The 60948-nt window shown below is 50.5% G+C and overlaps 6 long non-coding RNA genes across 7 annotated transcripts; 3 read left to right on the top strand and 3 right to left on the bottom strand.

Moving 5' to 3' along the window:
* Positions 1–567: 567 nt before the first annotated feature.
* Positions 568–5725, bottom strand: LOC128137700 (uncharacterized). The gene is made up of 2 exons (XR_008233800.1): positions 5569–5725; positions 568–1947 (listed from the first exon to the last, which is right to left on the bottom strand). It is a non-coding gene; the product is annotated as an uncharacterized LOC128137700 (long non-coding RNA).
* Positions 5726–7777: 2052 nt separating this feature from the next.
* LOC128137558 (uncharacterized) lies at positions 7778–14739 on the top strand. Of its 2 annotated transcripts, XR_008233730.1 has the most exons (3): positions 7778–7946; positions 13528–13626; positions 14006–14739. It is a non-coding gene; the product is annotated as an uncharacterized LOC128137558 (long non-coding RNA). The 2 variants fall into 2 exon arrangements; XR_008233729.1 differs by having other exon boundaries at positions 13528–14739.
* Positions 14740–20395: 5656 nt separating this feature from the next.
* On the bottom strand, positions 20396–25553 carry LOC128137709 (uncharacterized). The gene is made up of 2 exons (XR_008233805.1): positions 25397–25553; positions 20396–21775 (listed from the first exon to the last, which is right to left on the bottom strand). It is a non-coding gene; the product is annotated as an uncharacterized LOC128137709 (long non-coding RNA).
* Positions 25554–33345: 7792 nt separating this feature from the next.
* On the top strand, positions 33346–34586 carry LOC128137774 (uncharacterized). Its single transcript, XR_008233835.1, has 2 exons — positions 33346–34027; positions 34164–34586. It is a non-coding gene; the product is annotated as an uncharacterized LOC128137774 (long non-coding RNA).
* Positions 34587–40088: 5502 nt separating this feature from the next.
* On the bottom strand, positions 40089–45247 carry LOC128137448 (uncharacterized). The gene is made up of 2 exons (XR_008233696.1): positions 45091–45247; positions 40089–41468 (listed from the first exon to the last, which is right to left on the bottom strand). It is a non-coding gene; the product is annotated as an uncharacterized LOC128137448 (long non-coding RNA).
* Positions 45248–47454: 2207 nt separating this feature from the next.
* Positions 47455–49238, top strand: LOC128137447 (uncharacterized). Its single transcript, XR_008233695.1, has 3 exons — positions 47455–47475; positions 47653–47758; positions 48872–49238. It is a non-coding gene; the product is annotated as an uncharacterized LOC128137447 (long non-coding RNA).
* Positions 49239–60948: the final 11710 nt, after the last annotated feature.

Here is a 60948-nt window from a genome sequence, read left to right as displayed (position 1 = left end):
AGGGGGAGCGTCGGGGGGGGCCCCGAGCCCCGGAGCGGACTCGCTGGCAGGACTCGTTAGGCGCGCGACTGACCGAACGGACGCCGGCCGGCCGGCCCCGTTGCCCTCCGGGCTGCGTTTGCGCTCCCTTTGCACGGGGCGAGGGGCCGTGAGGGAGCCCAGGGGAGGAGGAGGTGAGGCGCTGGGGGGGGTCGGGCCATGCCCCCCCCGTTCCTGCTGGGCTCCAGCTGTTGCAAATATTCTGGTAAAGAAATCAAAATTTAATCACGTAGAAGAGTTAGGTTTGATTAAGAAGTAAAATTGTGAAGCGTAACGTATAGGATTGTTACGTTTGAAACGTAGCCATAGAAACTTTAGGAACTGCATTACGTGTGACTATCGGAACCTTAATATTGTTAAGGTTGGAAATAGCTAACCCTAGAAACCTCACCAGGAAGTTACAGGTTTTTCTATGTTCCGTTTCAAGAAACGAAGGAAACCGTCGTGGACGCCAGTTTGCTGCTTGGAAACCCCCTTACCCTTCCCATCTTGATTTGAGTATCGAAGATTCCAGTCAGTAGAGCTAAGTGTAACTGACCAATGATTGTTTTTAAATAAGAATATTGATAAGGTTATATAATCAAAGGACCAATCCTTAGAAAGGTTAAATTTAAGAACGAGCATAGTATGCCTTTTTATGGAAAGAGCTTATGTAACAATGACCTGACAGAAAAAGTCTGTAAAAACTGACGGATTTTGATACTAAGTGGGACACGCCTTTGGAGGAGCGATCCCCCGTGTCCCCAGCGCTGCGATAAACTAAGTGCCCGCTTCTTAACTTCACGTTGGTGTTAAGGAGTTCTATTCCGGATTTCGGTAACGGTTTTGGCGACCCAGACGGGACCTTGCGAGTGAGACTGGACGAGATCGAGTGTCGATCGAACTCCGGCCGGCGCCGAGGTATTCTCGGGGAGAACCATCGCCCTCGACTCACAAAGCTCCTCGCGGCGTTCCCTGGAAAAAAGGTAAGGCGCTGCTGCTTTGGAATTTGTTTGGAAAGCCTGCCCGTGAGGCGCGGCGAAAGCTTCGCAGGGTTGGGGCTTGGAGGGTACCCGTTTGCAGTGGAAGCCTAGGCGTCTGCCCCTAAGTCGTAAGCGAAAGCTATTGCTGGGTTGGACTTTGTGTATTATTTGGGACAACTGTCATTTGCGTTTGTTTGGTATTTGGGATTTGAATGTATATAAGTATAATGGCATTAGCAAAATTGTTTAAGAATAAGAGTGCAGGAAATAGAACTGCTGATGAAAAGATACCAAAACCATCACCGTTGGGATGTTTGTTGGCACACTGGGGTGAATTGCAGGAAAAATGGGAAACAAACAGAACTTTGAGTTATAATACTATATTGCAATTACTGTTGTTTTGTAGGAGAGAGAGTAAATGGAATGAAGTGCCATATGTCGATTTGTTCTTTTTAAGTGAACGCAGCTGACGGGGACCGGAGGGGAGTCTCCCAGCAGAAGCTCTGGTTACAGCTAAACTGGGAGAACAGAAAATTGAATGTGAATTGATGCTAGAGTCACCTTTTCAGTTTTAAATACCTTAGAGGGAGAGTTAAGTTTTGAAGAAATTGGTGGTGTTGGTGCAACAAGTGAACGAGAAACTAGACCCTTCTTTAAATCTTTAACAATGAAATTAGGAAAGCAATGGGTCACTCAGCAGTTTTTGTATGTGCCAAATTCTCCTAAACTCCTGTTAAGGGGAGATCTACTGGAGAACTTAGAGGCAGAAATTAAATTAAAAAATGGAGAGATTAAAATTTTAATTCCAGAAACTAAACGTATCGAAGCAGTGGCTTTGTTGTTACAGGATGGTTACCGAAAGCAGAAGATCATACCAGTCAAAGTATAATGCTGTAATTCCAATCGTCTGGACTGGGAAGTTCCCGGTAAATCCAAAAAGCAGAACCTGTGAGACTGGATTTAAAGCCAGGATCGAATCCGCTACGAATTAAGCCATACCCCCTAAAACTGGAAAGCCGGAAAGGGTTACTATTGATAATACAAAAATTTTTAAGATATAAATTGTTAACAGAATGTGAATCCAAATATAACACCCCGACCTTGCCTGTTAAAAGGCTAATGAAAAAGATTATAGATTAGTTCAACACCTCAGAGCAATAAATCAAATAGTACAAGATATTCATCCGGTAGTAGCAAATCCTTATACTTTGTTAACAACCCTAACAGAGAAACGAGAACGGTTCACAGTGTTAGACTGAAAAGATGCCTTTTTCTGTATTCCCTTGGATCCCAACAGTCAAGAGCTTTTTGCTTTTGAATGGGAAAATCCTGAGACAGGGAGAAAAAGACAATATACAGGGACAGTCTTGCCTCAAGGCTTTAAGAATAGTCTTACCATTTTTGGAAATCCATTGGCACGAGAATTAGAGCTTTGGAAGAAAGAAAATAATCAAGAAATCTTGTTGAAATGTATGGATGATCTGTTAATTGTAGCTGAGATGGAAGAACAACGCACAAAGTTAACTATTAACTTTTTGAACTCTTTGGGAATCAGTGGATAGCGAGTGTCAAAAGAAAAAACCCAAATAACCCAGAAAGAAGAAACTTATTTGAGTTTTAAAATCCTAAAAGGACAGAGACAATTAGGAACTGAGAGCAAAGAGGCAATTTGTCGTCTCCCCGAACCTAAGACTAACAAATTAATGACGAGCATTTCCGGGAACGGTTGCGTGGTGTCACCTGTCGATTACCAGTTGCGGCTTGCGGGTCCGACCTTTGTAGGAGCAGCTCAAAACCTCAAACAATGGATTGGACTGATGCCGAGAAAGCTACTTTCAAAGAATTGAAACAGGCTGTAATAGGGGTGCCAGCCCTAGGCCTGCCGGATCTCACAAAGACATTTGAACTTTTCACTCGCGAAAGAAGAGGTATAGCTCTGGGCATGCCGGCCCAATATTTAGGGCCAAGTGGGCGAGCTGTGGCCTGCTTCTCGAAGCGATTAGATCACGTGAGTCTGGGATGCTCTGGTCGTCTGAGAGCCGTCGCTGCAACTGTGCTACTGATCCAGGAAGCTCGTAAGTTCACCTGAGGACAAAGGATTACTGTACGTTTCCCATACGATAACTGTTGCGCTAAAACAGAAAGGGGGGCATTGGTTATCCCCTAGCAGAATGCTGAAATACCGAGTGGTGTTGCTGGAACAAGATGATGTTTACTTAAAAACTACTACCACCGTTAACCCTGTTGCGTTTTCAACAACTGATCAAGTTAAAGGAGAACTGGAACGTGACTGCTTGCAGACAACTGAAGGAGTTTACCCCAGCTGACTGGATCTCTGAGATGTGCCGCTAGAAGAAGCAGACTGGGAACTGTATACCGACGGAAGCGGTTTCATCTGTGAAGGAAAACGTTTATCCAGATAGACAATAACAACCGAGGAGGTAATTGCGTTGCGAACTTTGCCTTCGATGACATCTGCCCAAAAGGCTGAATTGATAGCTCTTATTCGAGCTCTGGAACTAAGTCAAGGAAAGCGAGTCAACATTTGGACAGACTCAAAGTACGCTTTTGGAGTAGTACGTGCACATGGAGCGATATGGAGAGAAAGAGGACTGTTATCTGCACAAGGAACCACCATTCAGCATGCAGAACAAATACCGAAATTGTTAGAAACCGTTCAAAAACCAACAGCAGTCACGATAACGCGCTGTAAAGCGCATCAGTTAGGTAAGACTGTTCCTAACGCAGGTAACCGACTGGCTGATAAAGCTGCTAAAGAGGCTGCAGAAAAAGGCATCCTAGCGCTAGTTCCAGAGAAAAGTATAAAATGGCCTAAAGAAACTCCAAATTATAATGAAAAAGATGGAAGAATTAATTGTTAGATTGCAGGCTAACAAAATGAAACAGGACAGGCTGTAACACCGACAGGTCAAATAATAGTCCCGCCCACGATAACAAGAGAAATTGCCCGAGCTGAACATAACAAAGTATATCGGGGAACAGAAAGTAAAATATGACAAAGATTGTTTAAACAATTATAAGCGGATGTGAAATTTATATATAAAATGATCCCCAAATCAGTAATAAGATTATCTTTGGAATTATTAAATAAGGAAATTTTTTAGGGGAATACTAGCAAATTGATTTTATAGAATTGCCTTGAAAAGAAGGATCTACCCTAGTTTTAGTTGATATCTTTACTGGGTGGCCCGAGGCTTTCCCTTGTCACACCGACAAAGCAAGAGAAGTAGTTAAAGTCTTGCTCAAAGAGATAATACCAAAATATGGGGTGCCTGTAAGAATGTCATCTGACAATGGCCCTCATTTCATAGCAAAGATGATGAGACAAGTCGAGCAAAGTATTAGCTATAGATTGAGACTATCACACCCCATATAGACCACAAGCAAGGGGGCGGGGGGGGGGGGGGGGCGGAGAAAGAATGAACTATACCCTCAAGCAACGGTTGAGTAAAATTTGTCAGGAAACCTCACTCACATGGGTTAAAGCCTTACCCATGGCTCTATTAAGAATCAGAGTATAGCCAGAAGAGAAAGAAAATTTAAGTCATTATGCAATGTTATATGAAAGACCGTATCAAGAGTCCTATGTTCTGAGTATCTGGAGTGGCTTTGGAGATATGTTTTTAAAAGGTGTTATGATTTCTTTGAGAAATTCTTTTCAAGAACTTCGTCAGTATGTCTCCGCAGCTGGACCCTTAGAATTGGACGTAGCAGCGCATCCCTTCCGACCAGGAGATTGAATATATATAAAATCACTGAGAAGTGGAAAGGACCGTATCGAGTCATTTTAACAACACTTAGAGCAGTAAAGGTCTGGGCGAAGAACCTTGGCTTCATTATTCAAGACTAAAGAAAGCACCAACAGGAAATTGGAAGTCTAAAGAAACTGGCCCTTTGAAACTGAAAACCTATAAGTAAGTTTCACATTATCTATTTGGGAAAACAATTGTGTAAAATTTATAATATTGGGGTTGCTATTAGGAATGTTGTCAAGGGCAGTAATCTTTTTGTGTGTTATAGGGTTTAAGTATTTTTTTTGAGGGGTTCTAAACATAAACAAAATGAAACAATTATTGTTTGAGCTATTAATCTTGATATTAACCGTTTCTGTAATTTTGATTAAAAAAAAAAAAATTCTAGTTTTGGAATTGATTCGAAGTTTTGTAAAGACACAAAATTTAACCTCGATAACAGCCTGCCTTCCGATTCCAAAGTCAGATGAAAATCTAGTTCCGTGGAGAATACTGACACTGAATTTAACCAAAACTTGAGAAAAGACGTAGAACAATGAGAATCATTTTAGCAAATTAAATTGGATGGATTTAAAAGGCAATTGTTTTTTTAAATTTGAAAGAAGGAATTATAGCATTTTGAATTATAACATTACCAAACCATCCACCTCACGGACAAAAGAATAAATTTATCGCCCTTCGGGAGAAACTTGTACAAAGACCCCTTGGGGCTGTCAGTTGCCAAAACCGTAGAGACAAGTGCAGAAAGGAACTTGGGACCATATTTAAAATATAAAACGATGTTTGGAATTTACTGGAGTTCCAGGATCCTTGTTAGATCCACCCAGAGTCAGGACCATCTAGGGAAATTTAGACTGGTTTAGACATACAGAGAAAAATCACACATCCTAAAGAGAAGGGTATGAAAGTTTAGACTTGCAACTCCTCTGACCCCCAAATCCAAAGACTTTCTCTAGTAGCTAAAGCTCTAAGATGGGGCATGTATTTGTGGAAAGTAGAATAATATTTTAAATGATCCTGGGTCCCCTCTTAATAATGGAAAAAAATTAGCTTGGAATTGACTGTAGTAAAGGACAGGTGAAAAGTTTAGGGTTAACTGTTTGGGTGAATAGTGATGATATACGATCCACTCACCTTCTCCTGAAGGACAAAAGCAAATAATGGACTTTAGACTTAATAACTCTATCCTCTCTCTGGAAGAAATCTCCCTTGCGGCCTCGGCGGTGGACCTGGGTAAATCGAAAAGATGATACCTGGCAATTGCCAAGTCTTAGAACTAAAATAAGACGGGTATTAAAATCTGTATTTTTACCCCAGCGAGCAGCTCGTCAAGAGTCATCTTACTTTGACATCTTTCATTCCATAAACGAAGCGCCTGCTTCTGAACTTCCCATGGGTGTTGTGGAGTTTTATTCGGGATTTCGGTACCACAGCTGCGGGCCGGGGCTGGAGGAGCCCCAGGTGCGGGCAGTGAGGCTGATGGCGACGGCCCCTCCCTGGGAAGGGGGGGCTGCCGGGGGAGGGGCCGCGGCGGGGCCGGTGGGAGCCCAGGCAGGAGCGGAGCGGAGCAGAGCAGAGCGGTGGCCGGGCTGCGGCTGCCCCTCGGGAGAAGGTGAGCGGGGCCGGGCGCCCCTCGGACCGCGACCGTCCCCGGCGGGGGTGGCCCGGGGGAGGTGGGGGCCGCCTGTGCCGAGGCCGGGGGGGGGGGCCGGGGCCCTGGGGGCTCGCGGGGGGCCGGGAGCACGTGGGCCGGGGGGGGCCCGGGCCCCGTGGCGGGGCTTGCGCAATCGCCCGGCGGGTCCCGGGGAAAGCCCCGAGGAGGACGGCGGGGTCCGTGCCAGACGCGCGGAGCGGCAGCGGGGCGGGGGGTGCCGCGCCGTGCCGGAGCGGCGGCGGCGGGCGCTGCCCGGAGCCGGGCGGGGGGTGCCGCGCCGTGCACGGAGCGGCGGCGACGGGGACTGTCCGGCGGCGGGCGGCGGGAGCGCGCCGGAGCTGCCCGGAGCGGCGCTGGGGGCTCGGCGGGGACTGCGGCTGCGCCGGCGTGGGGGTGGGCGGAAACGGAAGCGGCGTCCCCTCGGGGCATGCCGGGAGCTGTAGTTTCCGCGGACTCGGCGGCCGGGCAGCCGCGTGGCTCTCGGGCGCGGCGTAGTCCTCGCTGCTGCCGCCGCCGCGGCCCCCGGAGTGCGACCAGGTCAGACTCAGGAGCGTTGCCGGTTTCGCGTGGTTTTCCGCGGGCTTCCCGCTGCGCCCGCTCCCCGACCAGCCCTCCCGGGCGCATGCGCCGTCCTGCGCGTGGGGCAGCCCGGCGCTCGCGCGCCGGCTCCGGCCCCTCCGGCGCATGCGCGGTCCCCGGGAGCAGCGTGGCGGCGCGCGGGTCTCGGCGGCAGCGGGCGAGCGCCGGGACCGCGGGTGAGGCGAGCGATCCCCTCCGGCGGGGGCGGGGGCGAGGGCGAGGGGTGCCTCCTGCCCGCTGGCCGCCCGGGGCTGGCGGGACGGGAAGCTGCGAAGCGGCCGCCGCGGCAGGCTGCCGGTCCGCCGGAGGCGAGCCGGGCCAGGGCAGCGCCGGGGAGTTCCCGAGAGAGAGCCGGTAGAAGGGAAGAGGGGACGGAGGCGGGCACCCCCCAGGCGCGGCCAGCGGGCGCCCGCCCGAGTCGCCAGAGCTCCCCCGGCCCCGCTCGGCCCGCGCGGCTGCCCCCAGCTCCAGCCCCTCCCCTGAAGCCTGCGCTGTAGCCGCAGGCAGCCCCCGAGCCCTGTCGCGAGGGCAGCAAGCTGGCCCTGCGGTGGTCTGGAGTCTCCCTTAACGGGGGTGCCGTTAGCAGCGGCGCGGGGAACGAGCGGCGTCTGCGGAAGCCCCTGCGGAAGGAGGGGCTCCGGCCAGGGTCGAGCTGCGGTAATAACGATCACTGCTGCCTCTTTCCCTCTCCCAGAGGCCACGCTGTGGGTGCGGTTGTCCGTTCGTCCCCTGGGGATGCCGTTGACTGCAGCAGCCTCAGGCTTGCGAGGCTACGTGTCTAGGAGGCCTCATCTCGTAAGAGCTGTGAGACGCTCGCGTGTTCCGTTACGCGGAGGACAGCCAAGCGACGGGAGTTCCAGAAGAGGAAGGGAGGAGAGAAGGAGAAAGAAGCGTCTGAGCTGGCAAGGTCTCCTGGCAGCTCCAAGAGCGAGAGCTGCGGTGAGTCCTGGGCCCTCGAGGCCCTGTCGCTCCTCTTGTGTGTCCCGGTCCCTCCCTCCCCCTCTCCTGGCCCCCTCGCTTTCCCATGCTGCTGTGACGTTTGGGGTTTTTTGGGTGGTGTTTGTGTTTTTTGGTTTTTTTTTTTCTTCCCTGTACCTCTCCTCTTCTGTCTATTCTCTTGTCCTGCTCCCTCTTCCTCTCCCCCTTTCTCTCTCTTGTTCGACTGCCCCCCTTCCTTTTTCTCTCTGCGTTCTTGTCCTGCTCCCTCTCCCTCTTCCCCGCCCCGCCGCCCCCCGTCTTTCTCCTGCAGCCAGTCGCTGTTTTTTCCTTTTCCATCTCCTTGTCCTGATCTGCATCCACCTCTTTCCCCGCCTCCCAATTTCTCTGGCCTGTTCCCTGGCGTTCTTTTCCTCTCTGCGCCTGTACGTGCCGCTCTGTGTCCCTGCCTTCCTATCTCTCTTCTTTCTACTTTCTCTTTCTCTCTCTATCCCTTTGTCTTGCTCGCTGTTGCTGTTTATTTTTGTCATTCTGGATCTCACTGTCCCCGTCCTCCTTCCTGTTCATCTCTTACTCTCTCTGACCCTTTGTGCTGCTTCCTGCCCCTTTTTTATTCACCCTCCCTCTCTCTGCAGGGCTCCTGATACTTCTCTTTCTAAATTCCCCAACCCCCTGTGCTTCTCACGGTCTCTCTCTTTCTCTCTCTCTCGTTGCCATTGTTCTTGTCTGTCGCTCTGTCTTGCTTCCTGTCCCGTCGTTTCTCGCTGTATCCCTTTGTCCGGCTCCCTGCTCGTATTTGTATTCCTCTCTGTCCTGAGGACCGTCCCAGTTTTTTATCTCCGTCCTGCCGCTGTCCTGATTTGTCCTTCTCTGCCATGTTCCCTGTCCCTCTTTCTGTCTCTTTTCCTCTGTCCCTGCTGCTTATTTCTCCATCTGTCCAGACCCCCGTCCCTTCCCCCCCGCCCCGCCTTGCTGTCCCTCTGCCTTGCTTTCTTTCGCTACCTTTTCTGTCTGTCTCTCTCTGCCCCGTTCCCTCTCCCGTCCTTTCTAACTGTGTCCCCCTGTCCAGCTAGCTGTCTCTTCTTTCTTTGTTCTGTTCCTCAGTATTTTTTTCTTTTTCCGTATCTCTCTCCCACTGCCCATCGCAGTTGGTTTTCTCCCCTCCGCTGCTGGCCTGCTCTTTGTCCCTTTTGTCTCTCCCTGTCCTTCTGTCGTGCTCCCTGTGTCTATTTAATCCCTTCATCTCTGTCCTGCAGCCCGTCGCTGTTTTTTTTTTCCTCTTCCGTCCCTTTGTCCTGCTCCCCGTCCTTGTGTCTCTTTCCCTTGGTTCTGCCTCCCGTCCCTTTTTCCTTTCTTGCTCCATCTCTCTGTCCTGCTCCCTATCCCTCTCGCGCTCTCTCTGTTTCTGTGTCCGTCTCCTTGCCTTTCCCCACGTTCTCTGTCTTGTTCCCTCTTTGGTTTTCTTGTTTTCCGGGTGGCTGGGCCCGGCTACCCGCGGGGGTGCTTCGGCTCGGGGGTTTGGGGTGGGGGCCTGGCCGTGCCGGCCATGGCGGGGAAATAAAGCCTGAAACGGCGATCGTGAAGCGACGCCCTGCCTGTGCTGGGGCTGCCCCGCAGAGGCGTGGGGCCGGGCCCTCCGCCGGTCCCGAGCACTCCCCAAAACTGCGCGTGGGGCCCCGGGGGTGCAGGGCTGTGGGGTGGCTACGCTCGGCGTCGCCCGCGGGCGCTGCAGGGTCAGAAATGGAGAACAAGTTTTCTGTTCCTGGGGCTTGACAACAGGCTCGCCTGGCTGATTTTGGGGCTCGGAAACAGACCGAGCTGCTGCGCGGCTTTGGGCCCAGAAACAGAGGTCCGGCCCTGCGTTTTTGGGCCTTGAGAACAGGCTCGGCAGCCGGGTTTTTTGGCTCCCAAATGGGCCCCGAGTCAGCCGGCGTGGGGGCCAAAAGCGGGAGCCGGCTTGGCTGGTTTGGCAGGCGGGTGGGAGGGTGTGGGGAGCTGCGGGGGGAAGCAGGGGGTGGGCAGGGCGCGTGGACCCTCCCCGGAGATGGGGGTCTGGTTGTGTCGGACGCCGAAGTTCGGGAGGCCGGCACGTAGCCGGCCGAACTCAACATCTGCGATGGTCTGGGGGGGGGAAAGGCGCTTTTCAGACCCCACGTGCCCTCTTTGAGTGCAGCTCTTCTTTCTGCGCTGCTCAGAATAGTTGTTCGGTAATTAATCGCCCAAACTAACGCATATTTATACGGCGCGTAACTCTGATGTTTAATCCTAATGCTCCGGTTTTGACAGCAGTTGATATACAACCTTATGGAAAGCCCAGGCCGTTGCACATAGCTGGAACTTGTAAGGAGAAGCAGCTGAAATCAGCCGGAGCTTCAGTGCGGAGCTGGGGCTTCAGTGAGCCAGAACTGTAGCAAGCGGGAGCTGGAACGAGGCGGGGTGTCCGCTGTCTGGAGCGTGCGTTAGCCAGAGGCAAAAGTACCTGCGGCTGTAACGAGCAGGAGGCGCGATGAGCTGGAGCGTCTTTTTGCTGGAGCATCCGTCGGCCGGACCGCGCTCCCAGCACGGCCGAAGAGCGGCCGGGCGCAGGCAGGGCTGTCCGCAGCGAGCGGCTCCGAGCAGCAGGGAGGTGAGTTGTCCTTCTGCCAGCGGGGAGCCCGGCCTCTTCCCTCGGGGATGCGATCCACGCCACGCTCCTCTCTCTGCGTGGAGGGTCTCGCCCGGTCCGTTCCCGCGGGCGGAAGCGAGGTGGGGGTCCCCCGGCTCTCCTGGGGCAGCCCCCCCCCGCGAGGGGGCGCGGGCGAGGTGTCGTCGTCCCCTCGGTACCGGGCAAAGGGGAGAGAAACCGGCCGGTGGGAGCTCCTGGGGTGCAGAGCCCTTCCGGCAGAATCCTCCCCTGTCTTTTCACCGTTGGCTGGGTGTGACAAGCAGGTTCATTCCTTTGTCTCCTCTTTTCCCAGCGTCACCTTCCGCGTCACACGAAGAAAATCCTGCGTGGTTAATTCCGCTTGCCGCTCAGGTAATCGCACGTATCGGGCTGGGGGAGCGGAGAGAAACACTTGCGAGTTCGAGGGCACTACAGATGCTCCACGTTAAACCCACAGAAAAGGCAAATTTGCTGCTAGTGCAGAAGAGCTGATGGAAAAATTGCTGTAACAGATCGTGCCCTGTTCCTGAACTGGTCCCTTGATATGTTTGCGTTTCAGGTGAAAGAACGAAAATTCATGTCTGGTAAATTCAGAGCTGCCTGTTAGCTTCTTTAGGGTCGAGTGTTTCTCTTCTCTCTGTTCATACTGATTTTATGGGCAAGTTGGAGATAGCCTTTTATTTTTTTTAGGTATAACTGAATTTTTAGGAATATGTGGTGTCCCTGTAGTTCACTTTTGAGCACCTAGATGCCAGTAGAGATGTAATGGGTGAAACATGATGGAAACTGGTACTTAAACTTGATTTTTATTTGTATTTTATTTTTTTTTTTTCTTCCCCATTAAGAGTGGTGATGGCGTGTCGTCCCGTGGCACAATCCCCATTCCGTTCAGCGGAGTCTTCAGTCTAGGCCTTTTAAGTAAAAAAGTTTGTCCTTCCAAAAAAGGACTAGTCGTTCATCGGACCGAGGCGTAGACTTGGAGAGTCGCTTAAGTACGTGATCGGAATTAAAGCCAACTTTCAGTTAATGTTGCTGCTGTTGGTCTTTGCTTTCATTGCTTTCTCCACCACTCTGTCATGGTTGGGAGCTCTGAATCGTAATTTTTTTCAGTCTCTAGCACATTCCACACCCCCCCCCCCCCCCCCCCCCAAAAAAAAGGAGAGGCAGTGTCTAAAAGTGAATTAGTTTCCTCACAAATGCGTGAGTAAATAAAATCTGAGTTATGATGATTAAAACCATAAAAATGACACCAGTCCTGCAGATCTGGACTATTTCTGAACAGGCATTCATCACACGCAAAAGTCGTCAGGGTACGGGTCACCTGTGCTTCATGCTCTGATGAGACAAAATGCTGAGGCAGGGATGAGCTCTGAAAGAAAAAAAAAAAAAAAAAAAAAAGGATACAGGGTCACGGTTTTGTTTTGTTGTTGTTTGTTTTTAAAGAGTGCATTATTGACTGGTGCCAGCCTGCAGAGCTCTTCTGCTGCCTGACCTCTCCTTCTCTTTCATGGCTGTAATTGTCATTTGGATAATCGTAGAAGAGCAATTAAGTTACTTGCCTCTGTGAATGTGCTGGTAATACCAGGAAGGCAAATGCTTGAACCAGTAGTGAATAACTTGGCTACAAGTAGAATTTCTGAAGGAAGAACAGCAGCAGCAACAGGAAGCAAATAGCAAGTGACCAAAAATTTGCGTGTGTCAAACGCATCGAAGCTTTATTGCCAAATGTTGTTTGGCAATATGTTCCAAATGGCTTTTTTTTGGTAAACGTAAACTTTCAGGAAGTTCAGGGTTGTGCGTGGCAAAACGCGTCCCTCTGCGTACGCATCCTGCTAGGTAAATAGCATGGGTCAATGGCAAGTCCAGCGGCAGGGCTGTTGTTCCCTACTCTCGACGTTGCCGTAGTAGCGTTGCGGTATTGAGACCTTAACGGACGGGCTGAGGAATGGAAGGAGAATGCCCGTTTTCTGTAAGGGCTCAGAATGCCGACCCTTTTCTCTGCCTGCCGCTCCCCTGCGCGTGAGATGAAGCTGTTTTATTTTTCTCCCTTGTTCCTGGTCTAAATATTTCTGGAGCTGTTGCTGCTGTGGGTTTGCAACTTGTGTTACTGCGTTTTTGTAGCATTCTAGCGATGGGTCGTTTCTACTGTGGCGAAGCATCGAGATACGGTTTTCGGTTTAAAGCGTCAGAAACTACATTCACCGAAACCGGTAACTGGCGGCGTAGGTGAAACCGATCTGGCGCGTGCAGCTGTGCTCGCAGGGATGCTCGGTGGCTCCTCATCAAAACGGCGAGGGGTGTGTGTGTGGACATCCGTAGGGTCGCGCTCTGGGTCCGAGAGCGTTAACGTATTTTTGCTGTTGGAAGATGGAATGGAGCGTGTGCCTGTTAAATCTCAGGGCAGTCAAAAGCTAGGAGGGACCCTGAGCGGGTTTGGTGGCACAACTGCGGTTTTAAAAGATCTTGACCGTTTGGAGCAACGGCCTGGAAAAAATCATTCCGTTTTTGCAACGAGGCAGTTCACAAGGACAGATGTGTTGCTGTGCTCTTTAGCAAAAATACTCGGCTTGGGACATATAGGGTGATGAAGTCTTGGCTATACTAAGGCTTGAGAAAATGTATGTAGGTCTCTATGTCTGTCACCTGCGTGTATCTAGGAAAGGGAGTTCTAGTGAAACTAAAGTTACCAATGAGTCAAAAAAAAAAAAAAAAAAAAAAAAAAAAAGGCACAGTTGTCTGAAAAATGCAAAAGCTTTAGTGGCCTGTGTCAACAGCTGTACCGAAGATGATGCAAAAATACTTTTTGCTCTGCTCAGTCGTACTGTCTTCACAAACCTTCACAAAAAAAGGCAGCTTTGGATTCCTACCCAGTTTTATGCTAAAGTTTTGTTTTGTTTTGTTTTTTTGTTTGTTGGGTTTTTTTTTTCCCCCCTCTCTCAGGTGGATGTCAGCTGCCACCATTTCACCGTGGTTGCCCTTTCTTCTGCCGTGAAAGTACAAGACAGATGGAAAGATTCCGCAGTGGTCTGCAAGTACAAGGTACGCCTACGATGTGTGTCTGCATTTTTCCAAAGGTACTTGTAGTATGGACTTTAAAGTTAACATTAAGAATGTGCCAACTCTCCTTCCACATTTTTTCTGTGAAATATTTTAATACGAATACTAAAACTAAGGTCTGTTCTGGAGCACGTTACGCCTACGCCAGGTTGACTTCCCTCTGTCTATTTCCTCTTCCTGAAAGCACGTAATCTTCTGTTTCCGTGCGCTTACTAGTAAATGATACCGTGAAAATAATTTTGTACTAAAAGAGGGGAGAAACTGTTCGTAAGAGTTCAGCTGTTCAGAAGAAACGGGCTTTGTTTTCACGATAAAAGCTTTATGCTTCTGCAGTCAATGAGTTTTTTTAAATATCTTACAGGAGTACTCGACAACCTTACTGAGATAACTAGCACCTGTACTAAAAGCAATCAAGGTCAAAGAAGAGACGCGGACAAAACAGGACAAACTGGCGTCGCTTCCGTGTGTTTTCCAGGTTTTCCCAGGAAGCATCAGCAGCCTTGTAACTAGTGACAGTGAGTCCTGAGGTGGTTTTGGTGAGTTACTGCTTCAATAATGTATTTTTATTGGATGTATATAAACATGGGCACACCCTTTTAGTGTAAAGTGAATTGTTGAGATTTATTCTTTATTTTTCATTTTGCTTTTTGAAGTTTTCCACTTCACTTTCAGCTTTATTCACCAAACGAGCAAGATGCAAAGCAGCAGCAGCAGCGCAAGGGCTGTAGCTGTTGCGGTGGATCCGTAAGCGTAGATTCTGATTGCGTACGACCTCGTCCCGCAGCCTCCCAGGGTTATCTCCCTGCAGCAGTGCTGTAAGGAAGGGAGGAGACGTTTTCCAACACCGGCAAGAGTGTTTACTTGTATGCTAAGAAGGTGTTCAAAATGGTATCGATTAGCCTAAATGCTGATTTTAAGCGTTCAAATCGCTCTTAACTTTTAAAGGAGGTGGTGTATTTCGAGCTGACCTGTTTACCTGGAATCCTCCTTTAGCTCAGCGACTCTTCTTGTGCACCCCCAGCCTCCGCTGGCAGGGCGGTATGAGAAGCTGGAAGGTCCTTGACTTAGTATAAACACTGCTTAGCAACAACTAAAGCGTCGGTGTGTTGTCAACATTGTTCTCATCCTAAATCCAAAATGGCCCTGTACCAGCTACTCAGAAGAAAATTAACTTTATTCCAGCCGAAACCAGGACAACCCCAACCCCCCTGATTCTGGGTCTGCAACGGGAAAAAACCGAACGGATTTGGGACTCCTGGGAAAGCCAAATCCGCCTGGATTTGTGCAGCTGGAAAGCAAAAAAACCCACCCCGTTTTCATGCACAAAACCACAACCAAAAGATCTCCCCTTTTTATGTTGTGGAAAAGCACTGAAACACACCCCAAACTGAGTATTTTGAAAAAGCAGAAAACTCCCCAGTTTGGGGAAGATTGGGGGTGAAGCACAGGCAGTTTGAGGGGCATTGCTGGGGGTCCTCCCGGTGTGGATTCTCTGTTGCGGGTTATCCCAGGTGAGTTACCTGCTGTGGATTATCCCGGGTGGACTCCCTGGGGTAGGTCATCCCCACCCGTGTCCCCCCGTGCACCTTTGTGCCCTCCCCTACCCTCCCGCCGTGTGTGTTTCTCCCCCATATGCCCCCCTGTTGCTCCGGCCCGCCCCCTTCACCCACGCGAGTTTTTAACCCACGCGAGTTGTTTCCCCCCGCATCCCCTGCTCTCCTATCTCCTGCCCCCCCCCCCCTTCCCCTCCTCCGTATTCCACACACCCACCCCCCCCCATCATCCGTCAGGCTTCAGACCCCTGGCATGCTGCGTGCACCCCATTCTCTGTCATTTTTTTTCTTCTTTTCCTTACAAGTTGTTGTTGTTGTTTCTTTTTAATGGTTCAACTGTTTTTGTTTCAAGCCACGAGTTTTTCCACTTCCGCCCTTCCGATTGTCTCCCCGTCCCACTGGGGGCGGGGGAGCGAGCGAGCGGTCGCGTGGGGCTTCGTTGCCGGCTGGCGTTAAATCACGACACGAGGTGAGTTGGAAGCCCTGCCTGGCTCATGCTGGAGGCTCTCTGTGTTCCTCCTGCCGTCTTGACGGGCCGTCCTTGTTCTTCATTGCCGCTTTATAGCGAGCGCCTCTTGCTCCGTAAGCAGCAGTGCTCGGGCCGTGCAGGTACTGCGCGTTGCAGGCAGCAAAGGGCAATTGTGACGCTTGCTGGCGGGAGCGGCAAGGAGTGCGGAGCCATGCTCCTGTAGGGAGCAAAGGTGGAACCTCGAGGGCTCTACGGTCATCTGCTGAGGACATCTAATATCCCGACGCGCCTCTTTTGCTTTCCCTGCTTCCCGTCTAATTACTTTGCACGCCGGAGGGCAGGGCGGTAAGTAACACCGTGCAGCGTCTCTTCGATAAGAGACAAGCCCCGCCCAAGAAGCCTTGCGTGCGTGCAGGATTAGGAGAGCAGAGTTGTGATAGCACAGAGGTGAGGAAAGGTGCGCCCACCCCAAGAGAGCCCCAGGATCGCCAGGGTATCGCTCACTTGCAGGTCGGCCGCTCGCATCTGGTCCGCTGGGACGCGCCGTTTCCTGCTGAACAGAGCTGCCCCTCTGGCACGAAGCAGCTTTGGGTCTCTCGTGGCCTGCCTTCAGGCTGTCACCTGAACCAGGCGTTATTATTTTTTTTTTTTAAATCTCTCGCCAGCATCTGTTGACTGGCTGCTGTCCCTCCCACAACCCTGATGCCACGTGCAGACGGATACAGCAGTCCCTGGGGCTTGGTCCAGGGCAACCCCCCCTGCCGTTTGCAGGTTCCCTGTGCTGCTTCTCCTCTCTAGAGAATGGGGTGGGGGGGCAGGGACAGAAGCGACCGCCCGCATTGTCTGTTGTTTGCGCTTGACTGCTGTAAAGGCTCCAGCCACTCGGGTGCTTTTTGGAACAGAGGCAATGAAGAGGACTGCCCGGGCTGCGAGTGGGGAAAGGGCAGGGAAACGTAAGCCCTGTGCCCCCAGTAAGTAGCTGCCGCCTGTGGCTGGTCTCTACTGGGCTGAGCTGTCAGTGGTGTCTCATCCAGCTGATGCTCAGAAGAGGATCGTTGCGGGGGAGCTGCTGCCCGGCGAGCGAAGGTGGGAACTGGCGTGTGGGAGGCGCGCATGCGCGGTGGTGCGTGTGGCTGGGCCCCCGCTGTTGCCTGGTAAGGGAGAGGCTGTACGGCAGCTGGGGAGGCGCGCATGCGCGCTGCTCCTTTTACGGCGCTCGCCGCTGTTACCTAGCAACCGTAGCGCGACACGACGCCTCGGCAACCGCGCACGCGCGCTGGCGCGGTTTACGGAGCTCGTGCTGTTGCCTAGCAACCGAGGCGCTGTACGGCAGCTCGGAGGCGCGCACGCGCGGTGCGCCTTTTACGGCGCTCGCCGCTGTTGCCTAGCAACCGTAGCGCGACGCGACGCCTCGGCATGCGCGGTGGCGCGGTTTACGGCGCTCGTGCTGTTGCCTAGCAACCGAGGTGCTGTAAGGCAGCTCGGAGGCGCGCATGCGCGGTGCGCCTTTTACGGCGCTCGCCGCTGTTGCCTAGCAACCGTAGCGCGACACGACGCCTCGGCAACCGCGCATGCGCGATGGCGGGGTTTACGGCGCTCGTGCTGTTGCCTAGCAACGAGGATGCTGTACGGCAGCTCGGAAACCGCGCACGCGCGGTGCGCCTTTTACGGCGCTCGCCGCTGTTGCCTAGCACCCGTAGCGCGACACGACGCCTCGGCAACCGCGCACGCGCGCTGGCGCGGTTTACGGAGCTCGTGCTGTTGCCTAGCAACGAGGATGCTGTACGGCAGCTCGGAAACCGCGCACGCGCGGTGCGCCTTTTACGGCGCTCGCCGCTGTTGCCTAGCAACCGTAGCGAGACAGGACGCCTCGGCATGCGCGGTGGCGCGGTTTACGGCGCTCGTGCTGTTGCCTAGCAACCGAGGTGCTGTACGGCAGCTCGGAGGCGCGCATGCGCGGTGCGCCTTTTACGGCGCTCGCCGCTGTTGCCTAGCAACCGTAGCGCGACACGACGCCTCGGCAACCGCGCACGCGCGGTGGCGCGGTTTACGGCACTCGTGCTGTTGCCTAGCAACCGAGGTGCTGTACGGCAGCTCGGAAACCGCGCATGCGCGGTGCGCCTTTTACGGCGCTCGCCGCTGTTGCCTAGCAACCGTAGCGCGACACGACGCCTCTGCAACTGCGCATGCGCGATGGCGCGATCTACGGCGCTCGTGCTGTTGCCTAGCAACCGAGGCGCTGTACGGCAGCGCGGAGGCGCGCATGCGCGGTGCGCCTTTTACGGCGCTCGCCGCTGTTGCCTAGCAACCGTAGCGCGACACGACGCCTCGGCAACCGCGCATGCGCGGTGGCGCGGTTTACGGCACTGCTGCTGTTGCCTAGCAACCGAGGCGCTGTACGGCAGCTCGGAGGCGCGCATGCGCGGTGCGCCTTTTACGGCGCTCGCCGCTGTTGCCTAGCAACCGTAGCGCGACATGACGCCTCTGCAACTGCGCATGCGCGGTGGCGCGGTTTACGGCACCCCTGCTGTTGCCTAGCAACCAGTGGGCGGTCCTGGCGTTCGGGAGCCGCGCATGCGCGGTGGCGCGTTTTGCAGCCCTCCTGCTGTTGCGTGGCAACCAGAACGCGGCACAGGAGCTCGGGATCCGCGCATGCGCGCTGGCGGCGCCTTTCGCCGCCGCTCTCTTCCGCCACCTCGTGACCAATGTTCGGTACTGCAGCTCGGAGGCTGCTAGTGCGCGGGGCTGCCCCCGTCCCGCACGTGCCGTCCGACGGTAACGGCAATGCGGCGCCGGCGGGAGGTGCCGCCGCACTCGTTGCTTCCTCCCGGTAAGGAAACGCCGCCGGAAAGGAAAGCTTGCATGGGCTGTCTCTGCCTGGCCTCCCTCTCCGCGCGGCGTGGCGCGGCGCGGCATGGCGTGGGAGCACAAAGGGACAGGCAGGGCACTTACTGGCTGTGGGCAGGAGCTGCTGCGGCTGAAGCTGGAGAGGCCAGAGAAAGGTAGAGAAGAAGAAACGGAAGGCCGGCCGGCCGCCCGGCCGGCAGCTGCCTCCCGCTGCAGGCAAGAGAGAGCCTGCCTCTCCGCGTGTGGAAGGATCCCTCTTCGTAGTCCACAGCAGGTCAGACCGCCAGGGTGCACCGCAGGGTCCGTACGCAGCACCGACGGTGCGGTACGGCCGCGTGGCGTGCGGGCGAGCGAGGCTCCGTGCCCAGGAAGCCTCGTCTTGCAAGACCTGTGAGACGCGTGTTCTCCTAGGGGGAGGACGGCCGTGCAGCCGGAGTTACGGAAGAGGAGGGGAGCGGGAGAGGAGCCGAAAGAAGCGTCTGAACTGGCAAAGTCTGCTGGCAGCGCCAAGAAAGAGAGCTGTGGTGAGCCCCGGGCCCTCGGGGCCCTGTCTCTCTCTCCCCTCTTCTGCGTTCTGGTCCCTCCCTGCCCCTCCCCTGGCCCCCTCTCTCTCCCACGCCGCTTTTTTTTTTTTTCCTTTCCTCCCTTGTACCTCTGATACTGAAAAGCCGGTCCAAGAAACTCTCGAAGGCTCGTTTTGGCGTTTTAGAAAGCAGGCATTCTTCATTGCAGCGCTGGATGCACGGGGGATAGTTCCACCTAGCGTGCATGCCACACCTTTAGCACAAACAGGTCATATAGACTAACTAATTGCATATGAATCAGATTAGTATACGTATACATAAAAATGATGGCAACTGATTATCATAGCACTGCCTACATCCGATCACGCGCAATGAAGGATCCATTTGAGACGAAGGGCTGCTTTTGCGACCACCGACCCATTTGAAGTTCTTGCCGGCTGTCCTTGAAGTCTTTATTCTTGTCCTTGGTTCTTTGATCTTGAAGCTTAACGCAGTTTCAATCGCATGCGGTCAGTTTCAGCATTGTTCTCATCTAGTCATAAGAGCAAAGAACTGCAAAACTTAGGAGTACCTACCTCTGCTAGTTAATTGCTTGGCTATACTTTTGTCTATTGTTTCAATCATCGCGTTAGTGTAAGATTTCTAATAATTATTTACTAAATCTCACTTTTACAGTCACCTAGCAGCAAACCAGTTTCCACGGCTGGTACAAAATATTAAAACCATCCAAAACTATTTAGACGTGCCATACAGAATGTACGGAAATATGCTATCAGAGGTGTCCCAGGGGCAGGGGGAGCGTCGGGGGGGGCCCCGAGCCCCGGAGCGGACTCGCTGGCAGGACTCGTTAGGCGCGCGACTGACCGAACGGACGCCGGCCGGCCGGCCCCGTTGCCCTCCGGGCTGCGTTTGCGCTCCCTTTGCACGGGGCGAGGGGCCGTGAGGGAGCCCAGGGGAGGAGGAGGTGAGGCGCTGGGGGGGGTCGGGCCATGCCCCCCCCGTTCCTGCTGGGCTCCAGCTGTTGCAAATATTCTGGTAAAGAAATCAAAATTTAATCACGTAGAAGAGTTAGGTTTGATTAAGAAGTAAAATTGTGAAGCGTAACGTATAGGATTGTTACGTTTGAAACGTAGCCATAGAAACTTTAGGAACTGCGTTACGTGTGACTATCGGAACCTTAATATTGTTAAGGTTGGAAATAGCTAACCCTAGAAACCTCACCAGGAAGTTACAGGTTTTTCTATGTTCCGTTTCAAGAAACGAAGGAAACCGTCGTGGACGCCAGTTTGCTGCTTGGAAACCCCCTTACCCTTCCCATCTTGATTTGAGTATCGAAGATTCCAGTCAGTAGAGCTAAGTGTAACTGACCAATGATTGTTTTTAAATAAGAATATTGATAAGGTTATATAATCAAAGGACCAATCCTTAGAAAGGTTAAATTTAAGAACGAGCATAGTATGCCTTTTTATGGAAAGAGCTTATGTAACAATGACCTGACAGAAAAAGTCTGTAAAAACTGACGGATTTTGATACTAAGTGGGACACGCCTTTGGAGGAGCGATCCCCCGTGTCCCCAGCGCTGCGATAAACTAAGTGCCCGCTTCTTAACTTCACGTTGGTGTTAAGGAGTTCTATTCCGGATTTCGGTAACGGTTTTGGCGACCCAGACGGGACCTTGCGAGTGAGACTGGACGAGATCGAGTGTCGATCGAACTCCGGCCGGCGCCGAGGTATTCTCGGGGAGAACCATCGCCCTCGACTCACAAAGCTCCTCGCGGCGTTCCCTGGAAAAAAGGTAAGGCGCTGCTGCTTTGGAATTTGTTTGGAAAGCCTGCCCGTGAGGCGCGGCGAAAGCTTCGCAGGGTTGGGGCTTGGAGGGTACCCGTTTGCAGTGGAAGCCTAGGCGTCTGCCCCTAAGTCGTAAGCGAAAGCTATTGCTGGGTTGGACTTTGTGTATTATTTGGGACAACTGTCATTTGCGTTTGTTTGGTATTTGGGATTTGAATGTATATAAGTATAATGGCATTAGCAAAATTGTTTAAGAATAAGAGTGCAGGAAATAGAACTGCTGATGAAAAGATACCAAAACCATCACCGTTGGGATGTTTGTTGGCACACTGGGGTGAATTGCAGGAAAAATGGGAAACAAACAGAACTTTGAGTTATAATACTATATTGCAATTACTGTTGTTTTGTAGGAGAGAGAGTAAATGGAATGAAGTGCCATATGTCGATTTGTTCTTTTTAAGTGAACGCAGCTGACGGGGACCGGAGGGGAGTCTCCCAGCAGAAGCTCTGGTTACAGCTAAACTGGGAGAACAGAAAATTGAATGTGAATTGATGCTAGAGTCACCTTTTCAGTTTTAAATACCTTAGAGGGAGAGTTAAGTTTTGAAGAAATTGGTGGTGTTGGTGCAACAAGTGAACGAGAAACTAGACCCTTCTTTAAATCTTTAACAATGAAATTAGGAAAGCAATGGGTCACTCAGCAGTTTTTGTATGTGCCAAATTCTCCTAAACTCCTGTTAAGGGGAGATCTACTGGAGAACTTAGAGGCAGAAATTAAATTAAAAAATGGAGAGATTAAAATTTTAATTCCAGAAACTAAACGTATCGAAGCAGTGGCTTTGTTGTTACAGGATGGTTACCGAAAGCAGAAGATCATACCAGTCAAAGTATAATGCTGTAATTCCAATCGTCTGGACTGGGAAGTTCCCGGTAAATCCAAAAAGCAGAACCTGTGAGACTGGATTTAAAGCCAGGATCGAATCCGCTACGAATTAAGCCATACCCCCTAAAACTGGAAAGCCGGAAAGGGTTACTATTGATAATACAAAAATTTTTAAGATATAAATTGTTAACAGAATGTGAATCCAAATATAACACCCCGACCTTGCCTGTTAAAAGGCTAATGAAAAAGATTATAGATTAGTTCAACACCTCAGAGCAATAAATCAAATAGTACAAGATATTCATCCGGTAGTAGCAAATCCTTATACTTTGTTAACAACCCTAACAGAGAAACGAGAACGGTTCACAGTGTTAGACTGAAAAGATGCCTTTTTCTGTATTCCCTTGGATCCCAACAGTCAAGAGCTTTTTGCTTTTGAATGGGAAAATCCTGAGACAGGGAGAAAAAGACAATATACAGGGACAGTCTTGCCTCAAGGCTTTAAGAATAGTCTTACCATTTTTGGAAATCCATTGGCACGAGAATTAGAGCTTTGGAAGAAAGAAAATAATCAAGAAATCTTGTTGAAATGTATGGATGATCTGTTAATTGTAGCTGAGATGGAAGAACAACGCACAAAGTTAACTATTAACTTTTTGAACTCTTTGGGAATCAGTGGATAGCGAGTGTCAAAAGAAAAAACCCAAATAACCCAGAAAGAAGAAACTTATTTGAGTTTTAAAATCCTAAAAGGACAGAGACAATTAGGAACTGAGAGCAAAGAGGCAATTTGTCGTCTCCCCGAACCTAAGACTAACAAATTAATGACGAGCATTTCCGGGAACGGTTGCGTGGTGTCACCTGTCGATTACCAGTTGCGGCTTGCGGGTCCGACCTTTGTAGGAGCAGCTCAAAACCTCAAACAATGGATTGGACTGATGCCGAGAAAGCTACTTTCAAAGAATTGAAACAGGCTGTAATAGGGGTGCCAGCCCTAGGCCTGCCGGATCTCACAAAGACATTTGAACTTTTCACTCGCGAAAGAAGAGGTATAGCTCTGGGCATGCCGGCCCAATATTTAGGGCCAAGTGGGCGAGCTGTGGCCTGCTTCTCGAAGCGATTAGATCACGTGAGTCTGGGATGCTCTGGTCGTCTGAGAGCCGTCGCTGCAACTGTGCTACTGATCCAGGAATCTCGTAAGTTCACCTGAGGACAAAGGATTACTGTACGTTTCCCATACGATAACTGTTGCGCTAAAACAGAAAGGGGGGCATTGGTTATCCCCTAGCAGAATGCTGAAATACCGAGTGGTGTTGCTGGAACAAGATGATGTTTACTTAAAAACTACTACCACCGTTAACCCTGTTGCGTTTTCAACAACTGATCAAGTTAAAGGAGAACTGGAACGTGACTGCTTGCAGACAACTGAAGGAGTTTACCCCAGCTGACTGGATCTCTGAGATGTGCCGCTAGAAGAAGCAGACTGGGAACTGTATACCGACGGAAGCGGTTTCATCTGTGAAGGAAAACGTTTATCCAGATAGACAATAACAACCGAGGAGGTAATTGCGTTGCGAACTTTGCCTTCGATGACATCTGCCCAAAAGGCTGAATTGATAGCTCTTATTCGAGCTCTGGAACTAAGTCAAGGAAAGCGAGTCAACATTTGGACAGACTCAAAGTACGCTTTTGGAGTAGTACGTGCACATGGAGCGATATGGAGAGAAAGAGGACTGTTATCTGCACAAGGAACCACCATTCAGCATGCAGAACAAATACCGAAATTGTTAGAAACCGTTCAAAAACCAACAGCAGTCACGATAACGCGCTGTAAAGCGCATCAGTTAGGTAAGACTGTTCCTAACGCAGGTAACCGACTGGCTGATAAAGCTGCTAAAGAGGCTGCAGAAAAAGGCATCCTAGCGCTAGTTCCAGAGAAAAGTATAAAATGGCCTAAAGAAACTCCAAATTATAATGAAAAAGATGGAAGAATTAATTGTTAGATTGCAGGCTAACAAAATGAAACAGGACAGGCTGTAACACCGACAGGTCAAATAATAGTCCCGCCCACGATAACAAGAGAAATTGCCCGAGCTGAACATAACAAAGTATATCGGGGAACAGAAAGTAAAATATGACAAAGATTGTTTAAACAATTATAAGCGGATGTGAAATTTATATATAAAATGATCCCCAAATCAGTAATAAGATTATCTTTGGAATTATTAAATAAGGAAATTTTTTAGGGGAATACTAGCAAATTGATTTTATAGAATTGCCTTGAAAAGAAGGATCTACCCTAGTTTTAGTTGATATCTTTACTGGGTGGCCCGAGGCTTTCCCTTGTCACACCGACAAAGCAAGAGAAGTAGTTAAAGTCTTGCTCAAAGAGATAATACCAAAATATGGGGTGCCTGTAAGAATGTCATCTGACAATGGCCCTCATTTCATAGCAAAGATGATGAGACAAGTCGAGCAAAGTATTGGCTATAGATTGAGACTATCACACCCCATATAGACCACAAGCAAGGGGGCGGGGGGGGGGGGGGGGCGGAGAAAGAATGAACTATACCCTCAAGCAACGGTTGAGTAAAATTTGTCAGGAAACCTCACTCACATGGGTTAAAGCCTTACCCATGGCTCTATTAAGAATCAGAGTATAGCCAGAAGAGAAAGAAAATTTAAGTCATTATGCAATGTTATATGAAAGACCGTATCAAGAGTCCTATGTTCTGAGTATCTGGAGTGGCTTTGGAGATATGTTTTTAAAAGGTGTTATGATTTCTTTGAGAAATTCTTTTCAAGAACTTCGTCAGTATGTCTCCGCAGCTGGACCCTTAGAATTGGACGTAGCAGCGCATCCCTTCCGACCAGGAGATTGAATATATATAAAATCACTGAGAAGTGGAAAGGACCGCATCGAGTCATTTTAACAACACTTAGAGCAGTAAAGGTCTGGGCGAAGAACCTTGGCTTCATTATTCAAGACTAAAGAAAGCACCAACAGGAAATTGGAAGTCTAAAGAAACTGGCCCTTTGAAACTGAAAACCTATAAGTAAGTTTCACATTATCTATTTGGGAAAACAATTGTGTAAAATTTATAATATTGGGGTTGCTATTAGGAATGTTGTCAAGGGCAGTAATCTTTTTGTGTGTTATAGGGTTTAAGTATTTTTTTTGAGGGGTTCTAAACATAAACAAAATGAAACAATTATTGTTTGAGCTATTAATCTTGATATTAACCGTTTCTGTAATTTTGATTAAAAAAAAAAAAATTCTAGTTTTGGAATTGATTCGAAGTTTTGTAAAGACACAAAATTTAACCTCGATAACAGCCTGCCTTCCGATTCCAAAGTCAGATGAAAATCTAGTTCCGTGGAGAATACTGACACTGAATTTAACCAAAACTTGAGAAAAGACGTAGAACAATGAGAATCATTTTAGCAAATTAAATTGGATGGATTTAAAAGGCAATTGTTTTTTTAAATTTGAAAGAAGGAATTATAGCATTTTGAATTATAACATTACCAAACCATCCACCTCACGGACAAAAGAATTAATTTATCGCCCTTCGGGAGAAACTTGTACAAAGACCCCTTGGGGCTGTCAGTTGCCAAAACCGTAGAGACAAGTGCAGAAAGGAACTTGGGACCATATTTAAAATATAAAACGATGTTTGGAATTTACTGGAGTTCCAGGATCCTTGTTAGATCCACCCAGAGTCAGGACCATCTAGGGAAATTTAGACTGGTTTAGACATACAGAGAAAAATCACACATCCTAAAGAGAAGGGTATGAAAGTTTAGACTTGCAACTCCTCTGACCCCCAAATCCAAAGACTTTCTCTAGTAGCTAAAGCTCTAAGATGGGGCATGTATTTGTGGAAAGTAGAATAATATTTTAAATGATCCTGGGTCCCCTCTTAATAATGGAAAAAAATTAGCTTGGAATTGACTGTAGTAAAGGACAGGTGAAAAGTTTAGGGTTAACTGTTTGGGTGAATAGTGATGATATACGATCCACTCACCTTCTCCTGAAGGACAAAAGCAAATAATGGACTTTAGACTTAATAACTCTATCCTCTCTCTGGAAGAAATCTCCCTTGCGGCCTCGGCGGTGGACCTGGGTAAATCGAAAAGATGATACCTGGCAATTGCCAAGTCTTAGAACTAAAATAAGACGGGTATTAAAATCTGTATTTTTACCCCAGCGAGCAGCTCGTCAAGAGTCATCTTACTTTGACATCTTTCATTCCATAAACGAAGCGCCTGCTTCTGAACTTCCCATGGGTGTTGTGGAGTTTTATTCGGGATTTCGGTACCACAGCTGCGGGCCGGGGCTGGAGGAGCCCCAGGTGCGGGCAGTGAGGCTGATGGCGACGGCCCCTCCCTGGGAAGGGGGGGCTGCCGGGGGAGGGGCCGCGGCGGGGCCGGTGGGAGCCCAGGCAGGAGCGGAGCGGAGCAGAGCAGAGCGGTGGCCGGGCTGCGGCTGCCCCTCGGGAGAAGGTGAGCGGGGCCGGGCGCCCCTCGGACCGCGACCGTCCCCGGCGGGGGTGGCCCGGGGGAGGTGGGGGCCGCCTGTGCCGAGGCCGGGGGGGGGGCCGGGGCCCTGGGGGCTCGCGGGGGGCCGGGAGCACGTGGGCCGGGGGGGGCCCGGGCCCCGTGGCGGGGCTTGCGCAATCGCCCGGCGGGTCCCGGGGAAAGCCCCGAGGAGGACGGCGGGGTCCGTGCCAGACGCGCGGAGCGGCAGCGGGGCGGGGGGTGCCGCGCCGTGCCGGAGCGGCGGCGGCGGGCGCTGCCCGGAGCCGGGCGGGGGGTGCCGCGCCGTGCACGGAGCGGCGGCGACGGGGACTGACCGTGCCGGAGCCGGCGGCGGGGACTGTCCGGCGGCGGGCGGCGGGGAGCGCGCCGGAGCTGCCCGGAGCGGCGCTGGGGGCTCGGCGGGGACTGCGGCTGCGCCGGCGTGGGGGTGGGCGGAAACGGAAGCGGCGTCCCCTCGGGGCATGCCGGGAGCTGTAGTTTCCGCGGACTCGGCGGCCGGGCAGCCGCGTGGCTCTCGGGCGCGGCGTAGTCCTCGCTGCTGCCGCCGCCGCGGCCCCCGGAGTGCGACCAGGTCAGACTCAGGAGCGTTGCCGGTTTCGCGTGGTTTTCCGCGGGCTTCCCGCTGCGCCCGCTCCCCGACCAGCCCTCCCGGGCGCATGCGCCGTCCTGCGCGTGGGGCAGCCCGGCGCTCGCGCGCCGGCTCCGGCCCCTCCGGCGCATGCGCGGTCCCCGGGAGCAGCGTGGCGGCGCGCGGGTCTCGGCGGCAGCGGGCGAGCGCCGGGACCGCGGGTGAGGCGAGCGATCCCCTCCGGCGGGGGCGGGGGCGGGGGCGAGGGCGAGGGGTGCCTCCTGCCCGCTGGCCGCCCGGGGCTGGCGGGACGGGAAGCTGCGAAGCGGCCGCCGCGGCAGGCTGCCGGTCCGCCGGAGGCGAGCCGGGCCAGGGCAGCGCCGGGGAGTTCCCGAGAGAGAGCCGGTAGAAGGGAAGAGGGGACGGAGGCGGGCACCCCCCAGGCGCGGCCAGCGGGCGCCCGCCCGAGTCGCCAGAGCTCCCCCGGCCCCGCTCGGCCCGCGCGGCTGCCCCCAGCTCCAGCCCCTCCCCTGAAGCCTGTGCTGTAGCCGCAGGCAGCCCCCGAGCCCTGTCGCGAGGGCAGCAAGCTGGCCCTGCGGTGGTCTGGAGTCTCCCTTAACGGGGGTGCCGTTAGCAGCGGCGCGGGGAACGAGCGGCGTCTGCGGAAGCCCCTGCGGAAGGAGGGGCTCCGGCCAGGGTCGAGCTGCGGTAATAACGATCACTGCTGCCTCTTTCCCTCTCCCAGAGGCCACGCTGTGGGTGCGGTTGTCCGTTCGTCCCCTGGGGATGCCGTTGACTGCAGCAGCCTCAGGCTTGCGAGGCTACGTGTCTAGGAGGCCTCATCTCGTAAGAGCTGTGAGACGCTCGCGTGTTCCGTTACGCGGAGGACAGCCAAGCGACGGGAGTTCCAGAAGAGGAAGGGAGGAGAGAAGGAGAAGGAAGCGTCTGAGCTGGCAAGGTCTCCTGGCAGCTCCAAGAGCGAGAGCTGCGGTGAGTCCTGGGCCCTCGAGGCCCTGTCGCTCCTCTTGTGTGTCCCGGTCCCTCCCTCCCCCTCTCCTGGCCCCCTCGCTTTCCCATGCTGCTGTGACGTTTGGGGTTTTTTGGGTGGTGTTTGTGTTTTTTGGTTTTTTTTTTTCTTCCCTGTACCTCTCCTCTTCTGTCTATTCTCTTGTCCTGCTCCCTCTTCCTCTCCCCCTTTCTCTCTCTTGTTCGACTGCCCCCCTTCCTTTTTCTCTCTGCGTTCTTGTCCTGCTCCCTCTCCCTCTTCCCCGCCCCGCCGCCCCCCGTCTTTCTCCTGCAGCCAGTCGCTGTTTTTTCCTTTTCCATCTCCTTGTCCTGATCTGCATCCACCTCTTTCCCCGCCTCCCAATTTCTCTGGCCTGTTCCCTGGCGTTCTTTTCCTCTCTGCGCCTGTACGTGCCGCTCTGTGTCCCTGCCTTCCTATCTCTCTTCTTTCTACTTTCTCTTTCTCTCTCTATCCCTTTGTCTTGCTCGCTGTTGCTGTTTATTTTTGTCATTCTGGATCTCACTGTCCCCGTCCTCCTTCCTGTTCATCTCTTACTCTCTCTGACCCTTTGTGCTGCTTCCTGCCCCTTTTTTATTCACCCTCCCTCTCTCTGCAGGGCTCCTGATACTTCTCTTTCTAAATTCCCCAACCCCCTGTGCTTCTCACGGTCTCTCTCTTTCTCTCTCTCTCGTTGCCATTGTTCTTGTCTGTCGCTCTGTCTTGCTTCCTGTCCCGTCGTTTCTCGCTGTATCCCTTTGTCCGGCTCCCTGCTCGTATTTGTATTCCTCTCTGTCCTGAGGACCGTCCCAGTTTTTTATCTCCGTCCTGCCGCTGTCCTGATTTGTCCTTCTCTGCCATGTTCCCTGTCCCTCTTTCTGTCTCTTTTCCTCTGTCCCTGCTGCTTATTTCTCCATCTGTCCAGACCCCTGTCCCTTCCCCCCCGCCCCGCCTTGCTGTCCCTCTGCCTTGCTTTCTTTCGCTACCTTTTCTGTCTGTCTCTCTCTGCCCCGTTCCCTCTCCCGTCCTTTCTAACTGTGTCCCCCTGTCCAGCTAGCTGTCTCTTCTTTCTTTGTTCTGTTCCTCAGTATTTTTTTCTTTTTCCGTATCTCTCTCCCACTGCCCATCGCAGTTGGTTTTCTCCCCTCCGCTGCTGGCCTGCTCTTTGTCCCTTTTGTCTCTCCCTGTCCTTCTGTCGTGCTCCCTGTGTCTATTTAATCCCTTCATCTCTGTCCTGCAGCCCGTCGCTGTTTTTTTTTTCCTCTTCCGTCCCTTTGTCCTGCTCCCCGTCCTTGTGTCTCTTTCCCTTGGTTCTGCCTCCCGTCCCTTTTTCCTTTCTTGCTCCATCTCTCTGTCCTGCTCCCTATCCCTCTCGCGCTCTCTCTGTTTCTGTGTCCGTCTCCTTGCCTTTCCCCACGTTCTCTGTCTTGTTCCCTCTTTGGTTTTCTTGTTTTCCGGGTGGCTGGGCCCGGCTACCCGCGGGGGTGCTTCGGCTCGGGGGTTTGGGGTGGGGGCCTGGCCGTGCCGGCCATGGCGGGGAAATAAAGCCTGAAACGGCGATCGTGAAGCGACGCCCTGCCTGTGCTGGGGCTGCCCCGCAGAGGCGTGGGGCCGGGCCCTCCGCCGGTCCCGAGCACTCCCCAAAACTGCGCGTGGGGCCCCGGGGGTGCAGGGCTGTGGGGTGGCTACGCTCGGCGTCGCCCGCGGGCGCTGCAGGGTCAGAAATGGAGAACAAGTTTTCTGTTCCTGGGGCTTGACAACAGGCTCGCCTGGCTGATTTTGGGGCTCGGAAACAGACCGAGCTGCTGCGCGGCTTTGGGCCCAGAAACAGAGGTCCGGCCCTGCGTTTTTGGGCCTTGAGAACAGGCTCGGCAGCCGGGTTTTTTGGCTCCCAAATGGGCCCCGAGTCAGCCGGCGTGGGGGCCAAAAGCGGGAGCCGGCTTGGCTGGTTTGGCAGGCGGGTGGGAGGGTGTGGGGAGCTGCGGGGGGAAGCAGGGGGTGGGCAGGGCGCGTGGACCCTCCCCGGAGATGGGGGTCTGGTTGTGTCGGACGCCGAAGTTCGGGAGGCCGGCACGTAGCCGGCCGAACTCAACATCTGCGATGGTCTGGGGGGGGGAAAGGCGCTTTTCAGACCCCACGTGCCCTCTTTGAGTGCAGCTCTTCTTTCTGCGCTGCTCAGAATAGTTGTTCGGTAATTAATCGCCCAAACTAACGCATATTTATACGGCGCGTAACTCTGATGTTTAATCCTAATGCTCCGGTTTTGACAGCAGTTGATATACAACCTTATGGAAAGCCCAGGCCGTTGCACATAGCTGGAACTTGTAAGGAGAAGCAGCTGAAATCAGCCGGAGCTTCAGTGCGGAGCTGGGGCTTCAGTGAGCCAGAACTGTAGCAAGCGGGAGCTGGAACGAGGCGGGGTGTCCGCTGTCTGGAGCGTGCGTTAGCCAGAGGCAAAAGTACCTGCGGCTGTAACGAGCAGGAGGCGCGATGAGCTGGAGCGTCTTTTTGCTGGAGCATCCGTCGGCCGGACCGCGCTCCCAGCACGGCCGAAGAGCGGCCGGGCGCAGGCAGGGCTGTCCGCAGCGAGCGGCTCCGAGCAGCAGGGAGGTGAGTTGTCCTTCTGCCAGCGGGGAGCCCGGCCTCTTCCCTCGGGGATGCGATCCACGCCACGCTCCTCTCTCTGCGTGGAGGGTCTCGCCCGGTCCGTTCCCGCGGGCGGAAGCGAGGTGGGGGTCCCCCGGCTCTCCTGGGGCAGCCCCCCCCGCGAGGGGGCGCGGGCGAGGTGTCGTCGTCCCCTCGGTACCGGGCAAAGGGGAGAGAAACCGGCCGGTGGGAGCTCCTGGGGTGCAGAGCCCTTCCGGCAGAATCCTCCCCTGTCTTTTCACCGTTGGCTGGGTGTGACAAGCAGGTTCATTCCTTTGTCTCCTCTTTTCCCAGCGTCACCTTCCGCGTCACACGAAGAAAATCCTGCGTGGTTAATTCCGCTTGCCGCTCAGGTAATCGCACGTATCGGGCTGGGGGAGCGGAGAGAAACACTTGCGAGTTCGAGGGCACTACAGATGCTCCACGTTAAACCCACAGAAAAGGCAAATTTGCTGCTAGTGCAGAAGAGCTGATGGAAAAATTGCTGTAACAGATCGTGCCCTGTTCCTGAACTGGTCCCTTGATATGTTTGCGTTTCAGGTGAAAGAACGAAAATTCATGTCTGGTAAATTCAGAGCTGCCTGTTAGCTTCTTTAGGGTCGAGTGTTTCTCTTCTCTCTGTTCATACTGATTTTATGGGCAAGTTGGAGATAGCCTTTTATTTTTTTTAGGTATAACTGAATTTTTAGGAATATGTGGTGTCCCTGTAGTTCACTTTTGAGCACCTAGATGCCAGTAGAGATGTAATGGGTGAAACATGATGGAAACTGGTACTTAAACTTGATTTTTATTTGTATTTTATTTTTTTTTTTTCTTCCCCATTAAGAGTGGTGATGGCGTGTCGTCCCGTGGCACAATCCCCATTCCGTTCAGCGGAGTCTTCAGTCTAGGCCTTTTAAGTAAAAAAGTTTGTCCTTCCAAAAAAGGACTAGTCGTTCATCGGACCGAGGCGTAGACTTGGAGAGTCGCTTAAGTACGTGATCGGAATTAAAGCCAACTTTCAGTTAATGTTGCTGCTGTTGGTCTTTGCTTTCATTGCTTTCTCCACCACTCTGTCATGGTTGGGAGCTCTGAATCGTAATTTTTTTCAGTCTCTAGCACATTCCACACCCCCACCCCCCCCCCCCAAAAAAAAGGAGAGGCAGTGTCTAAAAGTGAATTAGTTTCCTCACAAATGCGTGAGTAAATAAAATCTGAGTTATGATGATTAAAACCATAAAAATGACACCAGTCCTGCAGATCTGGACTATTTCTGAACAGGCATTCATCACACGCAAAAGTCGTCAGGGTACGGGTCACCTGTGCTTCATGCTCTGATGAGACAAAATGCTGAGGCAGGGATGAGCTCTGAAAGAAAAAAAAAAAAAAAAAAAAAAAGGATACAGGGTCACGGTTTTGTTTTGTTGTTGTTTGTTTTTAAAGAGTGCATTATTGACTGGTGCCAGCCTGCAGAGCTCTTCTGCTGCCTGACCTCTCCTTCTCTTTCATGGCTGTAATTGTCATTTGGATAATCGTAGAAGAGCAATTAAGTTACTTGCCTCTGTGAATGTGCTGGTAATACCAGGAAGGCAAATGCTTGAACCAGTAGTGAATAACTTGGCTACAAGTAGAATTTCTGAAGGAAGAACAGCAGCAGCAACAGGAAGCAAATAGCAAGTGACCAAAAATTTGCGTGTGTCAAACGCATCGAAGCTTTATTGCCAAATGTTGTTTGGCAATATGTTCCAAATGGCTTTTTTTTGGTAAACGTAAACTTTCAGGAAGTTCAGGGTTGTGCGTGGCAAAACGCGTCCCTCTGCGTACGCATCCTGCTAGGTAAATAGCATGGGTCAATGGCAAGTCCAGCGGCAGGGCTGTTGTTCCCTACTCTCGACGTTGCCGTAGTAGCGTTGCGGTATTGAGACCTTAACGGACGGGCTGAGGAATGGAAGGAGAATGCCCGTTTTCTGTAAGGGCTCAGAATGCCGACCCTTTTCTCTGCCTGCCGCTCCCCTGCGCGTGAGATGAAGCTGTTTTATTTTTCTCCCTTGTTCCTGGTCTAAATATTTCTGGAGCTGTTGCTGCTGTGGGTTTGCAACTTGTGTTACTGCGTTTTTGTAGCATTCTAGCGATGGGTCGTTTCTACTGTGGCGAAGCATCGAGATACGGTTTTCGGTTTAAAGCGTCAGAAACTACATTCACCGAAACCGGTAACTGGCGGCGTAGGTGAAACCGATCTGGCGCGTGCAGCTGTGCTCGCAGGGATGCTCGGTGGCTCCTCATCAAAACGGCGAGGGGTGTGTGTGTGGACATCCGTAGGGTCGCGCTCTGGGTCCGAGAGCGTTAACGTATTTTTGCTGTTGGAAGATGGAATGGAGCGTGTGCCTGTTAAATCTCAGGGCAGTCAAAAGCTAGGAGGGACCCTGAGCGGGTTTGGTGGCACAACTGCGGTTTTAAAAGATCTTGACCGTTTGGAGCAACGGCCTGGAAAAAATCATTCCGTTTTTGCAACGAGGCAGTTCACAAGGACAGATGTGTTGCTGTGCTCTTTAGCAAAAATACTCGGCTTGGGACATATAGGGTGATGAAGTCTTGGCTATACTAAGGCTTGAGAAAATGTATGTAGGTCTCTATGTCTGTCACCTGCGTGTATCTAGGAAAGGGAGTTCTAGTGAAACTAAAGTTACCAATGAGTCAAAAAAAAAAAAAAAAAGGCACAGTTGTCTGAAAAATGCAAAAGCTTTAGTGGCCTGTGTCAACAGCTGTACCGAAGATGATGCAAAAATACTTTTTGCTCTGCTCAGTCGTACTGTCTTCACAAACCTTCACAAAAAAAGGCAGCTTTGGATTCCTACCCAGTTTTATGCTAAAGTTTTGTTTTGTTTTGTTTTTTTGTTTGTTGGGTTTTTTTTTTCCCCCCTCTCTCAGGTGGATGTCAGCTGCCACCATTTCACCGTGGTTGCCCTTTCTTCTGCCGTGAAAGTACAAGACAGATGGAAAGATTCCGCAGTGGTCTGCAAGTACAAGGTACGCCTACGATGTGTGTCTGCATTTTTCCAAAGGTACTTGTAGTATGGACTTTAAAGTTAACATTAAGAATGTGCCAACTCTCCTTCCACATTTTTTCTGTGAAATATTTTAATACGAATACTAAAACTAAGGTCTGTTCTGGAGCACGTTACGCCTACGCCAGGTTGACTTCCCTCTGTCTATTTCCTCTTCCTGAAAGCACGTAATCTTCTGTTTCCGTGCGCTTACTAGTAAATGATACCGTGAAAATAATTTTGTACTAAAAGAGGGGAGAAACTGTTCGTAAGAGTTCAGCTGTTCAGAAGAAACGGGCTTTGTTTTCACGATAAAAGCTTTATGCTTCTGCAGTCAATGAGTTTTTTTAAATATCTTACAGGAGTACTCGACAACCTTACTGAGATAACTAGCACCTGTACTAAAAGCAATCAAGGTCAAAGAAGAGACGCGGACAAAACAGGACAAACTGGCGTCGCTTCCGTGTGTTTTCCAGGTTTTCCCAGGAAGCATCAGCAGCCTTGTAACTAGTGACAGTGAGTCCTGAGGTGGTTTTGGTGAGTTACTGCTTCAATAATGTATTTTTATTGGATGTATATAAACATGGGCACACCCTTTTAGTGTAAAGTGAATTGTTGAGATTTATTCTTTATTTTTCATTTTGCTTTTTGAAGTTTTCCACTTCACTTTCAGCTTTATTCACCAAACGAGCAAGATGCAAAGCAGCAGCAGCAGCGCAAGGGCTGTAGCTGTTGCGGTGGATCCGTAAGCGTAGATTCTGATTGCGTACGACCTCGTCCCGCAGCCTCCCAGGGTTATCTCCCTGCAGCAGTGCTGTAAGGAAGGGAGGAGACGTTTTCCAACACCGGCAAGAGTGTTTACTTGTATGCTAAGAAGGTGTTCAAAATGGTATCGATTAGCCTAAATGCTGATTTTAAGCGTTCAAATCGCTCTTAACTTTTAAAGGAGGTGGTGTATTTCGAGCTGACCTGTTTACCTGGAATCCTCCTTTAGCTCAGCGACTCTTCTTGTGCACCCCCAGCCTCCGCTGGCAGGGCGGTATGAGAAGCTGGAAGGTCCTTGACTTAGTATAAACACTGCTTAGCAACAACTAAAGCGTCGGTGTGTTGTCAACATTGTTCTCATCCTAAATCCAAAATGGCCCTGTACCAGCTACTCAGAAGAAAATTAACTTTATTCCAGCCGAAACCAGGACAACCCCAACCCCCCTGATTCTGGGTCTGCAACGGGAAAAAACCGAACGGATTTGGGACTCCTGGGAAAGCCAAATCCGCCTGGATTTGTGCAGCTGGAAAGCAAAAAAACCCACCCCGTTTTCATGCACAAAACCACAACCAAAAGATCTCCCCTTTTTATGTTGTGGAAAAGCACTGAAACACACCCCAAACTGAGTATTTTGAAAAAGCAGAAAACTCCCCAGTTTGGGGAAGATTGGGGGTGAAGCACAGGCAGTTTGAGGGGCATTGCTGGGGGTCCTCCCGGTGTGGATTCTCTGTTGCGGGTTATCCCAGGTGAGTTACCTGCTGTGGATTATCCCGGGTGGACTCCCTGGGGTAGGTCATCCCCACCCGTGTCCCCCCGTGCACCTTTGTGCCCTCCCCTTACCCTCCCGCCGTGTGTGTTTCTCCCCCATATGCCCCCCTGTTGCTCCGGCCCGCCCCCTTCACCCACGCGAGTTTTTAACCCACGCGAGTTGTTTCCCCCCGCATCCCCTGCTCTCCTATCTCCTGCCCCCCCCCCCCTTCCCCTCCTCCGTATTCCACACACCCACCCCCCCCCCATCATCCGTCAGGCTTCAGACCCCTGGCATGCTGCGTGCACCCCATTCTCTGTCATTTTTTTTCTTCTTTTCCTTACAAGTTGTTGTTGTTGTTTCTTTTTAATGGTTCAACTGTTTTTGTTTCAAGCCACGAGTTTTTCCACTTCCGCCCTTCCGATTGTCTCCCCGTCCCACTGGGGGCGGGGGAGCGAGCGAGCGGTCGCGTGGGGCTTCGTTGCCGGCTGGCGTTAAATCACGACACGAGGTGAGTTGGAAGCCCTGCCTGGCTCATGCTGGAGGCTCTCTGTGTTCCTCCTGCCGTCTTGACGGGCCGTCCTTGTTCTTCATTGCCGCTTTATAGCGAGCGCCTCTTGCTCCGTAAGCAGCAGTGCTCGGGCCGTGCAGGTACTGCGCGTTGCAGGCAGCAAAGGGCAATTGTGACGCTTGCTGGCGGGAGCGGCAAGGAGTGCGGAGCCATGCTCCTGTAGGGAGCAAAGGTGGAACCTCGAGGGCTCTACGGTCATCTGCTGAGGACATCTAATATCCCGACGCGCCTCTTTTGCTTTCCCTGCTTCCCGTCTAATTACTTTGCACGCCGGAGGGCAGGGCGGTAAGTAACACCGTGCAGCGTCTCTTCGATAAGAGACAAGCCCCGCCCAAGAAGCCTTGCGTGCGTGCAGGATTAGGAGAGCAGAGTTGTGATAGCACAGAGGTGAGGAAAGGTGCGCCCACCCCAAGAGAGCCCCAGGATCGCCAGGGTATCGCTCACTTGCAGGTCGGCCGCTCGCATCTGGTCCGCTGGGACGCGCCGTTTCCTGCTGAACAGAGCTGCCCCTCTGGCACGAAGCAGCTTTGGGTCTCTCGTGGCCTGCCTTCAGGCTGTCACCTGAACCAGGCGTTATTATTTTTTTTTTTTAAATCTCTCGCCAGCATCTGTTGACTGGCTGCTGTCCCTCCCACAACCCTGATGCCACGTGCAGACGGATACAGCAGTCCCTGGGGCTTGGTCCAGGGCAACCCCCCCTGCCGTTTGCAGGTTCCCTGTGCTGCTTCTCCTCTCTAGAGAATGGGGTGGGGGGGCAGGGACAGAAGCGACCGCCCGCATTGTCTGTTGTTTGCGCTTGACTGCTGTAAAGGCTCCAGCCACTCGGGTGCTTTTTGGAACAGAGGCAATGAAGAGGACTGCCCGGGCTGCGAGTGGGGAAAGGGCAGGGAAACGTAAGCCCTGTGCCCCCAGTAAGTAGCTGCCGCCTGTGGCTGGTCTCTACTGGGCTGAGCTGTCAGTGGTGTCTCATCCAGCTGATGCTCAGAAGAGGATCGTTGCGGGGGAGCTGCTGCCCGGCGAGCGAAGGTGGGAACTGGCGTGTGGGAGGCGCGCATGCGCGGTGGTGCGTGTGGCTGGGCCCCCGCTGTTGCCTGGTAAGGGAGAGGCTGTACGGCAGCTGGGGAGGCGCGCATGCGCGCTGCTCCTTTTACGGCGCTCGCCGCTGTTACCTAGCAACCGTAGCGCGACACGACGCCTCGGCAACCGCGCACGCGCGCTGGCGCGGTTTACGGAGCTCGTGCTGTTGCCTAGCAACCGAGGCGCTGTACGGCAGCTCGGAGGCGCGCATGCGCGGTGCGCCTTTTACGGCGCTCGCCGCTGTTGCCTAGCAACCGTAGCGCGACGCGACGCCTCGGCATGCGCGGTGGCGCGGTTTACGGCGCTCGTGCTGTTGCCTAGCAACCGAGGTGCTGTAAGGCAGCTCGGAGGCGCGCATGCGCGGTGCGCCTTTTACGGCGCTCGCCGCTGTTGCCTAGCAACCGTAGCGCGACACGACGCCTCGGCAACCGCGCATGCGCGATGGCGGGGTTTACGGCGCTCGTGCTGTTGCCTAGCAACGAGGATGCTGTACGGCAGCTCGGAAACCGCGCACGCGCGGTGCGCCTTTTACGGCGCTCGCCGCTGTTGCCTAGCACCCGTAGCGCGACACGACGCCTCGGCAACCGCGCACGCGCGCTGGCGCGGTTTACGGAGCTCGTGCTGTTGCCTAGCAACGAGGATGCTGTACGGCAGCTCGGAAACCGCGCACGCGCGGTGCGCCTTTTACGGCGCTCGCCGCTGTTGCCTAGCAACCGTAGCGCGACACGACGCCTCGGCAACCGCGGTGGGGCGGTTTACGGCGCTCGTGCTGTTGCCTAGCAACCGAGGCGCTGTACGGCAGCTCGGAGGCGCGCATGCGCGGTGCGCCTTTTACGGCGCTCGCCGCTGTTGCCTAGCAACCGTAGCGCGACACGACGCCTCGGCAACCGCGCATGCGCGGTGGCGCGGTTTACGGCGCTCGTGCTGTTGCCTAGCAACCGAGGTGCTGTACGGCAGCTCGGAGGCGCGCATGCGCGGTGCGCCTTTTACGGCGCTCGCCGCTGTTGCCTAGCAACCGTAGCGCGACACGACGCCTCGGCAACCGCGCATGCGCGGTGGGGCGGTTTACGGCGCTCGTGCTGTTGCCTAGCAACCGAGGCGCTGTACGGCAGCTCGGAGGCGCGCATGCGCGGTGCGCCTTTTACGGCGCTCGCCGCTGTTGCCTAGCAACCGTAGCGCGACACGACGCCTCTGCAACTGCGCATGCGCGGTGGCGCGGTTTACGGCACCCCTGCTGTTGCCTAGCAACCAGTGGGCGGTCCTGGCGTTCGGGAGCCGCGCATGCGCGGTGGCGCGTTTTGCAGCCCTCCTGCTGTTGCGTGGCAACCAGAACGCGGCACAGGAGCTCGGGATCCGCGCATGCGCGCTGGCGGCGCCTTTCGCCGCCGCTCTCTTCCGCCACCTCGTGACCAATGTTCGGTACTGCAGCTCGGAGGCTGCTAGTGCGCGGGGCTGCCCCCGTCCCGCACGTGCCGTCCGACGGTAACGGCAATGCGGCGCCGGCGGGAGGTGCCGCCGCACTCGTTGCTTCCTCCCGGTAAGGAAACGCCGCCGGAAAGGAAAGCTTGCATGGGCTGTCTCTGCCTGGCCTCCCTCTCCGCGCGGCGTGGCGCGGCGCGGCATGGCGTGGGAGCACAAAGGGACAGGCAGGGCACTTACTGGCTGTGGGCAGGAGCTGCTGCGGCTGAAGCTGGAGAGGCCAGAGAAAGGTAGAGAAGAAGAAACGGAAGGCCGGCCGGCCGCCCGGCCGGCAGCTGCCTCCCGCTGCAGGCAAGAGAGAGCCTGCCTCTCCGCGTGTGGAAGGATCCCTCTTCGTAGTCCACAGCAGGTCAGACCGCCAGGGTGCACCGCAGGGTCCGTACGCAGCACCGACGGTGCGGTACGGCCGCGTGGCGTGCGGGCGAGCGAGGCTCCGTGCCCAGGAAGCCTCGTCTTGCAAGACCTGTGAGACGCGTGTTCTCCTAGGGGGAGGACGGCCGTGCAGCCGGAGTTACGGAAGAGGAGGGGAGCGGGAGAGGAGCCGAAAGAAGCGTCTGAACTGGCAAAGTCTGCTGGCAGCGCCAAGAAAGAGAGCTGTGGTGAGCCCCGGGCCCTCGGGGCCCTGTCTCTCTCTCCCCTCTTCTGCGTTCTGGTCCCTCCCTGCCCCTCCCCTGGCCCCCTCTCTCTCCCACGCCGCTTTTTTTTTTTTTCCTTTCCTCCCTTGTACCTCTGATACTGAAAAGCCGGTCCAAGAAACTCTCGAAGGCTCGTTTTGGCGTTTTAGAAAGCAGGCATTCTTCATTGCAGCGCTGGATGCACGGGGGATAGTTCCACCTAGCGTGCATGCCACACCTTTAGCACAAACAGGTCATATAGACTAACTAATTGCATATGAATCAGATTAGTATACGTATACATAAAAATGATGGCAACTGATTATCATAGCACTGCCTACATCCGATCACGCGCAATGAAGGATCCATTTGAGACGAAGGGCTGCTTTTGCGACCACCGACCCATTTGAAGTTCTTGCCGGCTGTCCTTGAAGTCTTTATTCTTGTCCTTGGTTCTTTGATCTTGAAGCTTAACGCAGTTTCAATCGCATGCGGTCAGTTTCAGCATTGTTCTCATCTAGTCATAAGAGCAAAGAACTGCAAAACTTAGGAGTACCTACCTCTGCTAGTTAATTGCTTGGCTATACTTTTGTCTATTGTTTCAATCATCGCGTTAGTGTAAGATTTCTAATAATTATTTACTAAATCTCACTTTTACAGTCACCTAGCAGCAAACCAGTTTCCACGGCTGGTACAAAATATTAAAACCATCCAAAACTATTTAGACGTGCCATACAGAATGTACGGAAATATGCTATCAGAGGTGTCCCAGGGGCAGGGGGAGCGTCGGGGGGGGCCCCGAGCCCCGGAGCGGACTCGCTGGCAGGACTCGTTAGGCGCGCGACTGACCGAACGGACGCCGGCCGGCCGGCCCCGTTGCCCTCCGGGCTGCGTTTGCGCTCCCTTTGCACGGGGCGAGGGGCCGTGAGGGAGCCCAGGGGAGGAGGAGGTGAGGCGCTGGGGGGGGTCGGGCCATGCCCCCCCCGTTCCTGCTGGGCTCCAGCTGTTGCAAATATTCTGGTAAAGAAATCAAAATTTAATCACGTAGAAGAGTTAGGTTTGATTAAGAAGTAAAATTGTGAAGCGTAACGTATAGGATTGTTACGTTTGAAACGTAGCCATAGAAACTTTAGGAACTGCGTTACGTGTGACTATCGGAACCTTAATATTGTTAAGGTTGGAAATAGCTAACCCTAGAAACCTCACCAGGAAGTTACAGGTTTTTCTATGTTCCGTTTCAAGAAACGAAGGAAACCGTCGTGGACGCCAGTTTGCTGCTTGGAAACCCCCTTACCCTTCCCATCTTGATTTGAGTATCGAAGATTCCAGTCAGTAGAGCTAAGTGTAACTGACCAATGATTGTTTTTAAATAAGAATATTGATAAGGTTATATAATCAAAGGACCAATCCTTAGAAAGGTTAAATTTAAGAACGAGCATAGTATGCCTTTTTATGGAAAGAGCTTATGTAACAATGACCTGACAGAAAAAGTCTGTAAAAACTGACGGATTTTGATACTAAGTGGGACACGCCTTTGGAGGAGCGATCCCCCGTGTCCCCAGCGCTGCGATAAACTAAGTGCCCGCTTCTTAACTTCACGTTGGTGTTAAGGAGTTCTATTCCGGATTTCGGTAACGGTTTTGGCGACCCAGACGGGACCTTGCGAGTGAGACTGGACGAGATCGAGTGTCGATCGAACTCCGGCCGGCGCCGAGGTATTCTCGGGGAGAACCATCGCCCTCGACTCACAAAGCTCCTCGCGGCGTTCCCTGGAAAAAAGGTAAGGCGCTGCTGCTTTGGAATTTGTTTGGAAAGCCTGCCCGTGAGGCGCGGCGAAAGCTTCGCAGGGTTGGGGCTTGGAGGGTACCCGTTTGCAGTGGAAGCCTAGGCGTCTGCCCCTAAGTCGTAAGCGAAAGCTATTGCTGGGTTGGACTTTGTGTATTATTTGGGACAACTGTCATTTGCGTTTGTTTGGTATTTGGGATTTGAATGTATATAAGTATAATGGCATTAGCAAAATTGTTTAAGAATAAGAGTGCAGGAAATAGAACTGCTGATGAAAAGATACCAAAACCATCACCGTTGGGATGTTTGTTGGCACACTGGGGTGAATTGCAGGAAAAATGGGAAACAAACAGAACTTTGAGTTATAATACTATATTGCAATTACTGTTGTTTTGTAGGAGAGAGAGTAAATGGAATGAAGTGCCATATGTCGATTTGTTCTTTTTAAGTGAACGCAGCTGACGGGGACCGGAGGGGAGTCTCCCAGCAGAAGCTCTGGTTACAGCTAAACTGGGAGAACAGAAAATTGAATGTGAATTGATGCTAGAGTCACCTTTTCAGTTTTAAATACCTTAGAGGGAGAGTTAAGTTTTGAAGAAATTGGTGGTGTTGGTGCAACAAGTGAACGAGAAACTAGACCCTTCTTTAAATCTTTAACAATGAAATTAGGAAAGCAATGGGTCACTCAGCAGTTTTTGTATGTGCCAAATTCTCCTAAACTCCTGTTAAGGGGAGATCTACTGGAGAACTTAGAGGCAGAAATTAAATTAAAAAATGGAGAGATTAAAATTTTAATTCCAGAAACTAAACGTATCGAAGCAGTGGCTTTGTTGTTACAGGATGGTTACCGAAAGCAGAAGATCATACCAGTCAAAGTATAATGCTGTAATTCCAATCGTCTGGACTGGGAAGTTCCCGGTAAATCCAAAAAGCAGAACCTGTGAGACTGGATTTAAAGCCAGGATCGAATCCGCTACGAATTAAGCCATACCCCCTAAAACTGGAAAGCCGGAAAGGGTTACTATTGATAATACAAAAATTTTTAAGATATAAATTGTTAACAGAATGTGAATCCAAATATAACACCCCGACCTTGCCTGTTAAAAGGCTAATGAAAAAGATTATAGATTAGTTCAACACCTCAGAGCAATAAATCAAATAGTACAAGATATTCATCCGGTAGTAGCAAATCCTTATACTTTGTTAACAACCCTAACAGAGAAACGAGAACGGTTCACAGTGTTAGACTGAAAAGATGCCTTTTTCTGTATTCCCTTGGATCCCAACAGTCAAGAGCTTTTTGCTTTTGAATGGGAAAATCCTGAGACAGGGAGAAAAAGACAATATACAGGGACAGTCTTGCCTCAAGGCTTTAAGAATAGTCTTACCATTTTTGGAAATCCATTGGCACGAGAATTAGAGCTTTGGAAGAAAGAAAATAATCAAGAAATCTTGTTGAAATGTATGGATGATCTGTTAATTGTAGCTGAGATGGAAGAACAACGCACAAAGTTAACTATTAACTTTTTGAACTCTTTGGGAATCAGTGGATAGCGAGTGTCAAAAGAAAAAACCCAAATAACCCAGAAAGAAGAAACTTATTTGAGTTTTAAAATCCTAAAAGGACAGAGACAATTAGGAACTGAGAGCAAAGAGGCAATTTGTCGTCTCCCCGAACCTAAGACTAACAAATTAATGACGAGCATTTCCGGGAACGGTTGCGTGGTGTCACCTGTCGATTACCAGTTGCGGCTTGCGGGTCCGACCTTTGTAGGAGCAGCTCAAAACCTCAAACAATGGATTGGACTGATGCCGAGAAAGCTACTTTCAAAGAATTGAAACAGGCTGTAATAGGGGTGCCAGCCCTAGGCCTGCCGGATCTCACAAAGACATTTGAACTTTTCACTCGCGAAAGAAGAGGTATAGCTCTGGGCATGCCGGCCCAATATTTAGGGCCAAGTGGGCGAGCTGTGGCCTGCTTCTCGAAGCGATTAGATCACGTGAGTCTGGGATGCTCTGGTCGTCTGAGAGCCGTCGCTGCAACTGTGCTACTGATCCAGGAAGCTCGTAAGTTCACCTGAGGACAAAGGATTACTGTACGTTTCCCATACGATAACTGTTGCGCTAAAACAGAAAGGGGGGCATTGGTTATCCCCTAGCAGAATGCTGAAATACCGAGTGGTGTTGCTGGAACAAGATGATGTTTACTTAAAAACTACTACCACCGTTAACCCTGTTGCGTTTTCAACAACTGATCAAGTTAAAGGAGAACTGGAACGTGACTGCTTGCAGACAACTGAAGGAGTTTACCCCAGCTGACTGGATCTCTGAGATGTGCCGCTAGAAGAAGCAGACTGGGAACTGTATACCGACGGAAGCGGTTTCATCTGTGAAGGAAAACGTTTATCCAGATAGACAATAACAACCGAGGAGGTAATTGCGTTGCGAACTTTGCCTTCGATGACATCTGCCCAAAAGGCTGAATTGATAGCTCTTATTCGAGCTCTGGAACTAAGTCAAGGAAAGCGAGTCAACATTTGGACAGACTCAAAGTACGCTTTTGGAGTAGTACGTGCACATGGAGCGATATGGAGAGAAAGAGGACTGTTATCTGCACAAGGAACCACCATTCAGCATGCAGAACAAATACCGAAATTGTTAGAAACCGTTCAAAAACCAACAGCAGTCACGATAACGCGCTGTAAAGCGCATCAGTTAGGTAAGACTGTTCCTAACGCAGGTAACCGACTGGCTGATAAAGCTGCTAAAGAGGCTGCAGAAAAAGGCATCCTAGCGCTAGTTCCAGAGAAAAGTATAAAATGGCCTAAAGAAACTCCAAATTATAATGAAAAAGATGGAAGAATTAATTGTTAGATTGCAGGCTAACAAAATGAAACAGGACAGGCTGTAACACCGACAGGTCAAATAATAGTCCCGCCCACGATAACAAGAGAAATTGCCCGAGCTGAACATAACAAAGTATATCGGGGAACAGAAAGTAAAATATGACAAAGATTGTTTAAACAATTATAAGCGGATGTGAAATTTATATATAAAATGATCCCCAAATCAGTAATAAGATTATCTTTGGAATTATTAAATAAGGAAATTTTTTAGGGGAATACTAGCAAATTGATTTTATAGAATTGCCTTGAAAAGAAGGATCTACCCTAGTTTTAGTTGATATCTTTACTGGGTGGCCCGAGGCTTTCCCTTGTCACACCGACAAAGCAAGAGAAGTAGTTAAAGTCTTGCTCAAAGAGATAATACCAAAATATGGGGTGCCTGTAAGAATGTCATCTGACAATGGCCCTCATTTCATAGCAAAGATGATGAGACAAGTCGAGCAAAGTATTGGCTATAGATTGAGACTATCACACCCCATATAGACCACAAGCAAGGGGGCGGGGGGGGGGGGGGGGGCGGAGAAAGAATGAACTATACCCTCAAGCAACGGTTGAGTAAAATTTGTCAGGAAACCTCACTCACATGGGTTAAAGCCTTACCCATGGCTCTATTAAGAATCAGAGTATAGCCAGAAGAGAAAGAAAATTTAAGTCATTATGCAATGTTATATGAAAGACCGTATCAAGAGTCCTATGTTCTGAGTATCTGGAGTGGCTTTGGAGATATGTTTTTAAAAGGTGTTATGATTTCTTTGAGAAATTCTTTTCAAGAACTTCGTCAGTATGTCTCCGCAGCTGGACCCTTAGAATTGGACGTAGCAGCGCATCCCTTCCGACCAGGAGATTGAATATATATAAAATCACTGAGAAGTGGAAAGGACCGTATCGAGTCATTTTAACAACACTTAGAGCAGTAAAGGTCTGGGCGAAGAACCTTGGCTTCATTATTCAAGACTAAAGAAAGCACCAACAGGAAATTGGAAGTCTAAAGAAACTGGCCCTTTGAAACTGAAAACCTATAAGTAAGTTTCACATTATCTATTTGGGAAAACAATTGTGTAAAATTTATAATATTGGGGTTGCTATTAGGAATGTTGTCAAGGGCAGTAATCTTTTTGTGTGTTATAGGGTTTAAGTATTTTTTTTGAGGGGTTCTAAACATAAACAAAATGAAACAATTATTGTTTGAGCTATTAATCTTGATATTAACCGTTTCTGTAATTTTGATTAAAAAAAAAAAAATTCTAGTTTTGGAATTGATTCGAAGTTTTGTAAAGACACAAAATTTAACCTCGATAACAGCCTGCCTTCCGATTCCAAAGTCAGATGAAAATCTAGTTCCGTGGAGAATACTGACACTGAATTTAACCAAAACTTGAGAAAAGACGTAGAACAATGAGAATCATTTTAGCAAATTAAATTGGATGGATTTAAAAGGCAATTGTTTTTTTAAATTTGAAAGAAGGAATTATAGCATTTTGAATTATAACATTACCAAACCATCCACCTCACGGACAAAAGAATTAATTTATCGCCCTTCGGGAGAAACTTGTACAAAGACCCCTTGGGGCTGTCAGTTGCCAAAACCGTAGAGACAAGTGCAGAAAGGAACTTGGGACCATATTTAAAATATAAAACGATGTTTGGAATTTACTGGAGTTCCAGGATCCTTGTTAGATCCACCCAGAGTCAGGACCATCTAGGGAAATTTAGACTGGTTTAGACATACAGAGAAAAATCACACATCCTAAAGAGAAGGGTATGAAAGTTTAGACTTGCAACTCCTCTGACCCCCAAATCCAAAGACTTTCTCTAGTAGCTAAAGCTCTAAGATGGGGCATGTATTTGTGGAAAGTAGAATAATATTTTAAATGATCCTGGGTCCCCTCTTAATAATGGAAAAAAATTAGCTTGGAATTGACTGTAGTAAAGGACAGGTGAAAAGTTTAGGGTTGTTAACTGTTTGGGTGAATAGTGATGATATACGATCCACTCACCTTCTCCTGAAGGACAAAAGCAAATAATGGACTTTAGACTTAATAACTCTATCCTCTCTCTGGAAGAAATCTCCCTTGCGGCCTCGGCGGTGGACCTGGGTAAATCGAAAAGATGATACCTGGCAATTGCCAAGTCTTAGAACTAAAATAAGACGGGTATTAAAATCTGTATTTTTACCCCAGCGAGCAGCTCGTCAAGAGTCATCTTACTTTGACATCTTTCATTCCATAAACGAAGCGCCTGCTTCTGAACTTCCCATGGGTGTTGTGGAGTTTTATTCGGGATTTCGGTACCACAGCTGCGGGCCGGGGCTGGAGGAGCCCCAGGTGCGGGCAGTGAGGCTGATGGCGACGGCCCCTCCCTGGGAAGGGGGGGCTGCCGGGGGAGGGGCCGCGGCGGGGCCGGTGGGAGCCCAGGCAGGAGCGGAGCGGAGCAGAGCAGAGCGGTGGCCGGGCTGCGGCTGCCCCTCGGGAGAAGGTGAGCGGGGCCGGGCGCCCCTCGGACCGCGACCGTCCCCGGCGGGGGTGGCCCGGGGGAGGTGGGGGCCGCCTGTGCCGAGGCCGGGGGGGGGGGCCGGGGCCCTGGGGGCTCGCGGGGGGCCGGGAGCACGTGGGCCGGGGGGGGCCCGGGCCCCGTGGCGGGGCTTGCGCAATCGCCCGGCGGGTCCCGGGGAAAGCCCCGAGGAGGACGGCGGGGTCCGTGCCAGACGCGCGGAGCGGCAGCGGGGCGGGGGGTGCCGCGCCGTGCCGGAGCGGCGGCGGCGGGCGCTGCCCGGAGCCGGGCGGGGGGTGCCGCGCCGTGCCGGAGCCGGCGGCGGGAGCGCGCCGGAGCTGCCCGGAGCGGCGCTGGGTGCCCGGCGGGGATTGCGGCTGCGCCGGCGTGGGGGTGGGCGGAAACGGAAGCGGCGTCCCCTCGGGGTCAGGCAGCGGGGCTGGCTGCCTCCCGGGGCATGCCGGGAGTTGTAGTTTTCGCGGACTCGGCGGCCGGCCAGCTCCGTGGCTCTCGGGAGCGGCGTAGTCCTCGCTGCCGCTGCGGCCCCCGGAGTCAGACCAGGTCAGACACAGGACCGTTGCCGGTTTCGCGTGGTTTTCCGCGGTCTTCCTGCCGCGCCCGCTCCCCGACCAGCCCTCCCGGGCGCATGCGCCGTTCTGCGCGTGGGGCAGCCCGGCGTTCGCGCGTCGGCTCCAGCCCCTCCGGCGCATGCGCGGTCCCCGGGAGCAGCGTGGCGGCTCGCAGGGCGCGGGTCTGGGTGGCAGCGGGCGAGCGCCGGGACTGCGGGTGAGACGAGCGATCCCTTTCAGCGGGGGCGGGGGTGGGGGTAGGGGGTGCCTCCTGCCCCCTGGCGGGATGGGAAGCTGTGAAGCTGCCGCCGCGGCAGGCTGCCGGTCCGCCGGAGGCGAGCCGGGCCAGGGCAGCGCCGGGGAGTTCCCGAGAGAGAGCCGGTAGAAGGGAAGAGGGGACGGAGGCGGGCACCCCCCAGGCGCGGCCAGCGGGCGCCCGCCCGAGTCGCCAGAGCTCCCCCGGCCCCGCTCGGCCCGCGCGGCTGCCCCCAGCTCCAGCCCCTCCCCTGAAGCCTGCGCTGTAGCCGCAGGCAGCCCCCGAGCCCTGTCGCGAGGGCAGCAAGCTGGCCCTGCGGTGGTCTGGAGTCTCCCTTAACGGGGGTGCCGTTAGCAGCGGCGCGGGGAACGAGCGGCGTCTGCGGAAGGAGGGGCTCCGGCCAGGGTCGAGCTGCGGTAATAATGGTCACTGCTGCCTCTTTCCTTCTCCCAGAGGCCACGCTGTGGGTGCGGTTGTCCGTTCGTCCCCTGGGGATGCCGTTGACTGCAGCAGCCTCAGGCTTGCGTGGGCTGTCTCTGCCTGGCCTCCCTCTCCTTGCGGCGCGGGAGCACAGAGGGACAGGTGGAGCGCTTACTGGCTGTGGACAGGAGCTGCTGAAGCTGACGCTGAAGCTGGAGAGGCCACAGAATGGTAAAGCTGCTGAAGAATAAAATAAAGAGGATCCAGCCACCAGCTGCAGATAGGAGATAGCCTGCCTCTCCAGGTGAGGATGGATCCTTCCTAGTGTAGTCCGCAGCAGGTCCGATCACCAGTGTGCACGGCAGGGTCTGTATGCATAACCAAAACCACAGTACAGCCATGTAGTGTGTGTGCATGTGAGGCTGTGTTTCTAGGAAGTCTCATATTGTAAGAGCTGGAAGACACCAATCTATTCTCTTAGGTGGATGACAGTCAAGTGAGTGCAGCTACAGAGGAGGAAGGGAGAGGGAGAGAGAGACAGACATGTCTGAACTGTCAAATTCTCCCAGCAGCTCCAACAGCAGGAGGTACAGTGAGTCCTGGACCCCTGGGGCTGTGTCACCCCTCTTCTGCATGCCAGTCCCTCCCTGCCCCCACCTTCTCTTTCTCTCACTGCTTTAATTTTTTTGTGTGTTTTTTTTTTCTGTACCTCTCCCTTTCTTGTTCTCTAAGTCCCCCTCTTTCTCTGTTGTTCTGCCTCTCTGTTTTCTTTTTCTCTCTGCACTTCTGACCTGTCCCATCCCTCTTTTTTTTTATTCTCTGTCTCTGCCTTGCAGCCCATCACTACTTTGTCTTTCTCCATCTATCCGTCTGTCTTCTTATCCCAATCTTGTTAATTCCTCCCTGTCTGCCCTTTAGCCCTTCACAATTCCCACCGCTCTCACCTGTCTGATGCTGTGTCTCTATTTTTAAATTCCTTTCTCTGCCCTGTATTCTGGATACACTTTTACTTTCTTAGATTCTCTTGTTCCAGGTCCCTGTCCCTATGTTTTAACTTCTTCCCTCACTGTCCCATAGCCCATTTTTGTCTTTATTATTCTCTCTCTGTCTGGTTCCCTGTCCCTATTCTTTATTTCCCCTCTCTCTCCCCTTTAGATCATCAGTGTTTTTGATATTTCTCAGTCTCTCTCATCTACCTCACTGTCCCGTTTTTTAATTCTTCCTTTTGCCCTGTGGCTCATCACTAATATTTGTTTTTATCCATCTCTCTGTCTGGTACCCTCTCCTTTTTTATTAGTTCCTCCTCTCTGTCCTGTAGCCCATTGCTATTTCCCCACCCTGTCTCTCTCTGTCTCCCTTTCCTTACTTTTCAATCCCGCCTCTCTGCCCTGTAGCCGATCACTGTTGTAGTGAGTTTGTGTGGCAAGCTGGGGCAGGGGAGTGGATAGGGGCTGCAGGGGTGGGTTCTGTGAGAAGACACCAGGACTTGCCCCCATGTTGGGCACAGCCAGTTCCAGCTCCAAGATGGAGCTGCTACTGGTCAAAGCTGAGCCAACCAGCAACGCTGGTAGCACCTCTGTGATATTTAAGAAGGGCTAAAAAAAAGCTGTGCAGAAGCTGTCAGTCCTGCAGACACCAAGGTCAGTGAAGAAGAAAAAGGAGGTGGTGATCCAGGTCCTAAAGCAGAGATTCCCCTGCAGCCTGCAGTGAAGACCATGGTGACACAGGCTGTCCCCCTGCAGCCCACGGAGGTCCATGGCGGAGCAGATATGCACCCTGCAGCCGACGGAGGACCCCTCGCCAGAGCAGGCGGATTCACCCGAAGGAGGCTGTGACGCTGTGGAGAGGAGCCCACACTGGAGCAGGTTTTCTGGCAGGACCTGCGGCCCCATGGGAGTGACACCACACTGGAACAGAAGAAGAGCACAAAGAAGGAAGGAGCAGCAGAGACAACTTGTGATGAACTGACTGCAACCCCCCCCTCCTTCTCCCCCTGTGCTGCTCGGTAGGAGGAGGTAGAGAAGTCAGGAGTGAAGATGAGCCCAGGAAAAAAAGAGAGGGGTGGGGGGAAGGTGTTTTTCAGATTTGTTCGTATTGTACTCTGATTTTGACTGACAATAAATTAATTTCCCCAAGTCGAGTCTGTTTTGCCTGTGACAGTAATTGGTGAGCGATTGCTCTGTCCTTATCTTGACCCACAAGCTTTTTTGTTGTATTTTCTACCCTCCGGTCTTGTTGAGGAGGGGGAATGGTAGAGTGGCTTGGTGGACGCTCGTCAGCCAGCCAAGGTCAACCCACCACAGTTTCCTTCTCTCAGGCTCCCTGTCCCTATTTTTAAAATCTGGCCTATGTTTCTTGTATGTCGTCACTTTTGAAACTTTCTACTTCTCCATCCTTATTTAAATTCTTGCATGTTTCTTAAACCCAGTTGCTTTTTAAATTTTCTTGCTACTTTTCCTTCTTTTTGTCTCCCTGACCTTATTTTAATTTCTCACCTGTGTTTCTTGTACCCTGTTGCTTTTCAAATTTCGTTCTTATGTCTCCCTCTATGCAGCTCCATGTACCTACTTTTTGATTCTTGTACCCTGTTGCTTTCAAAATTTTCTGTTTCCTTCTATCCATCTCCCTGTCTCTAGTTCTTAACTCTTCCCTCTCTGTCCTGTACCCTGTCACTTCTTAGATTTTCTTTCTACGTCTCCCTCTTTCTGTCTCCCTGTGCCTATTTGTTAGTTCTTGCCTATGTTTCTCATATGCTGTTGCTTTTTGAAAATTTTCTCTCTACCTGGCTCCCTGTTTCTGTTTTCTAGTTCTTGCTGTTTCTTCTCCCATATCACTTGAGAATGTTTCCCTGTCCCTTGTCCTGTCTTTATCTTGTTGTCCTGCCAGTCCCTTCACCTTCTCTCCCCCACTTCCTATTATTTATTCCTCCATCTCCATCCCTGTTGTTTTGCTCAGTCTCTCTGCGCTTCTCTCTCTACACTGTTTTCCTGCTTCTTGTCCCTCTCTTGTTCCCAGCATCCCATTTTCTGGCTCCCTGTCTTGCACCTCTGTGTCCCTCTGTCCTTCCTCCTGCTTTACTCTTCCCTTTTATCACCCCATCCTGCTGCCTTTGGGCACTGAGCCTTGTAGCCAACTCATTGCCAGGATTTCTTATATGCATTAATGAATAAATTTTTCCTGCCTCCTCTGTGTCCTTGGATGTGGGTAGGTGCAGGGGCAGGGATAATATGCTGTGGGGCTTTGGCAATGGCCCCTGTTCCTGATGGGCTCCAGCTGGGGCTGGGATGGCCCCAGGTGTGGCCACTGAGGTTGAGGATGGGGCTGGCCCTGCTGTGTGAAGGGGCTCCAGCTGTAAAGGGGGCTGCCTGGGCAGGGGAACTGGCTGAGGAGGGAGTGCAAGGGGGTCTGGCTGGTAGGTGCCTGCAGCAAGGAATGGCCAGTCCCTGTGGCAAGGAAGGATCCCTCTGAGCTGTTCCTGGCCTCTGTTGGCTACATGCGTGAGCTGCCATGTATCAAGGAAGCCTTGTGGATGAGGAGCATTGAGGCGTCCGCTGCGTGCTGCCGAGTGGGTGAGGGTCAGGCAGCCGGCACTGGGGAGGAGGAAGGGGCAGAGGCAGAGAGAGAAACGTCGGGGCGGTGAAGGTCTCCTGCCGGCACCAGGAGCTGTGGTGAGTCGCACATCCTCTCCTCTACATCCTGGCCCACCTCCGCCTCCCTTCCTCCGTCTCCCTCTCTGCCTGCCCACCTATGTGTATGGCTCCTCAAAACTTGTTATTCTTCTGTCAGCTCTGCCCAGTACCCTGTTGCCTTTTAAATGTTTAATATGCCTCTCTCTAACCAGCTGCTTCTCCCTGTTTTTTATTTTTTCTGCACTGCCTTGTACCCCATTACTTTTAAAATTTAATTTCTATGTTTTCCCCTCTCTGTCTCCCTGACCCTATATTTTAATTCTTCCCTCTTTGTCCTGTACCCAGTTGCTTGAGACTGGCTGGGCATCGGTCAGTTGGTGGTAAGCAAATGTTTTCATTTGCTGGTTTTTTTTTTTTTCTGTTACAACTTTTAAAAAAAAGTCTTTTTAATTATTAAACTTTTTATATCAACCCATGAGTTTCTCACATTTACCCTCCTGATTCTCCCCCTATCCCACTGTAGGAGGGAGTAAGTGAGCAGCTGTATGGTACTTAGTTGCCAGCCAGGGTTAAACCACGATGCTACATCTACATTTATGAAGCTGCCTATTGCTATTTTTTAATTATTTCCTGTCTGTTGTGTACCCTGTTGCTTTGAAAATTTGCTTTCTATGTCTACTTTTATCCAGTTTACTGTCTTTATTTTTTATCTCTCTGTCCTGTGCCCCTGTGATACTTTTAAATTTCCTTTATATTTCTCAGTTTTAGTTCACTGTGGCTATTTTTAAAATTTTTTCTGTCCTGTACCCAATCACTTCTTAAATTTTCCTTCTATGTCTACTTCTATCGAGCTGTGTATCACTGTTTTTTAATTCTTTCCTCACTATTGTGTACCCCGTTGCTTTTTACTTTTTCTTTCTATGTCTACTTTAACCTATTCACTGTCTTTAAGTTATTCCCGTCTGTCATGTAGCCCATCACCTTTTAAATTTTCTTCCTATGTCTGTTTGTTTAGTTAGTTGTCCCTATTTTTTAATTCTTTTGTCTCTGTCATGTACCCTGTTGTGCTGGTTTGGGCTGGGATAGAGTTGATTTTCCTCCCAGTAGCTAGTATGGGGCTACGTTTTGGAGTTGTGCTGAAAACAGTGTTGATAACACAGGGATGTTTTTGTTATTGTTGAGCAGTGCTTGCTCAGAGTCAAGGGCTGTTCTGCTTCCCACCCTGCCCCACCGGTGAGCAGGCTGCGGCTGAACAAGGAGCTGGGAGGGGACACAGCTGGGACAGCTGACCCCAACTGACCCGAGGGCTGTTCCAGACCATACGATGTCATGCTCAGCATATAAAGCTGGGGGAAGGAGAAGAAAGGGGGGACATTCAGAGCGATGGCATTTGTCTTCCCACATAACCGTTACGCATGATGGAGCCCTGCTTTCCTGGAGATGGCTGAACACCCGCCTGCTGGCAGGACGCTTCAAGGAATGAATTCCTTGTCTTGCTTTGCTTGTGCGCGTGGCTTCTGCTTTACCTATTAAACTGGCTTTATCTCAACCTGTGAGTTTTACTTTTTTTCTGGTTTTTCTCCCCCATCCCACTGCAGGGGGGCAGTGAGCAAGCGGCTGGGTGGTGCTTAGTTGCCAGCTGGGGTTAAACCATGACACCTGTCACTTTTTTCCAATTTGCTTTCTATGCCTACTTTAACCTATTCACTGTCTTTGTTTTTTAATTTTATCCTCTGTCCTGTACCATCTCACTTTTAACATTTTCTTTCTGCGTCTGTTTGTTTGCTGTCCCTATTTTTTAATTCTTTCCTGTATGTCCTGTAAGCAGTTGCTTTTTAAATTTTCTTTCTATGGCTAGTTTTATACAGTTCAACTGTCTATATATTTTTAGTTTTTTCATCTGTCTTGCACCTCATTGTTTTAAAAATTTTCTTTCCATCTCTCTATTTATCTATTTTTCTCTCCCTATTTTTAAATATCTTTCCTGTCCTGTATGCCATAATTTTTTAAATTTTCCTTCTATGTCTACTTTTATCAAGCAGTGTATCACAGCTTTTTGATTCTTTCCTGGCTGTCGTGTACCCTGTCACTTCTTACATTTTCTTTCTCTGTGTCTCTCTCTTATTCACCCTATCCTTATTTTTTATTTTTTTTCCTAGCCTTTCTTTAATGCTGTCACTGTTAAAATTTTCTTTCTGTGTCACCTTTTATCCAGTTCACTTTGTTTTTTAATTTTTCCGCTGTCTTGCACTCCATCACTTTTACATTTCCTTTCTATTTCTCTATTTAGTGTGCTGTCACTATTGTTTAATACTTTCTTGTCTGTCCTGTAGCCTGTTGCTTTTTAGATTTTGGTTCTACATCTTTATTTCTTTAGTTCGCTGTCCCTATTTTTCATTCTTTTCCATTTTTCCTTATTCCCATCACTTTTTAAAATTTTCTATCTCTGTTAACCAGTTCTGTCTCTATTTTTTAATTCTTTCCTGTCCTGTACCCCATCACTTTTTAAATTTTCCTTCTATGTCTACTTTTATGATGCTGCATATTACTGGTTTTTAATTCTTTCCTGTCTGTCCTATACCGCATCACTTTTAAAATTTACTTTCTATGTATCTTTCTCTTTTTCAGCCTATCAATATTTTTAAATTTTTTCCTTTGTCTTAGACTCCATTGCTTTTAAAATTTCCTGTCTGTTTTAGTTTGCTGTCCCTATTTTTTTCCCTTTAATTCCTTAATGCTGTGCTTTTAAAATGGTCTTTCTATGTCTTCTTTTATCCAGTAACTGTTTCTATTTTTTAATTCTTTCCTGTGTCATGAACTGCATTGCTTTTAAAATTTTCTATGTCTACTTTTATGTAGTTCACTGTCCCTATTTTTCAATTTTTTCTCTCATAATTCTTTTACTTTTCAAATCTTTTTTTCTAGGTGTACTTTTATCTTGTTTTCTGTCCCTATTTTTAATTTTTTCCTGTTTACTGTATCTGTCACTTTTAAAATTTCTGTTCTATGTCTACTTTTATCAAGATGTCACTCCCTTTTTTTAAATTTTCCTGTCTGTCCTGTACCCCATCTCTTTTAAATTTTCTTTCCTCGTCTATTTTTAGCCAGTTTGCTGTCTTTATTTTTTAATCCATTCTAGTATGTCCCATACTCAGTTGCTTTTAAAATTTTCTTTCTATGCCTTCGTCTGTCACATCTCACTTTCTCAGGATGACAACTCAGGTTTGCCGGTTCCCAGGTCAGGATTAAAGTGAAACGACACTAGGGATCCTTTAACTCACAAAACTCAACTTTATTCGCTCACCACAATAATTGGCATGAAACTACATCAGTAAACTGTGTAACCTGTGCTAACCCTACATCACCAAACATATACTACAGGCCTTGCTTATTTTGGGATCGGTTCAGGGAAGACAAGAAGGAGAGCCCTCCGGTCGAGTCACGAGGTTCAGAGCAGACCCCTTTGCTTTCTAGACTCCTTCTCACAGAGGAGCCTGGGGGCAGCTGGATTCACTCCTAGTCCCAGACTTGGTCGACGGTTTATGTTTACAGGGATAAAATGTAGGGATTATAGAAAAGGAAAAAGAAAGAGAGAAACAAGACAGAGAGAAGAGGAAGATTTCACCAGTCCTGGGTGCAGCATTGGTTCAGTCAACTGAGGGGTCCAGTCCTGCTGGACTTGCACACCTGGGGCTTCAGTTTGTGTGCTTTTATCGTCCTTGCCCCTCCTTCGGGCAGGCACTCAAACTTGTTAGGTTAATTAGGTGTCATGAGTGAGTGGTGTGTGAGCCTTTGGGACTTGGGGGTCGTTTGGGGGGTAACTTCCCCTTCCCTGCAGATGTGATCTTTTGTCATGCATGGTGAGCTGTCCTGCTCAGCATATCAGAACAGCATTATCAGAACAGGGAGCTGTGCACCCTCTGGCATGCCCTTCCCCTCCTGTTGCTGATGGGTGCTGATCCGCTTCTTTTCACCTGTGGTTCCTTGCTACGCAGGGTTCCTTGTTATGCAGAGTTTGTTGTTAAGCAGAACTTGCCCCACCATGATGTTTGAGACATTAACTCTTTCAGCCTCTCACACCGTCTATTTAGGGGTTTTTGCTATTTTAAAATTTTTTCCTCTCTTAATGCCTTCACTTTTGAATTTTGTTTCTTTGTTCACTTTTATGTATTTTTCTGTCTCTATTGTTTCCTTTTTTCCTATCTGTTCTCTATGTTATGACTTTTAAAATTTTCTATGTCTACTTTTATCAAGATGTCTAACCCTATTTTTTTATTTCCTGTGTCCTGTTGCTTTTATTTTTTTATCTACTTTTATCCAGTTCACTGTCTTTATATTTTATTCTAGTCTGTGCTGTGTAATTTAAAAATGCTGTCACTTTTAAAATTTTGTTTTAGTTTGATGTTCCCATTTTTTTTTCCTTTATTTTCTTAATCTTGTTGCACTTTAATTTTTTTTTTTCTCTACATCTGCTTTTATCTACCTCCTGTCCCTACTTTTTAATTCTTTCTTGTCTGTTGGTGTCCTGATTTTGGCTGGGACAGAGTTAATTTTCTTTCTAGTAGCTGGTATAGTGTTATGGTTTGGATTTATTTTGAGAAGAATGTTGATAACTGTCCTGGGTTCAGCTGGGATAGAGTTAATTTTTACAGGAACCTGGGAGGTGGGGGGGCATAGCCGGGGCAGCTGACCTGAACTAGCCAAGGAGCTATTCCATACCATGTGACATCATGCTTGGTATATAAATGGGGAGCGGGCCGGGGGGAGCGCTCTGGACTTTCTGTGGGGGAAGTGGTGGAGCGTCGCGTTCCGGGTGGTGAGCAGCTGCACTGTGCATCACACTTTTTGTATATTCTTTCATTAGTACCGTTGTTGTTTGTCCCAGTAAACTGCCCTTATCTCAACCCTCGAGGTTCCAGGTTTTTTTTCTTTTCTCTCTCCTCTGTCTCCTCCCTATCCCACCGGAGGGGGTGGGAGGAGTGAGTGAGCGGCTGCGTGGTCCTTTGTTACCGGCTGGGCTGAAACCACGACAATAACACACTGGTGTTTTCAGTTGTTGCTAAGTAGTATTTAAAACAAGTCAAGTATTTTTCAGCTTCTCATGCCCAGCCAGCAAGAAGGCTGGAGGGGCACAAGAAGTTGGGAGGGGACACAGCCAGGACAGCTGACCTAAACTGGCCAAAGGGATATTCCGTACCTTATGATGTCATGCACAGTATATAAACTGGGGGGAGTTGGCTGGGGGTGGGGAGCAGGGGCCCCAGATCGCTGCTTGGGAACTAACTGGGCATCGGTAGGTGAGCGGTGAGCAATTGCATTGCACATCGCTTGTTTTGTATATTATCTCCAAGTATTATGTTTTGTATATTATTATCTCCAATTATTTTATTATTATCTTCATTTCTGTCCTATTAAACTGTCTTTATATCAACCCACAAGTTTTACTTTTTTTTTTTTCCCCTCGATTCTCTCCCCTAACCCACTGGGTGGTGGTGGGAGTGAGCGAGCGGCTGCTTAGTTGCTGGCTGGGGTTAAACCACAACAGTTGGGTAGGTTGTCAATTTTAGAATTTTCTTTATGTCTCCATTTACTTAGTTTGTTGTCCCTATTTTTAAATTTTTTTCCTCCTTTAATGCCTTCCTTCTTGAATTTCTTTTCTATGTCTACTTTTATGTAGTTTTCTGTCCCTATTTTTAAATTTTTCTCCTGTGCCTTGTACCCGTTTATTTTTTTTAAATTTTCTTTCTATGTCTACTTTTATTTTTTGGGGGGCTCTTTTCTTGGTTCATCCTCAGGCTTTAGAGGGTCTCCTCGGCATGCTTTTATCTCTGGGTGTAATTTGCACCCCCCTTGGTTTGTCAGAACGTTGCCTCTTCCTCAGAGCAGTCTTTTTGTCCTCTCTTCCATCTCGCTTGCCTCCAGTGGGTCAGTCTCCCTCATGATACCTGTACCGTGTTCAAATCTCCTCCCGAGTATCTTTGTGCCCTCGAGCCTTCTTCTGTGTCTCTGTCTACCTCAGCACCCCTCTATTTCTGTCACAATGCTTCCTGCGAGCATCCTTCTGTTCCATCGCTATCCTTGAGTTCTGTAGCAGGCTTTGTTTCTTTCGTATTCAGAGACAATTCTTCCTGAGGCTTTCATTGTGCCCCAGAGCACTCTTACCTTATTCACTGCCATCTTGGATGTCTCCATTCTGTCGCTCATCCCCTGAGGACATCTGTACATTGCTGGGACACCTTCTTGAGTTTTGCATTGTGTCCCAGAGCTGCCTTCTGTCTTTCACTCTCAGCACCCTTCTTCTCCCATCATCATGCCTCCTGAGGCCATCCTTGTGCCCCACAGCCCTCTTTTGGCTCTGTTGTGCACTTTGCACCCTTCTCCCTCCCTGAGAACCTTTCCTGATGCCATCTTTCATCTCCAGAATGCTCACGTTGTCCTCTATGCTAGCTAGCATACCTCTGTTCAGTCCCTAGTCCCCTGAGGACACCTGTAGTCTATTCAAATCCCTTCTGGACTTCTTCATCATGGCCTCGAGCCTTCTTTTGCCTGTCCCTCTCAGAAGCCCTCTGCTACTGTCACAATGTCTCCCGAGGTCTTAGATTTTCCCTGCAGCACACTTTTAGCCCTGTAAGCCCCCTTTGGACTCATTTTGTTGCAATTGCACCTCTCTGATACTGAAAAGCCGGTCAAAGAAACTCTCTAAGACTTGTTTTGGAGTTTTAGAAAGCAGGCATTCTTTATTGCAGCGCTGGATGCACGGGGGATATTTCCACCTAGTGTGCATACCACAGCTTTAGCACAAACAGGTTATATAGAATAACTAATTGCATATTAATCAGATTAGTATACATATACATAAAAATGATTGCAACTGATTATCTTAGTACTGCCTACATCCTATCATACGCAATGAAGGATCCATTTGAGGCAAAGGGCTGCTTTTACGACCACCGACCCATTTGAAGTTCCTGTTGGCTGTCCTTGAAGTCTTTATTCTTGTCCTTGTTCTTTGATCTTGAAGCTTAATGCAGTTTCAATCACATGTGGTCAGTTTCAGCATTGTTCTCATCTAGTGTACAGGACCATCTAGTCATAAGAGCAAAGAACTGCAAAACTTATGAATAATTACTAGTTAATCACTTGACTACACTTTTGTAATTATGTCCCCAGCTACCCGTTGTCTACTGTTTCAACCATAATGTTAATATACGATCATTTATCAAATCTCACTTATACAGTTATCTAGCAGCAAACCAGTTTTCATCAGTCTACCTTCTAAAGGATGTGTCGTATTGTGAGCTGACCTGTTTAGCTCGAGTCCTAATTAGGGCACCTGCTAGCCTCTCCCTTTGCTGGAATTCTTCTACTCATTTGGTGTTATTTTTTTAATATGCTGAAATACAATTTGTGATTTTAATTTTTCAGATGTGTTGTCGTAAGGGTGTGGTGATGCTCAGCAGATGCCCCATCCTGTGGGAAGCACCCCCTCCATGGGGCAGGCAGTGTGGATTATCTGGCGTTGGGTCAAGAACCCAGAGTGGAATTGCTGTTGCAGATTATCCCAGACGAGTTTACCTACTGTGGATTACGTGGGTGGAGCCCCTGGTGAAGGTAAACCTCATGCATGCCCCCCCCAGCCTGTGCATGTTCTTGCGCACGTATCTTTCCACCCCAAACTATCCATCTAACCCACCTTCCACGCGAGTTTTTTCCCATGCCAATTGGTGGGGGTGTCACCCCCTTCCCCCCACCCACTGTGTATCCCTGAAGTTCCATGTTTTCTTGGTGTCATTTGTGGCTGCTGTCCCCACGTAAACTGCGGGGGGCGTGGCTGCTGCCGACCCTTTGCTGCATGACTGCAGGGGGTGGTGTTGCCCCACCCCCCCAGCCTGTCCCTTTGGGGCATGGCTGCTGCCTGGTCCCCCCCGTGTATTTCCATGTTTTTTTGGTGTCTTTTGCACTTTGGGACTCTTGTACCTCTGTTAAGGGAGTCAGTTGGAGACACGCTCAGGGGGACTCTGAATCATTGGCTATTCACAGTAAATAATTTACTTTGCAACCAGAGATATTTTGGAGATGGAATTCTTAAGGGATCTAATTCTGCTTTTTGATTCATCCCTATCCAGAAGGTAGTTCTGGTAGAAGTTAGGTGGTATGCACAGTCTTGCTAGAAATGAAGCATAACCCCAGAGTGTTTTGGCTTTTTTATAGGAAACTAAAGCACATCAATTTTGATAACAACATTGTCATTGCATTTAATGAGCTAGTTTCTTACATAGTTTAGAAGGACATCTATTGTTTTCTATCTACACCCCAGAAAAATTAAGTTTAATTCTCTACCCGGTCACATTGCTGATGCAATAGGTGTAGCTGTAGTACAGGAGCAAGTAGTGTCATTTCCTGCAGGGGTTACTTTCTCTGTTCAGGGCTTTGCTTGCTGTAAATTTAAGGCAGGTGAGAACACTCCTGCTGCTCCTCCAGCTGACTTTATACCTTCTGGTGGTTTGCCCTTCCCCTTTCCCAGGTGATTGTGCTAAGGGTGGTGGGCGGAGGGTCAGGGTATTTGAGCCACAGCCTCTGCTGAGGGAGTTCATTGTGCTCCTGGGTTTCTCTGGTGTTGGTGCTCAGCTCTTCCTTGTGTCCTTTGCAGCTTTTGAGCTGGCTCAGCTCTTTGGGAAGAGGTGTCTGCCTGAGGTAAGAGCTTCAGGACCAGTCAAGGTTCAGCAGCATGTGTAGTAGAAAGTAACACTTGTATGCAGCTTTTTTTTTTCCTCTCTTTTTTTCAGGTCAGTAATTTTGTTTTGAGTGTTCAGGGGTAGAAAGAGGGTTTAACAGTATGCTTTTTTTTTTTTTTTAATTCTTCATGCATTGTGTTTTCCTGAAATTCCCAACTTTATTGAAAACGGAACCTTGTTTTATTTCACCAGTTCTGCTGTATGCTGTGTAAGTTGCTGATATCTCTCTTAACGGGACCAATGATGACGTTGTTTAGCAGGGGTTAGAGTGAACATCTTATATGCATCTGTATATGGAGTTTTAGTATTTCCGAAGAAAGCAGAAGGGCCAGGAGGCACAGTGCCTTTCAGGCCCTGGGATGCCTCGTCACCTTTCCTCATTGCCCACAGAATGCCATGTTGTCCCTAGAACCTTTGCAGCTTGTGGCAGGCCCCTCGTGGATTATAAGCCTTAGGACTTAACTTTATTTTGTGGATGTGTGGCAGAGCTCAGAGTCTCTGGGAAGTTCTAGGTTAGGAGGTGCCCCCAGAATTTGGGATGTGGCTCAGAAGAGCGGCTCCTGAGGAGTAGCCACTGAAGGGGGTTCAGGGGTGCAAATGGAGGGCAGGAGGTGTCAGGAAGCAGTGGGGTTGCTTTCCTGACAGTTGAGAAGAAGAAAAGGGGTTTCTAAAGTTTTGGGACTGATGGGGAAAGGGAGGAGGGTTCACCAGCCTTTCTCAGATGAGTTTTGCAGTTGAATTTGGATGTCATAGAATGGTTTGGGTTGGAAGGGACCATAAAGATCCTCTGGTTCCAACCCCCCCAGCAATGGGTAGGGACACCTTCTGCAAGACCAGGTTGCTCAAAGCCCCATCTGACCTGGTCTCGAATGCTTCCAGGGAGGGTGCATCCGCAGGTTCTCTGGGCAACCCGTTCCAGTGCCTCGCCACCCATAGTGAGAAACTTCTTCCTAACACCTAAACTAAATGTACCCTCTTTAGGACTAAAGTTGTTACCACCTTGTCCTATTGCTGTACACCCTTGTAAAAAGAGCCTCTGCAGGTTTCTTATAGGCACCCTTTACATACCATGAAGTCTGCTATAAGGTCTCCTGCAAAGCTGCATGCCAGTGAGCGGTCCGAGAAGGTGAGGCAGTTGTCGGTCGGGTCAGTGTTGAACAGCAAAGTATTATGTGGCTGCTTGGTTAAGCGTTTACCTTCTGTTTTGGAGGCGCTGTGTGGGCTATCTTTGAATTGGATGAGCGTTTGAGGAGAGCTGTGGATTAGCGAGGAGGAGCGTGGGGCCGATGACTTCTCACGAGTGCCATGCTAATTTGGTGTGTCTTGGTACCTTAGGTACCACGAGTGACGATGGCTGCAGGGTCTGATTCTGGAATGAGCGGGGAAGTGAACACGGTGGCGCTTGTGAGGAGG

The sequence above is a fragment of the Harpia harpyja genome, chromosome Z (genome assembly GCF_026419915.1).
Source record: "Harpia harpyja isolate bHarHar1 chromosome Z, bHarHar1 primary haplotype, whole genome shotgun sequence".
Classification (NCBI taxonomy): Eukaryota; Metazoa; Chordata; class Aves; order Accipitriformes; family Accipitridae; genus Harpia; species Harpia harpyja.
Note: the sequence above shows the minus strand (reverse complement) of the source record. Positions and strands in the feature narration are given on the sequence as shown.